This window comes from Drosophila grimshawi, unplaced genomic scaffold (assembly GCF_018153295.1).
Source record: "Drosophila grimshawi isolate 15287-2541.00 unplaced genomic scaffold, ASM1815329v1 contig_1377, whole genome shotgun sequence".
In the NCBI taxonomy this organism is placed as follows: domain Eukaryota; kingdom Metazoa; phylum Arthropoda; class Insecta; order Diptera; family Drosophilidae; genus Drosophila; species Drosophila grimshawi.
In genome coordinates this window covers 18,430,134-18,502,222 of record NW_025062900.1, presented here as the reverse complement: position 1 = coordinate 18,502,222, position 72,089 = coordinate 18,430,134, and the positions used below count along the sequence as shown (strand labels likewise).

General features: G+C 40.2%; 4 protein-coding genes and 1 long non-coding RNA gene across 6 annotated transcripts; 3 read left to right on the top strand and 2 right to left on the bottom strand.

The window, feature by feature from the left end:
- The first annotated feature begins 11,558 nt into the window (after positions 1–11,558).
- Positions 11,559–24,495, top strand: LOC6566590 (brain tumor protein). Its single transcript, XM_032739216.1, has 3 exons — positions 11,559–11,584; positions 13,534–16,969; positions 24,291–24,495. Exons 2-3 carry the CDS (start codon positions 13,669–13,671, stop codon positions 24,371–24,373), a joined length of 3,384 nt encoding a protein of 1,127 aa, XP_032595107.1. The 5' UTR covers positions 11,559–11,584; positions 13,534–13,668; the 3' UTR covers positions 24,374–24,495.
- A 2,443-nt stretch (positions 24,496–26,938) lies between these two features.
- On the bottom strand, positions 26,939–27,514 carry LOC6566589. Its single transcript, XR_004365351.2, has 2 exons — positions 27,355–27,514; positions 26,939–27,301 (listed from the first exon to the last, which is right to left on the bottom strand). It is a non-coding gene; the product is annotated as an uncharacterized LOC6566589 (long non-coding RNA).
- A 1,234-nt stretch (positions 27,515–28,748) lies between these two features.
- LOC6566854 (tubulin gamma-2 chain) lies at positions 28,749–30,871 on the bottom strand. Of its 2 annotated transcripts, XR_006246615.1 has the most exons (5): positions 30,785–30,871; positions 30,521–30,723; positions 29,867–30,457; positions 29,192–29,805; positions 28,749–29,102 (listed from the first exon to the last, which is right to left on the bottom strand). XR_006246615.1 is itself a non-coding variant. In XM_001992770.2 (4 exons), the coding sequence occupies exons 1-4, from the start codon at positions 30,831–30,833 to the stop codon at positions 29,284–29,286; spliced, it is 1,365 nt and encodes a 454-aa protein (XP_001992806.1). In that variant the 5' UTR covers positions 30,834–30,871; the 3' UTR covers positions 29,161–29,283. The 2 variants fall into 2 exon arrangements, 1 of the variants encoding a protein (XP_001992806.1); XM_001992770.2 differs by lacking the exon at positions 28,749–29,102 and having other exon boundaries at positions 29,161–29,805.
- Positions 30,872–30,996: 125 nt separating this feature from the next.
- LOC6566853 (protein pigeon) lies at positions 30,997–35,069 on the top strand. Its single transcript, XM_001992769.2, has 8 exons — positions 30,997–31,131; positions 31,201–31,593; positions 31,655–31,956; positions 32,022–33,218; positions 33,369–33,601; positions 33,663–33,877; positions 33,936–34,157; positions 34,555–35,069. The coding sequence occupies exons 1-8, from the start codon at positions 31,068–31,070 to the stop codon at positions 34,692–34,694; spliced, it is 2,766 nt and encodes a 921-aa protein (XP_001992805.1). The 5' UTR covers positions 30,997–31,067; the 3' UTR covers positions 34,695–35,069.
- A 729-nt stretch (positions 35,070–35,798) lies between these two features.
- On the top strand, positions 35,799–55,765 carry LOC6566852 (tyrosine-protein kinase Drl). Its single transcript, XM_001992768.3, has 4 exons — positions 35,799–36,304; positions 53,139–54,489; positions 54,623–54,919; positions 55,016–55,765. Exons 1-4 carry the CDS (start codon positions 36,190–36,192, stop codon positions 55,125–55,127), a joined length of 1,875 nt encoding a protein of 624 aa, XP_001992804.1. The 5' UTR covers positions 35,799–36,189; the 3' UTR covers positions 55,128–55,765.
- The last annotated feature ends 16,324 nt before the right edge of the window (positions 55,766–72,089 follow it).

The window sequence follows — 72,089 nt, the reverse complement described above, 5'->3', positions numbered from 1 at the left end:
TCATATCTCACGTACACAAAGCAAGTAAAATTTTGTATGCGATGCGGGTGCCCAAGAAGAAGAAGTGTGAGTGAGAGGGAGCGAGCGCGACTTCCGATTTGTGCTGAGAATGTAAAGAGCGACAGTGCTGTGTATTTCACCACAGGACAACACACAGCAGTAACCAATGTTGACTAAGCTTATTTCATTTAAAGCTCGCATTTGTAATTTATTATTATTCTTTATGTTGTCGTTCTACTATTATTCTTGCTTGTTGTTGCATGATTGTGCGCGAGCAACAAGTTTATACAAGTTAACTGCTTTTTTTGGGCTTTTGGATAGTTAATGCGTATGTGTGTGTTGTTGTTGTTCCTGTTATTCTTACTGTCGTTTGGCTATTCATGGGCGACCCTCTCTAAGCGCTCCACACGCACTAAAAAAAAACAACAACAATACCACTAACAACCATCAACGAGGTGGGTAGAGGCGGTTAGTTGGTTTATTGACATCGCTGCCGCCGTCGACGTCAACGTCAGCGTCGTCGCTGTTGCCACTTTTTTTTCAAGTTCGTGAATTTTTAGCCGTTCGTTGACTTTTGTTTTGTTAACGCTGTTTGTTATGTATATTTGTGTGTGTGTTTGTACCAAAACTAATGCCATTTTAACACTGGTTTTCAGTTCTGTTTTGTGCTCTATTATTTCTGTTGTCTGTTCTTTTTTTTCTTTTTCTTTGTATAGCCTTAAACAATTTTCGCAACATTCGTTGGGCAGTTGTTTTTGGGAATACAACAACAACAACCACAACAACTAAGAAAGAAAAATCCAAAAACTAAGTTCAAGCTGAGAAGAGTTGAGACTGATTGAAATTTCCTGCACATGCCTCGAAACCTCATCGGACGAGGAACAGAGGGAACCGCTCATTAGTTTTATGCGAATTATATTATATTCCACATATACATATGAGGTCAGTGCGAGGCCAAAGACAAGACAAGACAATAAAAAAAAGAAAAGGGAGGCTTTGTTGTGCTTTGTGCGGGTTCAATAAAACTGCCCCAATTAGCCATAATGTAAGTGGATATCCATCATTATGCCATCCGTCGTGGGCGTTGAAAACTGAGAACATTTCTCTTTCTTCCTTTTTCTCTCTCTCTCTCTCTCTCTCTTTGCATTCTCAGTCGAGTGGCTAAAATTACATATTCAATTCGTAAAATTCGATCATATCAAATTCGGATTCTTGTTATTTTTCCGTGTCTTCTTCTATTGCAGATAAATAATATTTTGCATTACCGAACAATTTGAAATACTGCTGACCTACTGATAATATTTGGAGAGAGAGAATTAAGTAACAGAAGTAAGGGGTTTGCTCGAAACAGTTAACTGTAAATAAGTTTAATTTTATTACTTATTATATTGCGCAATCGAGCGCAAAAAACCAAAGCCCTCATACAACGAACTCTCTTTCATAATCGCATAAAATGTTATTGAAAACAAGAATTTCACAATCGATCACCGCTCCCTCAGGCTCTCTGTTCCCTCTGGGCTGCGCTCCCTTGAGCTTTTCTTCTTTTTGTTGTACTTCCGTCTGTTAAGTGGCCTCTCAGAGCGCGAATTTGCGCTCTCTCTCTCTCTCCTTCTCCTTGTACACACCTGAGAGAGCGCAAAAGGAGAGAGAGCGTGTGAGCGCACGACAGCTGCATTAATTTTGTTTTTTTTTTCGGGTACAAGCTGCCTAATTTCCGGTTTCAAGTGTCACAATTTTTTTTTCATCCAAAATTATTGAAAGAGCCATAACAGCCACATACAAACATACGCTATGCATGCTGCACGTATGTATGTGTGTGTGTGTATGGCCTGCATTTTTTTTGTTTTTATAGTTTTTGGGTTGGGTTACCCTGTGCGGAGAGCAAAACAACATCTGGCTGCCTGCCTGCCTTACGATGACAGCTGCTAAAAGTGCGAGCCAAGGGACTGCATTTATCTCCCTCTCTCTCTCTGGCTCGGTCTTTCGAAGCGGCGTTAAATTGGCTTGCGCTCGATTGAATTGTCACTATCAATATATCAATATGGCAATAAAAGTGTATTGAGGTTAGAGCTGACTAATTCATAGAATGCAGCCCTCGTCGAGGGAGGGGCGCTTAATATACACAGATGCCAGACATTTTTTTTATTTTATAATTATGTATTTGCAATAGCAAAAATGCTTGGCAATCTTTTTTTTGCGCCTTCTGATGCTGCCCCGCCTCGCCGCTTATTTGTTTCTTCTTTAGTTCTTTTTTTTTGCGACTTTGGCACGTTCGACGTCTCCGTCGTTCGTCATTCACCAGGGAGTTCATGAACCGCTTGCAAGGACAGTCGCGCAGGCAGCAGCAAGCAGGCAGATCGATCACAGAAGCAGCTTAAGCTCGAAAACGAAACAAGATGTCGAAAGATTCGAGATCCCGTGTGCCATTTTCCACTTGTTTCCAATGATGCACACTCACACACACTCTCACGCAACAACACAACACTTGAACCCATAATTCTCGGAAACCAGGCAACAGAGGACAGAGCAGAAAAGTGAAGCAGACGCGCCCAGCATGCAGCCCTCGTTCCTGGTCAGCGTTGCCACCTCCTGTGTGAGTCACACACTTGCGTCTACTCACACACACACACACATGCGCTTCGCAGACTCAATCAAAGTTGGCAACGTTGTTGGCCAAAGCGCACAAGAAATCACTGACCTTGACTTTTAACAAAGTTTAAGGCCCTTTTAGTTGCCAACACACATACTGAACATAATTACACATACATACATAGAGATATAGACGTGGGTATACGTTTTGTATATATATATTTGTGTATGTATGTGTATTGCGCGCTTGTTTCTAGACTGGTTTACTGTGTGCTGCTGTTGCGCGCTGTTCTTAATCGCTGCTCAACGCAACGCACATGACGCAAGCGTTCGTCCGCTGCTGCTGCTGCGCAGACTTACATTTTTCCTATTGCATCAGCGCGAAGCGACTAATAACTATATATATACAAATATATGTATGTTTGCATTTAGCTTATCGTTTATTGTTGTTGCTTGTGGGGCCATAAAAAAAGAGTACAACAAATAGCACATTTAACTGAAAACCAGCAGGCCGCAAATTATCTTTTACCTGTCTACTCTTTCTCTACTTCTTCATTGAGCATCAAAAAAAAAGTGTATTTATGTATGTTTGTGTGTGTATTTATTGTTCTTGCGATATGGCAACATTGATCGATTATTGGTAGTATAAGAGATAAAATAAGATAATAGAAATAAGAGCCAACAGCATTAACAGTTGACTGCACACCACACACACACACTTGCATTTATGTATGTGTGTGTGTGTTGTGAATTAATAAAGTTCAAGCATTCTTTCTCTGTTCCATCTCCTTGCAGCAGCAACTCGTTCACTCCCACTCTTGCTCTTACTCTTTCTTTTGCTCTCTCACTCCCATGCAGAATATATATAGTTATACACACACACTCACACAGGGACTTCCTGCACTGCTGAGTGCACTGCTCCCTCTCGCAATTTATGTTTGTTCTTGATGCTTCTCACTCTTGTACTTCTGTCACTCTGTTATGTATATGTGTGTGTATATGTGTAGGAGGTTGTCAGAGGTCAGTCTCATCGGTGGCAGCGCAGTCGTTGCGCTGGCGGCCTATGTACAATACATTCCACATGTACATACGTTCCATTTGCCATTTCATTGCGCATTGAGCATTTTGTACTGTATGTGGGTACCCCAAACTAGATTTTGCTACCATGCTGCTGCTGCCTGGCTGCAGCGCAGTTCAGCGCGGCGCTCTTCTGCCGTTCTTTGTCTCACTGTTTTGTGTGCGCGCACGAACTGGTTGTGTGAGTTTTTGGCTTGGCGTTGTTTCGTTTCATTTCATTTCGTTTCATTTGTACCGACTGTTCCATACGCCGCCGTCGCTTGTTTCTTGTAAAATTCTTCTATGTTTACTCATTCTCATTCAGTTCTTTGCGCTCGCCGCATGAACAACGTGTACACGCTAGCTTTTCGTTGTCGTCGTCCTCGTTGTGTTCGTCGTTGTCGTCTCTCGTTCATCATCATCATTAGCCGTCGCGCTGAGTCGTTAAACGTTTTTTACCAATAACGGTTGTTGTACATTTTCAATGTATGTGTGAGTTTGCAAATGCGAAAAACCAATAAAAAAAAAGTATTAATAATAGTGTAATAAAATAAAAGTGCAGCGCACGCTTCTATCTCTATGCACACACACATACACATAGATGTATAAAAACTGTTTTTCCTGTTCCTCTATGCATACACACACAAACACACATACGGCAAGCGACGCCAACACAAACAGCAATAGCAAAGCAGCAGCGTCGGCGTCGAAGAGTTCATCAACTTGTTTAGAATCGGCGCGCTGAGTGTACGTGGTACGTGAGTGCGTGGCTGTCTCGTTTGTTTATGTGTGTGCATGTGCATATACATTTGTGTGTATATATGTGTATGTGTGTGTGCTGTTTGCCTTTTTTTCCTGCTCGCCTTTTACATTTCATTTGTGCGCCGCTTCACTTGCTCTCCTCGCTATGCATTTGTTTGTTGTTGTTGCTGTTGCTGGAATACGGCGCAATGCAGTCGAGAAGAGGAAGAATAACAACAACAACTATAACAAATAACAATTTTTGTGGCATTTGCTTTGCTTTGCCTTCTTCGCGTTTGTTCTTTTTCCGCGCTTTTAGTGTTTTGTTACTGCTTGCTGTTTGCGTTTAACGTTTACACATTTTTTTGTTATTATTATCTCATTTCTTGGTGTGTTGTTGTCTCTTGGTATGTTTTTTATGCCCGCTGCCTGCCTACAGTCACATCTCGAATTGATGGCCCCCCTCAGTGTATAAATTATTCAGTGTTTGTGCCCAGAGGCAGGCCTAGTCTAGTCTATTAAACAAGTTTCGACAAATGAGCAGAGACGAAAAAATAAAATAAAATAAAATAAAAAATAAATAAAATGATTAAGTTTTAAAGTTGACTGACAGGAAATCAAATAAATATACGCTATAATTGTGGGCAACGCTTGCCAATTGGCTAATTGTAATTCGCAAATAATTTAAATTTGTACAAATAAAACCAAAAAAAAATATTACGAATTTCATATTCAAGGCATATTTTTTGGAATTTGTTTGAACTCCACTTCACTTCTTGTTGTGTTGTGTTAAAATGCCGCAAACATTTGATTAATGATTTTGTTTTATATTTTAATATTTATATATATATATATATATAGGCAGGCAGTATAATTTAATAATCATTAAAGCTTCAAGAATAACTCGAATGTGTTTTGTCCTTGTCTGTTCTCAATTTATCTCCCACTGTTGGCGTGTGTGTCTGTTATCAGAGTTCATGGATAATAATTTCTACCTCTACGTTTTCTTAACAAACAAATGCGCGTAATTGGATTAATAAGAAACACAAGCTCAAGTTTAAATAATTTTCACCTTGCAACACTCCAAATAAAAAAGAAAAAAAATTTAATTCAAATGAAGAGTGAAGCGAAAGGTGCGTCAACCTTTTCACAGGGAAGGGGGTGCGACCTTGCTAGCAACTGTTTAAACAGTGTTCAAGATTTTCGACTGACACTGTCGATGCGGAAGAATAAAATGGATTTTTATTGTTGTTTCTCTCACTCGTTTTTCTTGTTCTTAGTGTGTGTGCGTGTGTGTGTGTGTGTGTAAGTATTTTAAAATCAAATTATATATTACGGCAATGTTCTTTAAATTTACTCATTGACGCTGTGTGTGAGCCACGCTGGTTTCCAGCTCATTAAAATACAACGGCTTATCTGTGTATGTGCATGTGTGTGTGTATGTGCGTGTGCGTGTGTGTTCTTTATTTACATTTAGCAAAAATCGAAAAACGTGTTTAAAATGATAATACACTTGTGTATTTGGCTTGTTTCGCACTGCAAATATGTTTTAAACACAACTGCAACATGACAATTGCAATTTGTGTAAATACACACTAGTGGCAATAAGAAGTATACTACATATAGATAGCATAGAGTTAATCAGATAAGCGATGATCACATTAAAAATGAATTTATAAATATTTAACATAATTGCAATAATTAAATGTTATTTAATATTTCAACTAATATCATTAATTATTAATATTTGAACAAAATTCATTAATTTATTCATTCAATATTATTTAAGTTATTTAAATTGCAATTCTGCATTGGATTGGAAAAAAAGGGTTTTGGCAGCTAGAAACAAGAGGCGATTAATCTATTCTACACAGAAGGTATTCTTTCGTCACATGTTTATTATATATATGTATATTCTTTGCAACACACTTTCCGTTCTCGTTTGCCAGTTGCTTGCCAGTCCCCCCTCGATATATATATATATACATATGTATATGTATTTGTATGTATATTTTATTATCAAAAAGTTGCGCTTGGCGCGCTTGTTTTTAGTTACTTGAGAGGCAGCAGCTCTGTGGGCTTGGGTCGACTTCCACGTAATAGATAAAGAAAAACACATAGTAAAATTATGTACATATACACTGTATATATATACATATATACTGTATGCATTGTGCACACATCGAAAATTGGTACAACTCTAATTGAAAATGTTTAAGTAGATAGCAAATATTTATCAAAAGTTTACACGTAAACGAACCAAGAGACACGTACCATTTGATTGGATGGATGGATAGATTGGCTCCAACAAGAGACAAAAAAGAAATAGTTATAGACACGAAACTTTGGTTTGGTTTTGTGGTTGCATCAATTTGCTGTTCTCGGACTGTATCTGGTTGTTTGTGTGCAAACTTTGCAGGCACTTCAGTGTAGAATGGGAGGACAACAGAACAGAATAGGCGCATTTAACTAACTTCCATTAGTGCATTAACCAGGAGAGTCGCAGCACACACACACACATAAACAGAAGCTCTCGCGAGCCACAGACACTGCAAAGCGCAGTAAGAAAGAAAACGAAATGTAAAACAGCCAACAATAAAAGAATTGTAATAGTCGAAAGACTGCACGACTTTCAGTTGCCCTGCAGACGAACAAAAAAATAAAATACAACACGAAATAAATTCATAGTATAAGCTAGTAGAGTACATAACTGTATAAGAGCAGTCTTCTACTTCTAATTATCATTTGATATACAGGCTTTATGCAAAATATCCAGGGTATGAGAAATGCAGTCACTAATGGCGCACCGTTGACCTGTCGCATCTGCTGCGCGTGAGTGCAAGCGAGATCGAATGACAGCCGCAAGAGATTGAAGGAGTACAAGAGTAAGAGGGGCTGATGCGGGGGAAGACAGAGCATTGCATGCAGTGTTGTCTGAAGCTCCTCGGCGATTTGTTTTGTTGTTGTTGTTGGTTCCTTGCTAAATTGGATGCTGACTGTTTGTTGTTGTTGTTATTGTTCTTTGTTCTTGTTGTATGAATGCATGTTGTCTGCGCCATTCTTTGTCGTTTTTGTCACCGTCTGTCGCCTCGTCTCGCATACAGCAATAATAAAACACACACACATACAACTCCCTCCCTTGTGTGTGGGGTTCTCGTTCGCCTTGCCCATTGTTTTTTTTTTACTTGTTCAATAAATGCGCCATCGTCGAGTGAATTTCATTCAGCAGCAACTGCTTTGGGGGTCGCTTGACGCATAGCCAGCGACATCTGTTGTGGGGAGGGGGAACTGCAGGAGCAGAAACAGCAGCAGCAGAAGCTCTCCGACTCAGACGATGTCTTTGAATTTAACGATTGCCTTTGTTGTTGTTGTTACTTCTACAGAAAAAAAAAAACTGAAAATAAAAATTTGCATTGAACGCGGGTCGACCAAACCATTTATATATCCAGGCAGAGTGAATCGCTACCTTTGTCGACGAAGGCCTCGTCCATGGCTCTAGCAACACAAACATACACACAAGTTAATTTGTGTGTGTGTGTGTATCTAGTGTACATATGTATGTGCAGCTGCAGGCGGCCCGTTTAGAAACGAAACGATGATGATGGCGCAGGTAAACGAAACGGTTTCGTCTCAAAAATTTCGCATGCTTTGTTCTGTTTTACGGGCTGCGCTTTGTGCTGGGCTTCTATTTTTTTTTTGCGCGCGTCTGTGCCATGCTCTTTGGCTTTGTTATGTGGTTGTTGCCGCTGGGTACCATTGAACTCTGCTGCAACCCCAAAATGGACAGAACGATGAAACGATGGGAATCGAAACGTTTGTTTGTTATATATGTGTATTATGTTGTTGTTGTGTGTGTGTGTGGAACGAAACAAAACGAGAACTCTAAATGCATTTTGCATTTTGGTATTTTCCACAGAAGAGAAGAATTGCTTCTTTTGCTTCGGCTTCGTTTTGACTGTTGTGTTATGTATGCAATTTGTTGTGTTGTGTTTTCCTCACATTCCATTGCCGTTTTGCACCCCGTTTTCTTATATTCATTTCTCTTGTCTGTCGGTCTGCCCTGAACTTGATATTATTTTTATTGTTGATGTGGTTTTGGCTTGGCTGCTATTCTTCTTCTATTCTTCTTCGCGTCTCTGCATCTGTCTCTCCGTTTGCTTCACTTTGCTTCCGTTTGTTTTGGTTTTCTTTTTGTTTTTTCCACAGAGCACTTTTCAGCCATGAAATTAATAATCTTGTACAAATTGTTTTGCATTAGTAATGGGGCTGCGCAGTTTGTACTCATTTTCCATATCGTACACTGCGCAGAACACTTCACCCACCCATTCCCCAAAACTCCGCTTACTCCCTTCGTCTCCTAACCCGCTCTGTTCTGCATATTTGAACTTAATGACCCAGGCGCACGCCCTCAGTGCACTGCACTGCTGCTGCCGGCCTGATTATTATTAGGTACTATTTTTAAACACTTACAGACCCTCTGGAATTCGTTGGCTGTTTAATGTATTATTTACACATACATATATATACACAACACATACACACATATGTGTTCCATCAGCCATCAATTGGAAGACAGCATAGACATATGGCATAGAGTCGTAAATCCCATTTCGATACTTATCTAGTCATATGATAATATACACAATCCATATGCACTGTCATACTTGGACTCACTGCTCACTGCTCACACTCATACAGGGAGCCTATTTGCTAATCTAATCACTCACACTATCAATTAGTAATTTACTATGTGCGCCTTTTGCTGTTGGCTTCCCTTTTGGATATGTTGCTGTCATAGGTGTCTAAATAGAAACTAGTTGTTGTTGCTATTATTAATATTATAATTATAATTTTTGTAGTTTTTATTGTTGTTGCCGTTGCCGTTGCTGCTGCTTTTCTTGCTTGACTAGTGGTAAAACATTGTCACGCAACTCATTTATTATTAACCACCAACCTGTTGAAAATGTTGACAAATGATAGTCTATATTGAGTCAGAAGTATTTATATTTCTATACAAATGTCGAATTTCTTAGTCTTTCGAGTTGACGAAATAAGCAAGGCAATAGAAAGTGTAGAATTATTTTTCAATTAAATTCTATTTATTTTTATTGTTTATTATTTTGCATTTGTTAATCGAAAATCGTTTTTAATAATTAAGATAAGTCCTCTTGAATTGAGACTAAATCAAATGTTTATAAATTGATGAAAGGTTTTATCCCATTTAAGCTTGGCATGATTTGCAACAGTTGGCAACGCTGGCAAAAAGTTGCTCGCTGCTTGCTGCACACATGCTTAAACTGATTCACATACGACGCATGCAAATGTAATTATTGCTCTCCATATGTAAATATGTAAGCGTCGTCTGACTATTTTGTCTACATACATATGTAGAGAAATTTTGCCATGCACATACACAAGTGTAGACATGCTAACATGTATAGCATATGTATGTATGCCTGTGTGTGCGTGCAATGCAATGCAATGCTGATGTTTGCTTGTTTGTCTCATTGCTAGCAATTTCCATGCAGTGACAAAAAGCAGAAAGCCAAAAGGGAAGAAGAACTTCTCCTGTTGTGCTGGCAGTGCTGCAACCGGTGTGATGCTCTCTGTTCGCTGCTGCTGCTGCTGTTGCGGCTGCTGCTCGAAATCGACGAGAAAGTTCTGGGGTCGGCGGCAGAGTGACATGGGCGGAAAATTTATGCTGCTGCTGCTCTTTCTCTATCTATCTCGCACTCTCTCTGTCGCCCACACATCACCGTTAGAAGTGGAGAGCGCATTCTGTTGTTATTGCTTTTGTTTGTGTGTTGCGGTCATTGTCGTTGCCCAACATTCGAAAAAACATGCGCACAGAGAGCTCCAGAAAGAATGAGAGAGAGAGAGCGAGAGAGCATGCTTATGTTATCGGTTTATCGTTTGCACTGTTTTGCTTCCTGTTATATTTCGTTCACCTCTCGCGCTCTCGCTCTCTCGCTTCCTCTGAGCGCGCAACCTGTAGCGCATGGAAAATTGTTGCTTTTAGTTTTTGAGGTTTGAGTGGGTGACTGGCCGAGGACGCCATATTGTTTTAGGGGTTGCTTGCTGTTGCTGTTGTTGTTGTTGGTGGGGGCTGAAAATTAATTATTGGGCCGGTTTGGGCCGGCATTCAACAGTTCGGCATTTGCTGCTGCTGCTCCATCTCGCTCACTCGCTCTCTCTCACACACACTCACATACACAACTAGCTCTCTTTTGTGTGTGCGTGTGTGTGTGCGAGTTTGTTCCGTGTGTATAGAGAAGTACGGTAAATATGAATATTGATTTTTCGCATTGTTGGATTAAATTCCCTTCATTTTTGCGCCCAGACGTTGCATGCACCGTGCAGCGTTGCATTTTTACTGTGCTGTTCTGTCGTCGGTCGCTCTGCCTGTGCCCGGCCAAAGGACACACACAGAGACAGACAGACAAGACTACGCTCTCTGCAGCAGTAGCAGTGGCAGTAGCAGCAGCAGTAGTATGAACAGGAGCAACAGCAGCAGCAGCAGCGCTGTCGACGCAGCAAGAAGCAGCTTTACCCGGGTCGCTGAATAATGCGCAAAGTTTAGTTTTGCACGGAGCTGCGTCGCAAACGCGTCGCGTTTTCTTCATTGTCCTTCTTGTCTCTGTTGTCGCGTCGGCGGCTCCTCCCGAGAAAAACACATTGTGAAAAGTGCATGGGCAATTATTAATCCACTAGAAATACTATATATATATATATTACATGATATTAGTTGATACAAAGAAAAAAGAAAAAGAATTCATAATTTAAACGTGTTTGTTTTGCGTTTGTTTTTCATTGCAGCATTTTGTGCGCGCAACATTTATTGAAATTGGCAACTGATATTGGCAGCACCCAAAAAGTATGATACAAAAATATTCAACTTGTTATCGCTGCACAGACGACAACAACAACAAGAAAAATAACAATAATAATAACATTAACAACTACAACAACAACAACGAGAGGAAGTGCTGCAAAGAACCACAAGAAGAAGAAGGAGATCAACAGCAACAACAACAACAAAAAGGACCATAAAACGCCAAATTGGCAGCATTTTCCCCCCGACAGCATTAAAAGTGAATGCATTAAACAAATGATAAGAAAAACGAAAAACAAATAAAAAAGAAAAAAAAAAACAAAATAAAAACTTATAAAAATAGACGGAAAAATACAAATAACTAAGGTAAGTCAATGCCTCTTATATATATATATATATATGTATATGTATAATGGTATATACCGTGTGTGTGTGTGTTTGTGACAAATGTACACATTCAGTCTAGACAGTTGCACCACCACCCCCCCTATAACCCCACCCTTTATTTAGGTGGGTGGTAGGGGGAGTCGCTTTGTTGCCTTGCCGCTTCACTGGTCGCTTTTTGTCGAGGGTTGATTTTCGTTTCATTTCGTTACGGGGTTTTTGGCTTTGGTGTTTTTGCTTTCACTTCCAACTTCTTGCGACTGACGATTTTGTTGACGGATGTTCTTTCTATGTGTGTGTGTGTGGTGGAAATGGAAATCTAGAAAAGTTCCTCGTCGCTTGTTTACTTTTTTGCCTGCCTGCCTGACTGCCTGCCTGCCTGTCGGACTGTCTGTCTGTCTGTCTATCCGAGGGGTTGTGTGGCACCCTCTTCAAGTAGTTCAAGCTGTCGCGCTGAGAAGAGAAGACAGATGGAGGGGTGGTTCCCGTTGTGCGTGCGATTATTGCATTTCCTGTTGATGGCCGAAGTTGTGAGTTGAAGGAGAGACTAGTAGTGACTTCTAGTAGGCAGCAAAGGGGGTTGCTAGGATGACGTCTACAAATGACAACGAGGGGGAGACTCACTTAGAGGGTAGGCTGAAGGGGGGATACAGCCTCGAATTGCGTTAAAAAGCACTTTGTTTCCATTTGGCAAAAGTGGCAGGGAATGGGGAGCGAGTGATTGAGCGAGGGAGAGAGAGAGAGAGAGAGGGGGTGAAAAGGTTAGCGAGCATGTGGGTTAAATGGGGATTACAGAGAGGGACAATTAGACAACAAATTATGTTAAACAGAACAAAGGTGAATCATAATTTTTGAGTGAGGGGCACAAAATACAAATTTTTGCTGAGTCACACACAACACGAAGGGGGGCGGGGTGGTAGAACTTGGAGTTTGGTTAAGTCCCATAAGGCATGCACCTAACAACTAAATAACAAACATTTCTGTCTACTCTTATTTACCCAACGAATGTGAGATGATGAAATTCAATCAGTTTAATTGATTGGAAATAAATAATGTTGCCATTGAAATACTTTTCTTGCTCATTCATTTGTTACACATTATTAAGATATCAGTTTAATTTATTTAAACCAAATTCTGTTGGCAACTTCTTTCAAATGAGTCACACTTTTGTAGGCAAATTTGTAGTGGTAAGGATCTGAATATAGAATCAACAAACACTTACCAAATAAATCAGTTTAGGTTCTTTCGGCCACTTTATTTATTTATTTTTTGACTACTAAGTTGTTGCACTTGCGCCGATGAGTTGGGCAGGCAAGAAGAGACAAAACAAGGTGTGAAAATGGTTGTGGCCACGTGCAAGCCTTCGAGTTCCAAGCTAACAGTGGAAGTGGAAATCAATCATTACCTGGAATACCTCGTGTTTATCCAAACTACCAATGGACATTGGTTGATTGGTATTCGTGCAACCCGCTTACGGTGACTTCTGCAGAAGCCGCTTTGATGAAGGAGATGAGGAATCGATTCATCACTTGCTCTGTCACTCTTCAAGCAATTTCGGGGGTCTCCAAGCCACGGAATGGAGCACAGTGCCTGTATTTCAAAGGGACTGCTGCGGGAGTAGGGAAAAATATCCAACGCGGTGAAGGGAAGCTGGCACTTGCCAGTAAAGGCTTAAACATTCTGGGAAGCTCCTTACTCCAAACACCAAACTCCTAAGGTACAGATCCTTCTGATCTCGGATTAGTATGCGGAATACGTTAGCACTCGTGGCCAAAGTGAGTTGGCTTTATTGGCCAATCAGCGTCTAACTAAGAGTTCAATGTGTTTAATTTAAGTTGTTGTAAAGCCTGAATATTAAATAATCTCATATATAGGCTTTAATATATATTTATTATCTTATTTTCTATCTCTTTGTCTCTTTCTATGTGCAGGTGTTTGAGTGGCGGCAATTTTAGTCTAAATTATCAGTCACACACAGAAGCAGGGGAAGAGGCAGAGGCAGAGGAGATCAACAACAATAACAACAACAACCAACAACAAACGGACAACAGAGAGAGAGAGTAGGAATGATGGCGTCGTCGCCGACACCATCACTGGACTCCATGCGTGGTGCCAACTCGATTGAATCTTACGAGCATGCTGGCTATCTATCCGACTCGCCGCTGACGTTGAGCGGCTCGTCGCCGCCGACGAGTGATTCGGCCATATGCAGTGATGAGTATAATATTGCTGGGAGTCAAGTGAGTGTTAAGGTGCGCCAGGATGTGACTGTCATCAATGGGCATCATCCGATCTCGGCATCAGTGTCGTCCAGTTCATCGGCCAGCTCATCATCCTGCTCCTCGTCATCATCATCGTCGTCGTCATCATCGTCGTCGTCCAGCTCATCGACCAGCGGCCTCAGCGGCTGCGGCAGCACCAGCAGCAGCGTCATCAGCGGCTCCAATAATGTGGTGACCAGCAATGGTCCCGGCGTCATTGGCAGCAATTTACCCAGCAACAACAGCAGCAACAATAGCATCAGCAGTCTCGTTGTTGGCGCTGGCAAAGGCAACAGCAACAACAGCAACAACAGCAGCAACAACAGCAGCAGCAACAACAACAGCAACAATGGCAACAATAACAACAGCAGTGGCACCAACAGTTTGTCTGCCGCACGTTGCACCGCATGCAAAAGCAAATGCAGCGATGCGGTGGCCAAATGCTTCGATTGCCAGAGCTATTTGTGCGCCAATTGTGTGACGGCTCACGAGTTTATGCACTGTTTCAACGGCCACAATGTTTGCCTGATTAAGGGCTTTGAGGCGACGAGCAGCGGCGGCATCGGCATCAGCAACACGACCAACAGCAGCAACAATCCAGCATCGAGCGATTTTAAATATGCCAGTTCACTAACAATGATGCTGGCGCAACAGCAGCAGCAACAGCAGCAACAACATCAACAGCAGCAGCAGCAATCACAATTGACAGAGACACAGCCGCAACAGCCAATGTCGCAGCTGTCAAAGATTGTGCTGGCAGCAGCAGCGGCAGCCAACAACTCACAGGAGCAGCAGCAACACGACACACTCTATGCAACACACTTGCAACAGCAACAGCAGCAGCAGCAACAACAGCAGCAGCAGCAACAGCAACAGCGACAACTTTTCTGTGCACGCCACAAACATGAGCTATTAAAGTTTAGCTGCCGCACCTGCTGCACTCTGGTGTGCAAGGAGTGCATTGTCCTCGAGCACTCGAGCGGACTGCACGAGCTGGAGAATGTCCAATCGCCAGCAGTAGCAGCAGTAGCAGCAACAGCAGCAGCATCAGCCACATCAGCTGGCAACGAGGCAGCATTGCAAACGCTGCTCGCCGATATGCGTGGCAAGATTGGTGAGATTGTTGCCATTGCCGGCAGTGCCGAGCAGAATGTGTCCAAGGTCAAGCTGCAGTACTCGAAGGCCCACAACGAGCTGAACGAGACGCATCAGTTCTTTGCCTCCATGCTGGATGAGCGCAAAACGGAGCTGCTCAAGGAACTGGAATCTCTGTTCACGGCCAAGGTCAACAGCAATGCCATCTGGCTGCAACGGGCCAAGGATAGCATTGACAAGGGTCTCGCCGCCTGCGAGGCTCTCGAGCGTTCCCCCACCAACGGCGGTGGCATCCAATCGCCCCTGCTCGCCGAGGCGCTCCTTCTGCGCAAAACGCTCGAACAGCAGCTGCAGACCGGCGTCCAGGATATGCAATTGCCCTTCGAGCTGGAGTTCATGTCCAACTATCAATCGATACAGGCTGGTGTTCGCAACACTTTTGGCTACATACGCGCCAGTAATGGTGCTGCTGCGGCTGCGGCTGCTGCAGCTGCCGGCTCCAACAGTGGCAACTGCTCGGAATCGAGCCTGAGTTTGGGTCACAGCAGCGGTCACCATCTCAACGGTCACAGTCACAACGGTCATGTGCTTCACGGACATGGTCATGGACACAGCAAACAGCCGCCAATTGCCCGGCCCACACAGAGTGCGAGCAACAGTAGCGCCAGCAGCGCAGGCAGCCATCATCATCATCAGCAGCAGCAGCAACAGCAGCAGCAGCAGCAACAACACTTGCAGTTGCAGCAGCAGCAACAGTTGCTGCCTGGCTTGGGCCTGAGCAGCCTTTTGGACAGCAGCAGCAATGGCAGCAACAACTATACAAATGGCGGCAATTGCCTGTTGCTGGGCGGTCGTGAACGTAATCTCAACAATGATTTGCAACAGCATTTTGGTGAACTGTTGCCGAAGCGTGCCACAAGCATGTCCCACTATAATCCGTACGAGAAGTGGAGCAACGGTGGCAGCGATAACTTGTTCAACACATCGTCGGCGGCCACAATTGGCAATGTTGGGAATAATGGCAACAGCAGCAGCAGCTCGGCTGTTGTTGATGCCTTTGCCAGTCTGTCGTCGGTCAATTTGAATGGGAGCAGCAACAATAGCGCTGTCAGCAGTGAATCTCTTTTGGACTTGACCAACAAACTGCTGTCGGCCTCCATCTATCCACCCAAGTCGCAGATCAAGCGTCAGAAGATGATCTATCACTGCAAATTTGGTGAATTTGGCGTCATGGAGGGACAATTTACGGAGCCGAGTGGCGTTGCTGTCAATGCCCAGAACGATATCATTGTGGCCGATACGAATAATCATCGCATCCAGATCTTTGACAAGGAGGGACGCTTCAAGTTCCAGTTTGGCGAGTGCGGCAAACGTGACTCGCAGCTCCTCTATCCGAATCGGGTGGCTGTTGTTCGCAATTCGGGTGATATTATTGTCACCGAACGTTCGCCGACGCATCAGATACAGATCTACAATCAATATGGACAATTTGTGCGTAAATTTGGTGCGACCATCTTGCAACATCCGCGTGGCGTGACCGTTGATAATAAGGGACGGATCATTGTCGTTGAGTGCAAGGTGATGCGTGTGATTATCTTTGATCAGAATGGCAACGTGTTGCACAAGTTTGGCTGCTCGAAGCATTTGGAGTTCCCCAACGGGGTGGTGGTCAACGATAAGCAGGAGATCTTCATCAGTGACAATCGGGCGCATTGCGTCAAAGTCTTCAACTATGAGGGGCAATATCTGCGACAGATTGGTGGCGAGGGCATTACCAATTATCCGATTGGTGTTGGCATCAATGCCAATGGCGAAATACTAATTGCGGACAATCACAACAACTTCAATTTGACCATATTCACGCAGGACGGTCAGCTGATCTCGGCGCTGGAGTCAAAAGTGAAGCATGCACAGTGCTTCGATGTGGCGCTCATGGATGATGGCAGTGTTGTGCTAGCCAGCAAGGACTATCGCCTCTATATCTATCGCTATGTGCAACTGGCGCCTGTGGGTATGTAAGCAGAGAGCCTCCCTCCCAAACAAACACCCCCCAAAATTCCCAGACAGACCCCATTCACAAAAAAAAAACAGACAACAACAAAAACAAAACAAAAACGAAATCAAACTACAAATAATAGAAGAAAAACAAAATAATATTTAGAATTTAGATAACAAGTTGGCAACTCTGACTTGCGCGCGCGATTCTCTCTCTCAATTTAGTCTGTCGCTGTCTATCTCGTCTTCTATACCACCCCCCACCTCTCTCTCTCTCTCTCTCTCTCTTATCTCTGCCTTTCTCATAGCAAATAGAAAGAACTCTCTTTATCTCTCTCTCTCAATCTGTCTCTCTCTTTTATATTAATATATTATATTGTATACCTAACTATATTTTTATTATTACCTTTTTAAATTATTGTTGAATTTTGTTTTTTACACCATGTTAAGACTTGATGTGTTTTTTTTTATATTTTATATATGTATTTGTGTATTAGTATTTTTGTTTAATTCGTTAAAAGAAGAAAAAACTCAAATGTCGCCATTTTGGCCGTTGCAAAAGTCTCTTTTTTTTTTAATTAATAACTTTTCGTTTTATAAAATAATACACAAAAAACACCAGCAAGAAAATCCCTCCACTTTTTTATGTTCGCTCGTCTCGTTGCATAGGCAAACAAAAAAAAAAAAAAAAATCTTAAAATATAAAGAACTACAAAAAAAAAGAATCGAAGAAAACAAAAGATAATTTTTAATAACTGCTTCAACAATTTTACACAAGTAGATCGAGCATAAATAAATATTTTATTGATTGTAATTTTAGGCATAAGACGCAAATTGTTTGTTATTCTTTTTGATTGCATATAAAAACAACAACAAAAACTAAAAAAAAAAAAACGAAAAGAAAATGATGAGAAAATTTGATATATATATATTGAACTGTTTTTTATGTTTATAAATTATTTTTTGATTGTAAACTTATTGATTACTGATAACTGATTATTTATATGCATATATGTATTTTGATTATTATTACAACTTATTATTATTATTATTATTAATTATTGAAACTATTATAAAATGTTTGCTACTTTTTTACCAACAACAACAACAACAACAAAACCAGACCAACAAAACACAACTTTTTTATACTCGCTTAGTTTTTATGTTTCATTGTTTTATTATTATTATTATTCATAAATACATAAACGACTACAACATATACAAATAATAACTAATACTTAAACAACAACAAAACAAAACAAAAAACAGACATTGCCGCTTCTTAATTTTTAAAAACACGAACTAAACGCACTGAAAAATAGCTAAAATTATTGTTCTTAACTGTTGACCGACACACATACGTACATATACATATATATATATATATATATATATATATGTAGTTGTTTGTATGTGTGTGTGTGTGTGCAACAAAGTGTTTATTTATTTTATTTTGTGTTTGTTTAGCGTTTGTTTTTTTTTTTTAGCATTTAAGCTTTTGGCTTATCCGAGAATTTTCTAATTGTTGTTAAAATTACAAATTGGAATTGCTATTTAATTATTTTTGTTGGTAGTGTGCATCAAATTAAACACAAAACAAAAACATTTTTTATTCATTAGCATGAGTATGAAAATTTCAAATAATATTAGATAATGTTTTTGCTGCTGTGAAAACATTAAAACACACACTTTAAATATATATTAAATGAATTCAAGCAAAAACGATGATGACGAAGAAATATGAATAACAGTAAAAATGGTTGGCAATCAGCGCAGAAGACTTAAACAATTTATTATTATAAATGATTACTATATATATATATGTTTATAAATATATATATGTATTAAATTGAAGCAACTTAAGTATAAAATAAAATCTCAATTAATCGAAATTCTTATTAATGTGGGAGAGTAACAGAAAATAACAACTTATTCTTTTCTAAAACACAAGCTCGAAATCAATGCCGAAAAAAGATCTTAAAAACTTACTTGAATTTTTAGCCGTTGCTGAGTTTGTTTTCCAATTAAATTTAAATAATACACAGTTCGCACGGTTAGAATCGATTTGTGAAAATAGATTCAACAAAATAATAATAATAATAACAAATTAAAAATAAAATAAATAATAAATCATAGAGCAACTGTATGAACTTTTGAGACTACAAACGCAACAGTAACAGGAACAGCATTTAAAAAATGTTTATTTTATAATTTACAAAATCCTGAGTAAAATCAGTCTATATATATGGAAATTATATATATATATATATATTTGTTGGATTATGCTTGGGCCCCTCCCCAAAATTTTACGCATATGTACTAGAATTTATTATATTTTAATTTTATAATTTTGCTTATTGTTTCTTTTTATTATTTCGTATGATTTGTTTTTGAAAAACGCTTGAATATTGTTTAGTAATTTGCATTTTAGAATTTGACGTTCGTTCGTTTTTCACTTAAGTGAGATTATTAAAAGGTAGTTTAAAAACAAAAAACAAAACAACAATACATAATATACAACACATAATATACCCTACCCAGATAGTAGTGTATATGTATGTGTGTATTTGTATGTATTTGTAATGTGCTCTGCATCGCAAAGGGGCAGTTCTTAGTTTTAATGCTTGTTGTAAACTATAAACTAATTAATTCATGTACTGTAATTTAATATGTAATCTGTAATATGTAATATGTAATTGTAATTGTAATTATAATTGTGTGTGTTTAGCTCTAATGGAACGGTAAAACAAAGTATTGTAAATTTCTTGTGAGAACTTTTTACTTGACACCAAAACTGAAACTGTTGAAAATTTTTTATATACATAAAATTGTTAATCATACACGAAAGCGAAACTGCTAATTTATGGTATTTATTATGGCCTAAAAAACATATATATACACATATATATATACATATATACATGTGTACATTTATATATGTGTGTGCATACAACTATTTAATTTATTATTATTATTCATTATATTAGAGTATTGACACTTGCACAACAACAAAAACAACCAGCAGCAACAATAATGCAAAGAAAAGCAACAAAAAAATGAAGAAAAAAAAAACAAAACAAAAAATGAAAGAAACCAGCCGACTATTTGACTTGTGCTTATTTGTTTTTTATGTTTACTATTACATTTTATTATTACATTTTTAAATGTTACACACAACAAAAAAAAGGGACACAAATAACATTAATATTATTATTACTATTATTAACATCAAATGCAAGCGACACTTTTTAAATGCATAATACAAATTGTTGTAAATTTAAAATACTAATACACAACCAACCACACGTAAACCGCCACAAAAGTACATAATTAAATGATTTTTTATATATATATTCCGACAAAAGAAAAAAAAACAACTTGCTTTGTGTTTTCATTTATCGTTTGATTTTTTTTCTTTGGCATTTTGTTTGTGCCCTTAACATGATGTTAACGCGTGCCGCTGTTAACTAACAGATGATAACAGTGCAGTTACAGTTGGCCCCATGCAGGCGTATTGTACATTACATTCCTCTCTCTCCTTCTCGCTCGCTCGCTTGCGCGCCTTTTCGCTTGCGCTTCCCCCGCCCCCTCCCCCACATACAGAACATTCAAGAGATGCATTTTGATTGCATTGTGTAAATGGAAAAGAAAAACAAAACAACAAATTGATAATTAAAAAATTTAACTCTAAAAACAAAAAAAAATATATATATATATGATATAAATGTATGTTGATAACAATTTTGATGAATTGAGAATCTAATAGACTGTGCAAAATGGATATGTAACAATTTTTTAAATATATATATTTGTATAGGTATATATATTTAAAGAACTAAAGCCCAAAACATATTTATGTAAGCTAAATCGTGTAACTATAACACATTGTGCGCTATCTATCAAAAGTAAACTATATATATATATACATATATATATATGCATATATACATACATAAATCTATATACATACAGACACATATTGAACATTTTAAAAATATGTATTTTTTTCAAACAAACCAAAAATTAAAAAAAAAAAGAAAAACAAAAAAAAATTACACCATTAATGTGTAAACTTTTTATACCGCCAATTAACTGTGCTCTCTTAAATATACACATAATTACACATACAAATGGAAAAGCCATGGCTCGAGTGGATTATCGATAACCGATAAGCGATAACCACGCAGCTCGGGTTTGGCATTCGTGAATTTTAAGGCATATACCCCATCTATTTATATTTATATATATATACTATGTACATATTTACATATATGTATGTTAAAATCATTAACTAAATGTAGTTGGTATGCGTGTGCCGCCATTTGTGATTAGTTTTGGGCGCCGCCTCGTTTGAAAATCATTAATCGTTTCACTCACCACTACCACCAAGATTGAATATGAAATTGAATTATCGAAATCATCAGCGATAACTGATTTCGATCGATAATCGAAGGCATAGAAATAAGCATAAAGTCTGCTGATGATGAGTAGGCAACACTTTTTCATTGTTAGGCTATGAATGTTACACTAATATTAAATCTGAAAAAAAAAACAAACAAACTATCTTAATTTAACAGCAGTCCAAAGTCGGTTACATATAACATATACATGCATACATACATACATACATACATGCATATATACATATACCATACATATTAAATAGGGCAATGGTTTAGTTTGGTGTTGGTTGGAGTTGAGTTTGAGTTTTGAGGTTGAGACTGTCGGCACAAGTTAAATAGATGTAGGATGATGACGATGATGAGCCCGTGTACATGAAACGGATATGCAGAAATAATTTTTAATGTAGTTTATATTTTTGATAAATGTTATTAAGCAAACGAAACAAAATGAACCGCAAATCAAAGCGATATGATAAGCAAAAGCATACGCAAAACATAAAGCAAAAGCCATAACGAAAACGAAAATAAAAATAAAAATAATAAATTTGCGTATTCGGCGCATTGTTGAGCATTTTGTACGGAATTTAGATTGTGTACATGAATAAGCAAAAATATAAAAATGAGAAAGAATAAGAATCAGAATCGATGACGATAACGCAATCGATATTGACAAGCAGCAGCAGCGAACTAATAAACAAAATTCAAACTGGCTTCGTAGAAGTGTTTTTAAGTATTATTAGACTATATACAAAAACATAGTGAAAACTAAAATGGCATCCAATGAAATTCAGCAAGAGAATTGCATACACACGACGAAATGTATGACAATTTGAGTGTTTTCTTTACTTTATTTTGTTAGTAGGCAGCTAAAGCTAAAGTTCTATTATCCGTCAGCATAGAGAATGAATTCAACTCGCAAACTACTTACAATAATATTATAATATATACAAACATGCTATGCGTATTTATTGTAGATAAGTCTCCCCAGGCAGGAAACGAGAATGTTAAATGTTAGAGAACCCAATTATAACAATTACTTATGCATACAAACATACATGCGTACATACATACATACATACATGCATACATATATACATACATGCCAATAAATGTATGAGTATATTTTTAAAACATTACCTACAACAATTATTAAAAGCTTGCTTTTGCGTAGTGTCTGTCTGTTTGTCGACATACATACATAGACATAGACATACATACATAACATGCATACATACATACATACATATGTACAATTTTTCATTGTTGTTGTCGCCCATAGTTTTCTCAATCTAAGATTACGATTTACATGCATAAGAATTAAATTAAAATACAAGTTCAATTCGAGAAAAACAAAAGCATAATATTAACTCGCAAATGCATAAAACTCTTAAAATGGACAACAAACAACAACATACATAATTACATACATAGTAATGCATTAATGCATGCATCTCTCTCTCTGTGTGTGTGTTTGTGTGTGTGCGAGTGGGTGTAGCTATGCACACACACACACACACACACACACATACACACATGCAGTAGATGTATGCGAACATAATTGATAAACAATTAACTATGACTGATTTTTACACGAGAACATTTACACATAAATATACATATACTACTATATATATACATACATCTATATATACATATATATATATATATATATATATATATATATATTTAAAATGTTGCTAATATATGATTATATATATATATATATATATCTATACATATGCATACATACATACTTACAACTACAACAACAACAACAACAACATACACATGTACTTACCTAAATACATGTGTGGCTTGTGTCTTTAAGGAATTAGTAGTGAACTTAATATTTACCACATTTTTTATGACACTCAAACAAAGAATAAGAAACAACAAAATCTTAGACTGCTTCGAAAACGTAAACGTGAAACAAAAAAAAAAAAAGAAAAGAAAACCAAAAAAAACAATTAAAAATAAAAACATAAATTTTATGAAAATTGGAATGCGACTCGTTTAGGGAATTTTCAACAAAAAAAAAGAAGAAAAACACACACTTTCTGTTAGTTTATTTCTTATGCCAAATGCTTCATTTTTCTCACTTCAACTATTAAATCTGAAATCTGAAAAACTATCGCTTCAAGGCATCTTTTACTTTGCGCGCAAGACGAAGAAACAAATGATGAGAACAGAACAGAAACAGAAACAGAACACACAATTTTCAGCATATTTTCTATTTGTAAGAACCAATGGAAAAGTAATAAAAAAAATATTTATAGTATATAGTTATATATATATATATATATATATATATATGTATACATGTAATACATTACATTTAATATATATAGAGTGCATATACATAACTGTTTGTTGTTAGCTGCTTATACTTCCTATTGAAGACTACCAACACATTCATATCCAAGCATTTGTAGTTTGTATTTGTATTTTAAAAAATATTTATACGCATCTTCAAGCATTTAATAGTAAGCATTACTTACCTAAACTATGTACTATGCTCACACACATGCATAGATCAAGTCAGCATGACAAATCAAATAAAAAATAAATAAAAGAGAAAAAAAAAACAAAACAAAAAAAACATTAGAAATTGTTAATAAATTTGCAATAAGTTGATTTTTCTCCTTGTAACTACATACATAAATATATATTTTATAGTTTGTATACATTTTGTTTTCAATTTCCATTGAATATTAGTATTTATTTTTACAAATGGTATTAACTACGTATTTTTGTATTTCTTTGCTATTACAATATTTGTTCGTTGTTTGTATATCAATTAAAGATTAAAGTTATTTGAGTTGTTTTCAAAAAAAAAAAAAGAAACGAAAAGAAAAAAAGAAACGAAACCGATTTGCGTTGTTTTATTTATTTACACACACAAATATCATTTGTTTTGCACTTTTTTATTTGCAGTGTCGCGTAAAATGCACAACAGCTTCGCAGACCGAATCCTCCAGCCAGAATACACAAATTGTATTGATTTACAATTGAATTGAGCGAAATTATACTAAAGAACAAACGATTATGATATATTATAAAATCAAGTTTTAGGTTATGTTTGATGCAGTTATGAAATATCTATTTTATTCATTCCATTATTCAGCACTGCTTTTTTCGTCTATTGAACTTTACGTTGAAGTTGTTTTCATCTTGATTACCTATTGCCAATTGGATGTTTACGTTTTTGTAATTAAATAATTACATACATAAATAATTTAAATCAATTTTGGGACTCAAAAAAAGATAAATAATATGAAAGTATTGCAAATTACTAGATCTAGTGTAATGAGTCTCTACGGTCGAACCGCACACACCAATACATACACACACACACACACACACATTTACAATGAAATTTGCTAAGAATTCTAATTGACATATGCAAATTTGTTAGCTTATACAGTCATATTCATGCATTTACATCTAGTATATATACGAATACATACATACTTACATCCTAGATATAGTGCAGATCATGGAATCATCATCTAGTCATTTTACAAATTATTATATGTCAATATACATATGTATTTTTATAATTATTAAACAAAACAAAAGAAAAAAAACTAAAAAAAAAAACAAAACAGAACAAAAAAAAAATTGAAACACCAATTTAATGTTAAATGTCGTTACAATTAAGTTGATATGTTTTAGCAAACGTTTTAAGCATTTTTACTCTATAAACTTAACATTTTACCATTGATTTGACCATTGAACTCTCTGCTAAGAACAAAACGAACATCAAGTTGAATTTTAAAAAATAAACATAGTATACAGGGTGTTGCTAAATGGCTTTATATACATACAAAAACACACACACACACACAGATGCATATACACACATACACACATATATATGGATGCCTATTTTTTACTATAAAAACATGTTTTCTATATGGTTATTTCTTCTAAACACAACAAAACAAAAAAACAAAAACAAAAAACAAAAGAAACACACATCTCTTAGTTAAAGCATATTTCGCTCAAATTTAGTTTTTTAATGTGAATGAAAGTTTGTTAAAGCAAAAACAAAAAACCAAAAAATTAACAAAAAAAAAAAACAAAAACAAATAAAGAAAATACAAAGAAAAAATGGACTAATGGACTGAAAGGTAAATAATATATCAATGGGAGTGATGATGGGTCGACATACCAAAAAAACCAAATACATTTTGGATGTCGCCCGCTCTCTTGGCTGTTTCGGGAAATTGTTAAATTTATGTTAATGAGTTGAGAAAACGGAATGAGGAAATGAAAAACGATATAAAAAATGAAAATAAAAGAAAAACACACACACCCACCAATGCATACTATATGCACACTGTTTTCTTATATAATGCATATAGTAGAGTACTCTACAAACAATCTTTTAACATCTCAGATACACACAAACACACAAACACACTCAGATACAGATACAGATACAGATACAAATCACTAAACTCATTCAGTATTGCTTATGATTTGAATTTCAACTGAATAACTAACTAACTATTTAACTGCCAATAAACAAACACAAACACACATTCACACACACACACACACACTCTCCTTCTCTATTCGCTCTGAGTAGCACAGTGGACACCCTGCATATGTAATTTTTACCCATACAACTTAAGTACTTAAAGCCCACAATAAAAGCACAGCAATTCTCAAGAACTAAACGCATATGAAAAGCATTTACTCGGAGTATATTTTTATGTATTCATATTTTTATTATTATGTACTTGAAAGCAACAGCATGAACAAGCTAATTAATTAAATACATAACTTACATATACATACAATTATATATATATATATATATACATATATATATGCATAATGGAACCGTAATAATTATGTATATCGAATACGGATTACCGATGTAATAAATGTGAACGTTATTAACTCATTAAACTATTATTATTACGATTATAATTGTATGCATAAATGATACTAAAAAAAAACGAGAAAAAAATCAAGATAAACGACAACACTCATTATTCTAATGTGTAAGAGGAAAAGAATGGTAAAAAGAGTATAACGGTAACACGCTAAAATGGTAAAATATATACAAATATTTTTATACACCAATAAAAAACTGAAACTTTAGCAATTTGCGCGAATGGAAACGAAATGAAAAAAAAATAAGTTCGATATGAACTAATTTGTATGAATTTGATTGATATTGTACTCGACTCGATTACAACAAAGAAAAAAAGAAAAAAAAAACAATTAAAAGAATATTAAAAAAAAACTAAAAAAAAAAACCAACAACAACCAACCAGAACTTGAAGCAAATATAAAAGTCTTTTAAATGCTTAGGGGCCACAATTTTCGAAGTACATAATTAAAAATGTAATTATTATTATTATTATATATTGTATTAATTAACATTTAAAAAATGTTGTGTAACAGTAATAATAAAAGACAAACAGCAACAACAACAACAACAGCAATTGTATTGTACAATTTTCTATTTCCATCACTAAAAAACAAAACAAAAACAAAATAAATAATTTCGTTTTTAATAAATTAACACGTGGCTTCATTGAAAAAGAAAGTAAGTACAGGTATTATTGCGCTTCAATAAATAAATATTTATAAAATATTATTCAAATAATTCGATTCACATATAATTTTGGACAACCAATAATTTGTGGCTAAATGAGGCCGTTCATCACCAGCTTCTCCATGGGCCACTGCAGATTTTCCACAGTTATAGCAAGTGCAGACCAAAGAAGGAATATTTATAGTTCAAATCGCCGGTGGCTCCGCCACAGCAGGGGCCACAAGGACTCCCGGTGCCACATGGACCACAGGGTCCGGCGCAGCTGGTGCGATAGCAGCAGTAGCTGCAGTCGATGAGGCAACACTGGACACAGGGCGTTTCCCGGTAGAAGCGACTTTGGCAGCACATGCTGGTGATCAAGGATGATCTTCTGAAATTTGGTGCATGTGATTCTATTTTATTGGAAAATTTAAAAATACTCACCAAAGCAATTCGGCTACAATCTGTTTACTGGCGACCGAGAATTTGATCTTAACTTTCAGCTAGAGTTTTGCCTAGAAACTGAAGCAATCCCTTTTTTCAAAGCTTGGCACTGGATACTAAAGCAAGGCCTATTGGAGTTTTTCAGAAATCTAGTAATGAAGCATCGTGTATTTTCGACTGGACAGTAGTCATATCAATCGAGATACTTTCACTCACATTCAGTTTAAGATTGATAAAGTCACAGTATGCATATAATCCAGCGCAAGACATATTAATAATATTAAAATGAATTATCAAATCTTTGATTTTTTTTATCCTGGAACCATTTATGTTATAGGCAGAAGAAAGTATCTTCGACTTCATACGGTATATAGTCTTGATCATCGCCAACTGTCGAGGCGATTTGGCTATGTTCGTCTGTATAAGCAAGCCGATTTCAGAAACTATAACTATTGAAGAAAAGCCCATTTTAACTATAACTGCATCCGTTTCGCGGATATAGGTTTTGTCAATCATAACGTACTTTAATATTTATTAAACTAATGTTATCCTCGGTTTAGGTTATTTCCTAGTCGGGCTGTTTTGATTTGAGTATTCGAACTTATCGCTAACTGTTATGCTTTACAGATCATTCATATATGGATCTTAAACCCACTATTACATCCTTGCAAAGGTTACTATTATTTTGGATATATATTTACTATTACTTATTACTATTTGGACATATATATTTTCTATTCGCATCACTGACTCGATATAGTTGTGTCTTTTGCTACTTTTCAATGCAATCTTGCCCCTCATTCTAGAAGATATTTTGCGATATGTACTTCATTTTGGTGAAAGAAGTTGTTTTGTACTTCGTAGCTAGTTTCTAAAATGTACAGCAACTATTTACGCAATTTTTATTTACTTTTTTTTTGTTTTACATTATTATTATGTTACAAATACTCAATACTCAATTAAAGCAGCATCCACATTGCAAGTAGGCCGGGGTGCAGGGCGAGTAACACATCTCAATACAACAGACTTGCTTGCAGGGTCCGCCACACGGAGGACCACAGAAAGAACACCAACCAGCTGGACCGCAGCACATATCCTGAAAAGTAGACTTTTATTGTACAGATTCTCCCTATTTTACTCTTAAATACTTACGATTTTTTAAGCTTAAGTTTGGTATATGGCCAAGGTGAAGTAATTTTAATTGAATTTAAAAGTTAAGATTGTAATGTGGATTGCGCTTTGGAGAACACCTAACAAAATAATAATGTAAATTTTGTACAAATTTTTTACGTGTTTACAACACGAATTTGGAACTAATAATGAAAATCTTAGCAAAAATTAAAGCTTGATATATTTTCGGTTTTCAGGGCCTACTAAAGAAAACTTGAAGATAAAAATCGTATTTTCTAGCTGAAGGTTTCTTTGCTTAGTGTTTTTAATCAATGATTTCTGGTTTACATTTTAATATCTATAGCATTGCATGTTATTTATAGCTCAAGTATGTAATCTATGATTTACTCGCAAACTGCATGATATGTTATATCTGGTGATATAAAAAACCACAATAAAGGCTCAACTGTCAGTCGTGTGTTATAAAGATGTTTATCCAGATTCATTTCAAGGCCGGAAACATCCTATTCCAGTTAGTTGCACGTAAATTTTGAAAGCTCTTTGGAATCCACTGCCGAGATAATACTTCATGGTGTCCAAGAAATTCTTGAATGACCTATTAAGCAGTCTCATGACTGCTGTACTGGAAATAAAAATAAGATTGAGATTTTAGCAATCATACAAACACTGTGCTTGTATTTTAAAATTTTCTAACAATGCGACAGACATTTTTATATTTGGCTGATATTGTGAGGCACAGACTACTTCTTAAATGAATTTTACGAGCTCACTACGATTATCGTATAACATATTTTGGACTTAGGGTTTTGGCCCCATTGCAACCGCACTCCACTGTTGGTAGTCCGACTGCGTGGCTGCCTCGTACTCCTGCACCAGGCAGTCAACAGTGTCACGTGCCGAATCCAGCTCGTTGAGATCATCCTGAAACATGGGCTCACGCCTGAACTGATCTAGGAAGGCATTGCGCTTCTTCAGCTTGTCGTACTGGATCAGAGCCCGATTGAACAGGGCGCTGATGCCTGTGTGATTAGCCATCATCAGACCGGACACCTTGTGCGACGTTTGCACGTAGGGTGAGCTGCGCGACAAGGCAACCTGAATGCTTGCGGGACCCCAGGGTATAAATTGGGCCAGTTTGCGTTCGCGAATGCGCTGCAGTGACTTGTGCACTTGTGTGGGATCCACCTCGCCCTGTATGATGTTCAATATGGAGATGTAGCAGTGACGCTTGTCAGCCGTCGATGACACCATCATATTCTTGGGCTGCAGCAGCCGCCGCATCACATCCAAAACTGTCGTCTTGCGCACATTGGTCGTTGTCTGTCAATAAAGTTGTTGATTAGTTAAATATGTAAAATAAAAAGGGTTTTCTAAGCGGCACCTCCAAGTCGGTGATTAGTGGCGTGTAGCCAGTCATGAGGAAGTGCAGCTGTGGCGTGGGAATCAGAGGCGCCATTAGTCCTATCAGATTGTTGTTCATGTACGATGGGTAGCGCAGTGTGCTGGTGCTCACGCTCATGATCGTCGACACCAGATTGTTGATCTGGGTGAATGTGGGCGTCTGCAGGTGGAGCCGTTCGGTGGCAATGCGATTCAGTGCCGTGTTGTCCAGCACCACAACGCTATCCGCACAATTCGTGAGCCGTTTGAGTGTCAGTATCGAATTGTAGGGCTGGACGACGACATCGCTGATCTCTTCCTGGTTGGGGAACACACTGTACGTTTGTATTAGCTTCTTGGGAAAGTGATCCGAGAGCCGTTCGAGCACATACGAACCCATCCCAGAGCCAGTGCCACCAGCTATCGAATGGCAGAGCACAAAACCCTCCAGGGACTCGCTGCCATCGGCCTCACGATCCAATATATCGAAGACCTCCTCGTGCACCTTTTCGCCCTGGCTAAAGCCGGAGGCCCAATTGTTGCCAGCTCCGCCTCCATGCTTTGACAAGTACACATTCTCCGGATTGTAGAGCTAAAATAGGATTTATACTGAACTAAGCCCAGATATATATTTATTGTGGAATCTCCAGCTTACCTTGGAATAGGGCGAGCTCATAATGTTGTGTATGACGCGTGGCTCCAGATCGATGAGCACCGATCGTGGTACATAATGATTATCATCTGCCTGATAGAAGAACACATCCTTCCGATCGTGTCCATCAGCCGTAAAATCCTCCAGGACTCCGTCCGGTGAAATGCCGTGCTCCAAACATAGTCGCTTCCAGAACTCGAAGCCAACTGCGCGAATTGTATTTTCAATTGCATTGCATTACATTTTATTTTTAATAGATAAACTTACTCTGATTGCCGCATTGGCCCAATTGTAGCGTAATTATTTCACTTGGCATTTTTTATGTATTAACTTTCTCATTAAATTGAATACAACGGTGCTTTGCGCCATTACCAAAAAGTCTGCAGCAGCAGCGTTGCCACACTGTAAAGTTACTCAAAAACTATGGTCACCCTGCGCACAGCTGATTTGCCGCGTTGCCAACTCGGTCGTGGCGTTTTATTGATTTCTCGAGTGATTTGAAATGCGGCAACTGAAATATTATTTATTAAATAATTAAATTAAACTTGAAATGTTGCGACAGGAGAACTTGGCAGCCAACTTCTGCGGACTACTAGCCGCCCAGGGCTACAAAGGCAAGTGCTGTAGCTATATCAGAAAATCGCAATTGTGCTAATTGAAATTCGATTTATTTTTGCGTGCAGAAAAGGCGAATGAATGGCGAATGTTGGGCCAGGAACAGGATGGCTCGCTGCTAACAACTTGGATATTTGAGCAGGACGATAAGCGCGAGACTTGCATTGGTCATTTTCATGCAACGAAGAAACAGCTGCGTGTGCTGTGGACACTGCCCGGCTGTGTGGAGATCATCCAGGCGAGCATCAATAGCAGCATCACCTTGTTGTCCTATGTGCTGAAGGCGGAGCAGCGCTACGAGGCATTCGTTGTGGAGGTGCGCAGCAGCGAGGGGGGCACACCAACGCCCCTCAATGCAGAACCCTCGCCACGGCAGATAATGACGCAGTTCCTCTGGCGCGTGGAGTGTGCAACGCGCACCTGCTGGCAGGATAAACTACTGGTGCTCACCCATGAGGATTGTAAGTGGCTGTCTGCATATGAAGTTAAATCTTATTAAAGACTCTCTCGTCTCCCTTGTAGCCATCAAGCAGTACAGCTGCACGGTCAAACAGAGCTCGATCTCATCACAGACGGGCAGTGTGGAGTGCAGCGCCTGGCATCTGGACACCAGCATATTGACTCATGAGACGCTGGCCAAGAACTTTAGCTGGGCCCAGTGGGATGCCGAATGTCAGGCATTGTACTACATACATCTCAAGCCCAAGGCGGTGAGTCTCAGTCTGTTGGACGAACGAGAGCAGATCGGCGAACAGATGGCTCCAGTTCTGAGTCCAACACTCTCCGCATTCCAGTTCAATGAGAAGCAGCCAACGGAAACAGTTGTAAGATGGGAGACGAGAGATCTTCTTTAACAGACTCCACATTGATTTATATTTCTTGTTAATAGCTCAATATTCCGTTGAATCTGCCAAAGCTGCCCACGCATGCCTCGGAGGAGGCGCCTAGCTATGATGACGATGTGGTCCCGTTGCGCGTCCATGACAGCTCACTGAATCTGATCATTCTGGCGGACAGTTCGGGCATGTTCTTCGTGTGCCACTATTATCTCTACCAGCCCATGCAGCCGCAGTTTGCGCAGGCGGCAACAGCGCGTCAGCAGCAGCAGGATGTCCATTTTGCCTACTCCGTTTCGCTGTTGCATCACGGCTGTGTGGTGCACTGCGTCATGCCCGGTGTGCCCTGGCATAAGGCACGCCTCTTGCGTCCCACATTTGCGCTGCAGGGCGCCCATCATCTGCTCGTCTCGTCGGCATTCTTTGTGCATCTGCTCGATGTGGGACTGCAGCACGAACCCACCTGCCACATTGTTTGCCCGGCTGTTAACAATCGCAGTCCCGATGTCATCCAACTGGTGCCGTTGCGCAAATGGGGCGCCTTGGCTTATGATGCGGCCACCTTGGATCTGGTGTCGCTGAGCGTACCCAAGGCGCACCTGATTGAGGCATTCCGCAACGATAACTCGCTGGATAATCGCATCAGCATCATACACTATTTCCTCATCCATTCCGGCGACATGGACGTTCTTGCCGAGCTCTTGAGCAGCATTCTCGAGCGTCCGCTCTCGCTGGACACGGTGGCGCTGCTGAGGGAGGCTCTCGTTGCCGGCAGCTATGCGGCCGCTGTGCGTGGCTTGCCCGAAGAGGCGAAACCATTGATGCGCCTGCTGCCACTGACAACGGCAATTGCCACGCGACCTATTCAGGCCCGGGTCGCCGACATCAGCGTGGGCATCTCCCACGAGGCGCTGCATAATACGAGCATGATGCTGCTGTCGCCGCAGCAACGACTCTCGCCATATCGCACCGATATTTGGACACGGCTGTGGGAGCTGCTCAACGAGACCGGCAAGCAGGAGCAGCCACGCTTCGCCGCCGAACAAGTTACGGAGAAGCTCATCTTCAGTCTGGCCTGCTATCAGCCGGAGGCGTTGTCACGCAGCACCACGCCCATGACACCCGATGCGGGCAGCAGTGGCTTCGGCGACTACAGCAGCGTCAGCGCCTTTCCCTTCAGCAACGAGGTGCTGCCCTTCATCGAGCTCGAGGGATGCACGGCCAGCAAGCAGGAGCATGTGCTATCTGTGGTAAGTGGAACAGATGAAGAGAAGATTACGGCTTGTATTTATAGTCCATCTGGCCAGCTGTAAATAAATCCGCACAGATCACAGCTTACACCCTTCAGTTTTATTAGTTGTCCATCTCAAATAAGGATTTGTTTCTCTTTTTTTTCCCAGTATCTGCGCGAGCTGAGCGTGCATCTTGTGAAGCACTCGTCCAAGCCGCATTCCGGTTTCCGCTGGCTGAAGGAGACCTTCTTTGAGCGTTCCCAGGCGCCGGCTCATGTTCATGCCGTGGCCTCCCAGTTCGTCTCCGCCCAGTTGGAATTGTCGCGTGCTCTCTGCTCGCTGGTCTGTCGCGCCGCTGGCTTGGATGCGCGCCTGGAAACGTTGCGTGGCTTCCAACTGATGTGGGTCACATATGCAACTATATATAATATATATCTATAAATAATGATTTGTTCATTTTAGTGATCAGATGTCCAGCAATCAGCAGCATTCGCTGTTTCTCATATTGGAGCGTTATTGCCTGGCCGTGGAATCGATTGCTTTTCCCCTGCCCGAGGGATTCTCGTCGTTCTTCACGTATCTGGGCTATCGTGCCCTGGACTATGACATGTTTCTGCAGTATGTGGAGAATCATGTCTTCGAGCTGCAAGTTGATGTTATGAAGAGCATTGTTTATGGTGCGACTTAAAGTGATTTACCTGCTCAGTTTCGATCTAATTGATATTTATCCTTTAGATATTGAGGACTCGTCGCCGGGCATCGAACGCAAATTGTCGCTGCTGTCGGCTCTGCCCAAGCAGCGGGCTCAGCGCCTCCTCAAGTGCTGGCAGCATCCCGAGAGCCTCATGATCCGTGGACGCGAGCATGCGGCCAACATTCTCTCGGGTCAGCACCAGGAGCCGCCACAGCGACGCGGCTCTGGCGGCGTCTCGCAATCACGCATGCACACCAGAAGCGGTAAGAATCAGGATGGGCATTTTTGCTTTTCCTTTTTGCTTCTCATGTAATTTTCATGTTCATTTTCATTGCATCATTTTATTTTTATGGCGTAGCACTGAACAAGCCGACAACATTTGTTTGTCACTCGTTGCTTTTGGTTTTTTTGCTTATAATTTTAACCACAACCATTTTGAGCATTGTAAGCTTTGTAATTATGCAGCGAGCAGCGATTTGGTAATCATATATCATATATATATATATAGATATATAGTTAGCCACGGTGCCCGATCATCTTCTGGCTGGTAAGCAGCGAATAACTCTGTGTATTAGCCAGTGTCTGTCTGTCTGTCTGTAGTTTAATGTATCCACATATATTTATACCCATTTACTCATATGTCTCTTATATCTTTGTTAGATCTGACGGCGGAAACCTTGTCGCCGCTGGACTCATTTCTGGACTTGTTAACCGCCAAGGCGAGCCTAAACGAATTGGACTACAACTTGTTAATAGAGACAACGCTGAGTTCCATGGACCAGCTAACAGTCAAGGAATAATTCATTAAGCGTCTAACTGCTTAATTTATATTTAATGTTTATGTGTTTAAGCCAAAGTTTTGTGTCAAATGTGTAAACTTAATCGAAACTGCAACCTGTCCAGTTAGTATTCATTAATTAAATACTAGTATTTATAATGTCATAAGTTCAGCCATTACTGCATTTGAGGTACTATTATTTAATAGCTATCACTTAAGTTACAGTAATTTCATTGATATTTTCATTACAAAAGCAATGCTAATTTTATCTACTTCTTACTCATGCAAATTTATGCTTTATTATTCTCTGTTATTAAATTAAGGCCAAAGTGCAGCTAATTGTATTATATTTATATTTAAATAAACACACATACCTGCTTACGCATTCAGAACAACATTTCCGATTTTAAAGTTATTTTATTTTATTTATTTTAAAAGCCTATTTATTTTCAAATGCATTTCAAATTCAATTGGATTGGACGAAAACACTACCTTAAAGTAAAGAAGTTTTTAAAAATAATATCTAAAGTTTTGAATATTTATCCATTGTTTAATGTTCCGTTATTTTGTTTATTTTAATTTTTTTAATTTTACTGGAAATTATAGTCAAAGCTTACCCCTCAAAAGTGCCCCTTACACAGACAATTGTTATACTGCGGTGCTTAGTGCATACAAGTAACGACAGGTGGCGCAATTGCATTTACAAAAATATTAACATGATTTGAACGTTAGCATTTGATTTCAGTAACATGCCAATAAAAAAATTTCAAAACTTTTTGAATCATTTTTAATAAATATAGAGTTTTGAAATATTCCAGTATAGTATTAAGGCAATGACTTTATTCCATATTAAACTAAAAAAGTATTTAAAAATAACAGGCCGTAACAGGACTCTAAAAGAAGTATAACAGAGCGCACTCTGCTCAGTTCGAGTTCGAAAATTCGAGAACAGCTGTAAGAGATGCACAGAATAACAGCCATTGTGGCTGTATTCGAAAGAAAGAATACAACTGCCATCTAACAGAACAGATAACAGTGTGTGCACATATTAACAGGAACTGTTAAAAGTATCTGAAAGATAATTGAGCATTAGCATTGTTTTGTTTATCCAGTTGACAGTTTGTGGAAAATCGTCACGGTGCGCGCATCAACGAAAATTCGTTGCGGATAAACAAGACCAAGAACCAACGAACCAAACACGGGCAACATTTTGTCTTAGTGCTGTCGCCTAACTACCGAGTGCAACGCAACGTGATAATTCCGATTGGAATATGCGCGTCGTCTGAATCTGAGTCTGAGTCGGCATCGGAATCGGAGGCGAGGCAAAAGTGCCAAATGCACTGTGAAATATTTAAACGCAAAATGCGCGCCATCAAATCAACAAATTGATATTAAATTAATTATTAAAAAGTGTGCAGCAGCCGAGTCAAACAATTAACAAAGCAATTATTAATTAAACAATAAGAGCGTCAAGTGTAGTTAATTCAAGTGATCTTTTTTTCAATTCAACGGCCATAATGGAGAATAACTTTAAAGGCATCTTCACAATCGGATTATGTTTGGCGCTGCTCAGCAGCGGACAAACCCATTTGAATATATTTCTCAATTTGCACGAGGTGCTGCGTTTAATCGGTGAGTTGCCTTCGGATATACATATACATATACATATATATATATATATATATATATATATATATATATTTTGAAATTGATAATTCGAATTTAATTTGATATCTAATATCAATTAGCTGTCATCATTTGGCATATTTATTGCTTGACAAATTAATGCAAAACGAATTTGGATTTTAGGCTGATGGCATTTTCGATTTTGTAAAACAAAATCATGCAGAAAATGCATTAAAAATGGATAGAGATTGTATTAATTATTGTCTGTATACTATAAATAATAAATTAAACATAAATCTGAAATAAAATGTCAAATTTTTATCGATGCAGAGTTTGTTTTTAATATTATTTCTCCGTCGAGCGGATTGAATTATATATTGGATGGTGTGTTGTAAGCTCATAAATCAACCAGATTAAATATTTATATAAATATATATATATATTCTTTTACGCTAGCCATTTATCGTTCAAGACATTTCTTATATACTACTTACCGAGCATAAAATCCAAAAGTGTTTTACGAGTTGCTGCCAAAAAATGCAGTAAAAAGAACCCTTTTGCCGCTCTTCGGTTTGTTTGTTTATCGCCACTGCTGTTCTTGGGGTAATATATATATATATCTGTGTGTGTATAAAAAATAAATCTATGTCGAATATCATAAAACACATGCAAAGTGCTTGCCACTGTTGAAGTGCCTGCCTGCCGCACTCCAAGAAGCGAGATATGGTTAAATTATCAGAAATTATGTTGTAAAATTTACAACTCTCAAACGGAGCGACGGCTGCCTGTGCAAACAGACCAATTGATTGATGGGCACATCGAGAGGAGGTGGCAAATATAAATACACATATATATATATGAATATCGCATTTATATGATATGCGATCGTGTCACTTGTGAATAACTGGGTAAATATTTGGACTAAAGCGAGTGCGACCACTAATCAGGCGTTTATCTGTCAGCTATCGACTTTGTCAATAGTTAGTATTCGGCGTCGTCGTCGTCGTCGTCGTAATTCATGTTTTGTTTTTGTTGCACCTCGGCTTATCGGAGCGCCGGACAATCAATCAGCACTGCAGGAGGCTGTTGACTGCCCTTCCTCATGCACTGGGTTGGGAAATTTATTAGTTGTGTCAGCCGCGTGTCAAACAAAATCAAATTTTGAAGCCATTAATCGGAAAACGCTCGCATCGTCGTTGTACTTATATGTATAATATATATGTATATAATATATATACGTATATAATATGTATATATATATGTTGTAGTCGCACTGCCATTTTGCTGCTGCAACCTGCCCCATTGCTGATGAGTGTTGGGCACCCTCTCCAATTATCCAGCGTTGACAGCAGGTTGCATGCCTGACCTACTTTCGGTTTACCTTTTCGGGCGCCTGCCCCTTTCTCTCTCTCTCTCGTTCCGTCTCTCTTCCTCTGTTGTTGTAGGTGTCATTTTTTAGCGGTTTGTTCAAACGGTTGACTTCAACCAGTGTGCACATGTGTTTGACCCGTCTATGTGTGCATACAGGTACATCAATTAAATTGTCAGACCACAAAAAAAATAAAAACTTTGCTGCAACACTTGCTGCTCGTTAGGTTACACTTGTAGCATGGTGGGGTGGGGGTTGGGGGGTAGAAGGAGCTCGGGTATTGGGGCAACTACTATCTGGGAAATGGGATAAAGGATACGTGGTCGCACTAAATTGGTGGCTCTGGCCAAGGCTTGCATATAAACCGTGTCAGGGACTGACGCACTGCTGCCTTCGGCTCGTTAACGCAGTGAGCGACAAGTAGAATCATTAATGGGTTTGCAGCTTAAACGAGGAACCATCAAGCAGAGCATGAAATCATGCCATGGAAAGCAGCCAGAGGAGAAAGTGGGCTTACAGTACATTTCCAAGCGAAGCCATTTTATTGGATTAAAATCAATATAAAATTTACAATACATCGTTAAAAATTCGCTATTAATTATATGGAGGAAAATGTCCATTAAATTTTGTTATTTAGCTCAGGGCAATAAGGAAGATGAAAAGAAAATGTGTTGTACATTTTTGTATGATATCCAAAATAAAGTCCATAATATTTTGCGGATTTATTAATTTAATATTTGACTCAGGGTACCAAAAAAAAAGAGGAAAACAATATGTGTTGGAAATTTGCATATTAAAGCCGAAAAAATCTCTATAATAATCGTGGATTTATTAATTCATTTAATTATTTAATCAGGATAAAAAACAATAAAAAAAAGGAAGAATTAATGTGTTGAAAAAAGGTAGTTGGATGAAGATTAAAAGGGGAGCATTTTGATCCGGAATAAACTGAGCATGGAATGATTATTAAAGCATTCAGCGGATAAAATAACATATTTACATATCTAATTTTTGAATTTTAATTCTGTATACATATGTAATGAAATTTCAAAAATAATTTACTTAATGATACTGCCCACCTAATTGGCGTCAATTTATTTTCAATTGTTGAGCCCACTTCATTATTAAAACTCTGAAATAATCAGAAATGTATTTTTGAATTTGGAATGAGGCAAATACTAAAGATCATAAAAATAAATTAATACTTTATTGTAATAATAATACAGCTATGAACATAAAAATGCACAAATGAAATCCATAAATAAAAGATTCAATTTTATATGTAGTAAAAACATAAAGATTTGGCGATTTTATCAAGTTTAGTAAGTTATAGCTAGTAAGTAATATTCTATATATGAAAATGATTCTGGAGCCTATTGAAACTGGTGTGAAGAATTCGAAATGAATTACTAAAGTAATCATTACTAACTAGTGGGGAAATTAATGGATTATCTAAGTAAAAGCTAGTCGTTGCCCCCCTCAACCCCCTCGCAAGAGTGCTAAGTGCTTAGACCCGAGCAGTAAGCAACCCTTCCACTGCCATTGCGGCAAAGCTGCAAAGTCACGCTCGTAGTGTATCAACGTTGGCTAATCTGAAGCCATCCAAGCCCATCGGACGCACTCATTTGATCGATTGACATTTTCAACTGCCACTTGGGCAGACGAGAGATTTAGACGGCATAGTTGCCAACTCACGTTTAGCTAATAAAACGGCAACATTTGGCTAAAAATACAGACACACAGCGCATTTATTTTGCCAAGTAATGTGAACTCAATTAGTGCAGCAATAAGAATAGAAAAGCCCTCCAAGGCTGGCAAATCTTGGCGAGAAATGCGCAACGTGTGTGCCGAATTTTCGCCCGAGAACGAAACTTTGCAACACACAGAATAATTAATAAATTTATGTACGGGAATGGAGGGGTGCGTGGGGAATTGCAATTGAAATCGGTGGCATTAGCTGGCGCCGCATGGCATGCAAAGTGCGAAGCTGTTATTGCTGCTGCTGTTGTTGTTGCTGTTGTTGTTGCTGTTGTTGCTGCTGCTGGGAATGACGACATTATAAACAAGTCGACAGCATGTCGTTGCCATGTCTGCATTGTCGCTTTGCTGCATTCGAGTAGAACTCGTAATTGGCAAATGAGTGAGAGACGCAGCGAAGCAAGCGAAGCAGAGAAAGATACAGAGAGAAACAGAGAAAGAGAGAGAAACGGTGGGAGAGAAAGAGCACGAGAAAGATAGTGATGATGATGATGACGCAGCATCAAGCTAGCGAAAATCTCAGTTGCATTTCAATGCGCTTAATTACGAGGGTGGTTCGAGGGTTGACCGCGTCAACTGACACTGACTGTGACTGTGACTGGCTGTTTGACATACACGTGGCAACGTCAGCATTGCTTGCAACATGCCACCTACAATAAACTCGCTGTCCTGCTGCTGCTGTTGCTGCAGCTGCAGCTGTTTTTTATCTACTGCAAGTCATTGGCCCTTCAGTGCGTAAACAGTTTACACTCCAGCAACAGTCATGGATAGCTGACCACGCCCAGCTACACATACATCACAAAACTATATATATTTATGCATATATAGCAAAGCTATGCATCACTTACAATAACAACAACAGCAACAACAATTGACTCCCACTTTCGCTTAATTAAAACGCTAAATGCTTTGCGGATGTTGTTGTTTGACTTGCTGGTGTTGTCCAACAGATTGTTGCAGCGTGTGACAAAACACAACAACAACAAGAACAGAGACTGCCACACGGTTGCATAAACATCAACTATAGTTTTAAATGCTCACAAATTTCATGAATATACAGTTTTCATATTGTTCATCTTCCGAGCCATTGAATTCATAATTACTCAAATTTATTAATACCAACTAAAAATAGTTTGCGCAGCTAAACTTTAAAAATAAGCATGTTTATTTTTTATTTATGCCAAGAGCCTTATTAACATTTATAGGATATCTGCCTGTTTATTTATACTTTTATTGAATTCGGTAGACAACACATTTCAAGCCAGTTATTTTTGTTCTTTTTTATTTTAATTCAAACTCGGAATTTGAGTTGAGTATTTAGTTTTTGTGTGTAATCCTCTTTCTAGTAAGCCACTTGAAAGCACCCGAAATTCTATGCAAACTCAAAGCTTATTTCACATTTCCATTTAGCAAGAAATGAGCTTCAACACGCATATATAGAATGCCGTGCATTTAGATACTGGCTACTTGATAGGGTGGATACCACAGTTGCATATTTGCCACCCCCCCTGAAAGAAAAAACAGTGAGTGCCATATCTCAAGTGGCAATCCCCAGACTTGGGCACCGCCTCGTTATCAAATGAATTTAATCAGTTTCAATTGTTTATGTTTTAGTTCTGCCTTTTGGCATGATTGGTAGCCACTAGACACGAAACGGAAGTCGGGCAAACGGGCAAAAAATAAAAAATAAAAGACCCAACCCGAAATCCACTTGGGAGAAAAGCGAACACATTTCACAACTTTCAATTGACTTGTTTTGAAATTTCCGTTTTTTTTTTTATAGTGGATTTTTTTTATTTTTATTTTTCGGTACTAATTGCTGCGTCAGCTTCGAGCAGTTAATGTAACTGACAAATTGTTGGAGCCCCATTATGAGGCGATTTAATGGTTTGATAGAAAATTGGTGGCTTTGATGTCCCCCACATGTGGATCGTCAAAATGCTCACTGACACCTACTTGACAACGATGTGGCAAACGGGCTGCAAATCGAATTGAAAATACATATTTCACCGTGCCCAATGGGAGCTCAAAACTTGCCCAACTAACTGTGCAATGAATACATTTTCCACCATAATAACGCATTAATTTATGACCAACACCGTGCAGATCGAGAGAGAGAGAGTGAGAGAGATAAATATAGGGAGAGTGCCGCCTAATCCCGGGACTCTGGCCACTGGCAATGGGAAATGCTTAAATTATGTTAATGACCAACGCACAAAATGGCAGGGATAATAAAGTACATGATATTTGCATTAGATGGCCAAGCTTAAAGCAATATCCGCATTAAGGGATATCCCGGTAAATCCTATAGGATTTCACATTGCTTGCCATTTAGCGTAATTAACTTGTGCTTGCGCACCAAGCAAAATGCTTTCCCACAAAGCTGAATGATTATAGGGCCGGGAGGGAGGGGAGGGGCGGTGTAGCGTTGCAGTTGCATTTAAGGCTTAGCTGCAACAAACTTCTAAATAAACAAGGCAAGTGACGCGTGCGGCCCGAGCTGCAATTGTATCTTGTGTGTGGATACAACGATGTACACCTTCGCTTCTCTAGCTGCCTGGCTGCCTCTGCCTCTGCCAGCCTGCATCAAAGTGAGAAAAGTCGCACACAACAATGACAAACGGCTGTCAGGCAGGAAAGGAGGGTAGTTACTAGCTACCTTTACAGCAGCAACAGCAACAGCAACAACAACATAAACATCGCTGCTTAATGGACCAGAAATGCGCTGTGCAAACACAGTGCTTGTCCCTGTGCTGTGCCCGTCTCAACTCCTGTTACTGCCTGCTGCCTCCCCACTCGCTGCTCTGATCCTGCTGCGTATGCAAACAAATGAAGCCCGGAAGCGAAATGCGAAGCGTTGCCTGCCGCCAGCACTTGAGCACGCCGCGATTGGCACCCCGAACCGAAACCCAAACCGAACCGAACTGAACCGAAACCAAAACCAAACTCAAGCGCCCAGCCCCGCCCAGGACTCGCTTGCTATCAGCAGCAGCAGCTAGCCACGTTGTTGAGGGCTTCATTTGAAACGCCACCCGAGGGTGGACCGCTGCTGCCGCCCCTTGAAGCTACTGCGTTCGCTGTCGCTGTCGCAGTCGCAGTCGCTGTCGATTACGACGTCGTCGCATATATTTTATTGCCAAGCAAATTCCAAGCGGGTGCCGCAAACTCTCCCCTTCTCTCCTCGCTTGACTCTTAATGAGCCCGTAAATTATTTTTTATTATTTTGTATTTAATATTTTCATTGCTGTTTGCACAAAAAAAAAAAACGAAATGAAAAGAAACCCAAAAAAACACACGACGCGTGTGTGGCATTCATTTGATTTCGAATTGATTGTGGGAAACGGATATGCGGAAAAAGTACCACGCAGCGAAAGGGGTTGCTGCATCCTTTTAGCGAATGGACTGACTTCAGTTGGGGGCATCCTTTGACTTGAACCGACTCCGTAGAGTGTAGAGTATATCGATAAGTTTGTTTTAATAAATCTTAAGACTATGCACGACATCATGCCCCATTTCCAGCTACAAATTTATGTAAAATGTTAATTACTTTCCGCACAATTATGTGGCACACATCCAATTTCCACCCTCAAGTCACAAACTCAATCCAAAAACTAGTATCATAAGCATATCTCCCTCTTGCTACTGACATCTTATAATAAGTATATACTTATAGATATATTACAAATTCAACGTATTGGAAAATTTCACACGCCCGCAGCACATCTCAGCGCATCTCGCAGTGCATTTCTCCAACCCTCGCGCAGCTTCCCACGCAGCCAAATAACTTTCCCAACAGAGAGACTGAGAGAGAGAGAGAGAGAGAGAGAGAGAGAGGGAGAAAGACTGATAAAATATTTAGTAATTAAGATTTGAGGGCGCTTAAGTGCTGCAATGTAACGCTCCCAAAAGCATTTCGCGCCATAATGACTTATGATGAGTGGTGGGCGCAGCAGAGGGGTAATAGTTGGTGGCGTCTCCTTGCTTGCTCCTAAACTCCTAAAACAGATGGAACACGTAGTAGTTTGCCAATTTGTTGAACAACTCTGGGGGAATTTGGTGTTTTCTATGTAAATAAAGGAGTTTGTCATCAGTGACTAACTGACTAACTGACTGACTGACTGACTCACTGACTGAGTGCTGCCTGAGTGCTGACCTATATATAGCTACAACCATATCTGAAATGTAGACAGAAGTTTGCTTTTAGGCAGTAAGTAAGTGCTGAGAGGGGGTTTGAGAGAAGTCCACCCGCAAGTGCGGTTAAATGGGAATGACTTATTCTATGCAACTTTATTGTTTTTCATCATCATTCTCATATATATTTATGAAAATTCGTTGAATATTTGCAAGCAAATTCCTAGATATAAATCTGAATTTTGGCTGACATTTTCATTTCAAGCTTAAGTGCATTCCCAATTCAAAGTTGAATATATTATTTATTTGTGAAATATTTAAAAAATGATGAGTTTGGAATAAGTACTAACCATAATAACTTCTCAGCGAATACTTCGATGTTTGATGTATGTTGAGTATAAATAATTGTAAGTCTTCCACAACAATTTCAATTTTTTTTATTTATATCTCATTTGATCTATTTTGTTCTCAATGACAGGCTGTTTTATTTTGATAGGAGACAACTGTTGGGTGACATATGCGCAGCGTTTGGTACAATTACGCTACGCTAATCAAAATATCAAATGGGAATCAATCTTCGAGTGCAGACTCAAAGCACTTCCCGTTGGGCAGCGCTGACAGAAAGATTGTGCACACGACTCTACCATATAATTTATGCCTTCAATCAAGCCAAGTGACTGACTGACTGACTGACTGGGAAACTGACTGATGACAGCGGCAGAGAGAGAGAGAGACAGAGAGAAGGATAAAGAGGAGAAAGAGGCGGAGTAGGAGGCGGTGCCTAGGGGCCGCTCTGTCTGCGGTAATTTCCCTGTCACGCGTGATAAAACGCGCACATGGCACGTGAAGAAGGAGGCGGGCTCTGTGTGGATGATTCGGATTCAGATACAGATACTGATTTAGCTTTAGATGCGGACTCGAATTATGTGGCAACAAGTAATGCCAGCTGAATGCGAGACGAGTCCTGAGTGTATGTGCGGCTTGTTTCAACTTTAATTAAGCGCTCATTTTACATATAAACATTTACATATACTCCTGCCAACGTATTTAACAAAAAACAAAAAAAAAAAAGGAAGGAAAACATATTCACTTTGCCTGGGCTTAGGCAATTCGTCCCGTTGCGAATGCGATTCGTTCTGGCTGGCTCCAGCACAACGAATACACTCACTCCGCAGTCCGCAGTCCGCATTCATTTGCCGCCGTGCATTAGTCGCGGCTATTATCGTGTCTGCCTCTCTTTATTATCAATTCTCATCTCTCTACGAGTTTGTTACAGACCACCAAATGGCGTGAAATGTGTTTGCGAGTGTTGTTTTTGCTTTTTTTTGTTATTTATTTTTTATTTTCATACGCATATTTCTATTTGGACAGACTAATGGCGTTGAGTGCCGTGCCGTGCCGTGCCGGCCTTGAGTTGGGTGTGAGAATATTAGCAGCATTATCATTAACATATTTAAATGTGGATAAGCACAAAGCGAATAAATGAATTTCTGCAGCATCAAATTAGGGTGTGATACTTCTTTTTTTGGTTAGCTCGGTGAGGCTTATCCAGCTAAAGCGTGAATCAAGTAATCAAAGGAAGCCCTGGAATGAGTGTTCAAAGTGTTTGGAAATACATTAGGGTTGTTTTTAGGTGCTGCTATAATCGATACCAAATTAAGATAAAATGTTGTTGCAGATAACCCATCATTTCAGCATACCTCTTGTTTTATAAAAAGCATTGGCATAAAAATATTTTATTTTTGTTAAACATTTATTTCGTGTTTCTCCTGCGTATGTCCTTGCATCAGGGTTGATTCTGGGTGATTTTATAGTGCCAAATGAAGATAAAATGGGATTAGAGATAATCAATAAATTGTAGCTTAGCTTATTTTGTTCGCATTAGCTTTCAATTTATTTGCTATCTGTGATCCTATCATAGTCCGATTCGAAACATTTACAGTCAATCATGAACATTGACAAATAATACCTCTGATTGACACACACACACGTAAGACAAATATTCTTCACAAGTAATTTATTTACTTCAAGATACAATCATACTCGTCAATTATTCATTTTACTTAATTAATGATTTAATTATTGGTATAATCGTACAAGATAAGTATACCTAAGTATATGCATTAACAAGAGCAATCTAAGTGTCATTATGACGCTTTCATCAAGCAGACCGCAATTATTATCACCGATAAGCTGCTCATTATGCATGGATCTCAACTGCCTGGGTCTCTGATAATTGTTCACACCAATTGACGCTCCAGTCGAGAAGTGGCATCAAACACAGCACATTGACACCATTCTTAGACACACCCCCACCTTACCTCCCCGGGCTCTGGCTTTGAATTTGTGTGTGGGCTCTCTTAGAAAAGTTTTTGCATTGTCACGTTTACAAGATGATAAACCCTTAACTACTTTTCAACGCAAGCACCCAAAAAAACAAGTAAATATTCATAGATAGATACTTATGTGTGTGTGTTTTGTTTGCTTTTAGAAAATATTTTTTGACCCAAAAGCAAAAAACGTAACCATAAACAAAGTCCGAAAACTTTTCAACAAACAGCAGCGTTGACAGTGAGGGAGCGAAAGGGAGAGAGAGAGAGATTGTAGGAGGAGATGCGTCCACTTCAGTGGCACCGCCTACACACAAAGCATACACACAACACACACACATCACACACACACAACACACACACAACACACACACAACACACACACACACACTAATGTAGGCATGCTAATCTCTTTTACACTCGGCTGTGCCCTGGTACTGAGACCTGGAACTGCCACTGGGACCTGCACTGTGTGTATGCCTGTGTGTGTGTGTATGTGTGTGTGTGTGTATCTGTGTAGTGGATAATGGGCAGCGTAGTAGCACTTATTGTTAGCCGAGCAGCTGGCTTTGGATGGCTGGCCGAAAAAGTCAATACGAGGCGCTGCTCAGTCGGTCAGAGTCATAAATTACGCCATCCCTGGGGTGCTATTGAAAAATGTTTGCATGTGTATGTGTGTATGCGTGTGTGTGTGTGTGCGCGTGTGTGTGTTTGTATGCTTTGCTTATTTGTTTGTTTGTATTGGGCACTGGGCCCCGAGGTGTTTGGGCACAAACGAATTTGCGCTGCTCCCTTTGGCCAGTGTCGCTTGCAGTCATGTCAAAATGTGTTCATAAATTTCACCTCATGGTCCAAAAAGAGAAAAAAAGACGAAAAAGAAGAAAAATTCGGCACAGGATGTTGTTGTTTACTTAAGCACAAACATGTTCTGCGGGTTTTTGCCGCAGAATGTCTTTTCTGCAGCGCCTCTCTGCTGTGATCCCTGTGCACTGGGATTGGCATGCGGCTGGGCCACCCAGGTTGCCAATGGTGGGGATGGGGAGGGGGGAGGGGCCTCTGACCGCAAAGACGCATGCAAATCAAGCCACAGGGCACATTACAAGCTGACCCAACCGAGCAACCGAAACCGCAACAAAATTCAACTAACTGGGCCAATCACCTCCGGAACAACCCACCCGAAAGCCAGCAACCACCTGCACCTGCTGTTGCAGCCCCGACCACAGTTTATGGCTATCCATAAATTTTATGGCAGCGCCTAGACACATTTCGGTCTATCTCAGCAGGTCTCTCTCACTCTCTGTCTGGGATTGCGTCCAGCCAGAGGTGATAAAAATTTCATTACATCACGCAAAAGCGTTGCCCGAAATTGAAAGAAAACTTTACACCAGTGGCAAATTAATGGTCAGCTACGACTTTGACTCTTAGAATCACAGTCAGACGCTACCTGATGAATGGCTATGGGTCGTGGGTGGCTCGAGGGACTAACTGAATCCCATTTGGCTCCCATTTGGGTGGCAGGTGTTGCTGTTCTTGCTTCAGGGTTTTTCGGGTTCTCTGCTCTGGCTCACGCAAGCAAGCGTGGACCTGTGTTAATAATCACATTAACTTTTTCAGATAATCACATTAAATTTCCGACTTGGTATTTTTCTTCTTCCTTCCACGTTGCTTTGATTTTTATGAGTCAATAATTTGCACTTATCGCAGGGAGGAGGTTTGTTGATTGAGGAAAACATATGGGCTTGGCTCTGGCCCTGATGAAAGGCAGACACTTATGGAATCAGCTGGATTAATTCCGCATTTATCGTGCTTGTTCGAGTGCCTTGACCCAAATAGTCCTCACACGGCGCTAATTAGCAATCGAGTTGTTCCACAAATCGCTTCAGACATCGTGCAGGGGACCGGACAGGAGGGGCAGTTGTATTTACATTTTAAATTAAATACAACTGCAACTAGAACTCGTTGATGGCCACATCGCCATAAACGTAATGTGTTTTTTATGGTTTGTCATAGAAATCTACAAGATCATAATTTATGCAACAACCGATGGCCGGACGCCTCTTGGTGCCCAGCACTCCCATGAACTTGAATTTATGGCCTGACGATGCAGCAGCAGCAGCAGCAGCATCATCATCGATGGAGTTGAAGTCGTTGAGGTGATAATATAAAAGCAGAAAATACATAAGCGGCAAGACAGCCAAAAAGGGTTGCTTGGCTAAAGGTAAAGGGAAAGAGGCTGATTGCGTCTGGCCTGCAGGCAAAAACAAAGAGGCAAGAGCAGCGCCAAGAGCTGGGCGCAGCGCACAGAGCGAGGCAAATAAATTGCAGCTGCTCTCGACCAGGGCGATGAAATACAAATAGAAATACTTGGCAGCTACCGTTGGCGTTGAATGTTGAACATTGCCAGTTGCCAGTTGCCAGTGTCCAGTTGGAGCACGTTGCACGTTGCACGTTGCGCCTTGCCGGCAATGAAGTTGCCACATTGCCAGAACGATACACAGTGAGAGCATCATCATGCACTTCACATGTCCTTTAGCTTGTTTGTCTTTCACTCTGTCGCTCTGCGCTCCACAGCGCGTTCTCAACTGAAGTTGTTTGGCCAGACGACGCAGCCAACTTCTTTTTGTACTCATCTCCGCTCCCCACCCTTCCCCTTCTCGATCCGTGCTCGTTCCGACCAGTTGTCGAGCATACAAATCCAAACGAGCTGGCGAATCATGACCATTTGGGCATAAAAATTACCTTGCCTTGCCTTGTCTCGAGTCAGTTTCATATTATTCTGCGTCTGCTTTTGCTTCTGAGTCTGCTTCGGTTTGATGTTGACCTTCTATGGCCTGTGTGTGTTACCTGACTGCAAGCTCTGTGATTTAATCAGTTGCATGCTGCAAAGCTGCTAGCTCATTCCATCATGTTGCAATGGCTCTTGACTTTTGGGTTTGGCTGCTCTCGTGTCTGGGCACGACTTACAGCCCGAATCAAATGTGTTTAAATTGAATACGCTTGAGTTATGATGCCCAGGACATTAGCATGCGCCACAGTCTCGTCGCTGGCCGGATTCAAATTTGCAGCAAATAAAAACTTTTCCTTTTTAGGGGTAAGCATGCCATAGTCAAAGGCACAACCCTTGCTAACCCCCGGCCTCTCACAAAAGTGTCCTAAATCAGCATCAGCTTCAGCTCAGTGGCCACCAATGTCATCATCAGTCGCGGGCAGAGACAGCTCCGCCCCCAGACATTGATAATAATAAAACTGTCTGTCGTCGTTCCCCAAAATTGGCAGTCAACAGTCTCTCCCTGGTCTTATCCCTGGCTGTGTCTGTGGCCTACTAGTAGTCTTCCGTCTGCGTTTAATGCACAACATATTCATGTGTCAAAAGACAATTTCGGATTTATGGCCTGCAAAATCCCCAGGCTGACGACGACCAAATGACGCATTGTGGGCGGGCGCCGAATGGAATCCGTTGCAAAGGAAAGGAAAAAAAAAAACAGAAAATAAAATATGTTAAGAAAGCATAAAGTGATATCCACTAGCTGTGAGCTGGGCGAGACATACATTCAAATCTCGCTCAGCCATTTGGTTTGCATAAATTAGGACCAATGTGGGGGGAACGAACGGATTGCTTCGGTTGGCCAGGGTTCCACTGGCGGGTTAACATGATCCCTGCGTATTTGGGGCGCTAAAATTGCCATTTTTATTCCATTTTTCTCAGTTTTTTTTGTTGTTTTATTTTATTTTTTTTTGCACATAGAAAGTTTTGGTTTATGCGTCTGCTCTGGTATTTTAGGGTTGTAATTGAAATTAAATAGATGTCGTGCCATGAATTCAAATCGCTTTGCTCCTGACACCATCTTGGATGGAAATGGAAATGGGACTTAAAGAGTTAAAGAAACAATAACAAGAAAGTGTAGAATTCGCTTAAAATGAAACATCAAGCTTAAGCAGTGCCTTAAATATCGCCTCAGCAACACAAAGTAAATAGTTGAAAAACATTTGGTTAGCGAGTTTTGTTTTGGGTTGGCTTGAATGTTCTGAAACAATAGAAATTTTGAAGAATAACTAAATGCTATTTTCAACTTACAAGTTGAATTACCTTGGAATTTAACTCCTTTAATTTATCCTAACTTATCTTATTTTAGTATACCCATATAAGCTTTGTGCACAACACACATTTAACTTGTCCTATCTTATTTTACCCAAAGTGTTACATGCACAAATTAAATTATTCCACAGTACAGTGTCATAAACAATAGCTTCAGGAATTTCAGGCAACCCAGTTCTGCACACAAATATGTTCGTATAATCTTAACTATACACGGTACATTGATCCTTTGAGCTAAACACACTTGCTTGCTTTTCTCAGAGTGTGTATTTATAGTATATACACCGAGTTGCTTTCACTTAAAGCCACCCCCTGTTTGGTTGCCACTTTTGCATTTCACTTTATCAGCATCTTGCCAAACATTATTCCTATCTACTATCTGCTATCTGCTAAACTCCATTCTCTGTTCTTTTCTGTTTGGTCCATTCTCTTGTCAGCTTCCACATTTTCACGCTTTTGAAATTTGTAGCACTTTAAGCATATTTTCGCAGCTTCTCCTACACTTTTGGCGCAACTTTTACTTTTCTTGCTCACACAAATTTATGTCAGTATCACTCGACGAAGTTGCGAGCAGCAGCTAAGGGTGAAGGTGTCTCGTTCTGGTTAATGAAAATCGATTTTGCCTTCGTCTGGGCAGGTGACAGGCGGAAGTGGAAGGTATTCCAAAAGTGATAAAGAGTGTGGGGTGGCATCGACTTCATTTGTTGAGCAATCAGCTCTAATTAGTCCAGGCACTTGAGATGCAAAGCGGGTTTGCCCCGAATGGTGTGGGTCAACTGAATAATTTGCTATTATTTGTCTATAATTGCGTGTGCGTGGGGCAGGGGACTGCAAAAATGTTGATGCCTGTGGAATTTTAATTGTAAATGTTTAACACAATGTACAAGCCGGCAGACTGGTAACTGCTTGACTTCTTTGCCCTTTAAGCGATTAGCTTTTATATTTTAGCTTTTCCTGCTTTATATTTTTGGTGATTAAATGCGCTGCTTTTGCAGCTCACATGTCTGCTGCCCATTAACCCTTTGCAGCGTTATCACAACTTTGCTATCTATCTACCTTAGTTCATTATGCGACAGTATTCATAACTGCAAAACGTCATAATATTTCACCAACCCCATCCTTCCCTCCCCCAACACTTTTCCGCCCCTTCTTTTAAATAAAAAAGTGTGGTCCACCAGCAGCCGCTTTCACTAATTACATTTTCAGAGTGCAAACGAAGCGTGCGAGCAACGAGAAAAGGGAACTAGAACGTAGCCGGGACTGAGTATGCTCCACTAATTAGTACGATATATATATGTGCATATATATATATATATATATATATGTCTGTGTGTGTGTGTATGTGCATAGTATGTGGATGAATAAGTGGCATAAATTAAAATAAAATGTACAAGTATAAAATGTTACTGCGACGTCGACTGCGATAAAAATCTAAAATAAACACCGCTCGCTGCGGCAAGCCGCGGCCCCGTGAGCGAACTGAGCCATGCAACATATGTATGTGCTGCAACAGCAGTGAGGCAACGAAGTAACAGCAACAGCAACAGCAACAACAACAACCATCCACATTAATTAAGCATAAACATTTAACCTGCCCCGAGACACGCCTCCGACAGAGCGTCGCGTGTCCGCGACTCATGGAAGGGTCCGCTTTGTGTTTTGTTCAAGTCGCCTTTTTGTTTTGTATTTTTTTTTTTCGTTATGTATACATAATTTGATTGATTTATTGAGCCCACGCCAGAGCGGCAGAGGAATGCAGCAAGCGGCAAGTGCAGTCAGAGCAGGTATCCGTTTAGGGCGCCAGCTGTAGGCCGATCCCCAGGAGAGCGACTCATATTCTTTCAGTTAATTTAATTAAATGCATTGCGAGGGGCACCGTGGCAAGTGAGCATTGAGCATGCAACAGCGAGCAACAACTGGTTGCAACATAGCTGTCACAACTATCAGTTATATGTATCTGATAGATTACCAGCTGCTATTGCGGTAGACATTTATTGAAACATATTCTAAATATATGTCGAGGCCTTTGAATATGTGTGAGATTAGTGTGGAGCATGTGAAAGTGATATTAAATAACCGCCAACTAATTGACATAAAATGCAAATCTTATTGCAGCTCACAGCTAGCAAACATGAAATAGTTATCGTAAATAGGCCCGTTTATAGTCAGGTGAATTTTTGGGGGTAGATATCGGGCTTATAGGTTTAATTATTGCTCATGTTCATGTAAGAGTGCAATTAACTCACAGTTATTTGATATGCCAAGCCAATGTTATTGAAAACAACTGGCTAACATAAAAGTCTAGCTGTAGAAATGAAATCAAATGTGTATGAATATTTATTAGAGTTGTGTTATCAGATAAACGACGAGGTATTTTTTCATTGCGATGTATTTAATTGCTTTGTTGTCATGTGTTTGCTTCAAATAATATGGATTTTAGTAAAAGAAACTTAACTTAAAATACAGTTGCAAATATCAGATGGCTAAATTAGTGTTGGGTTAGTAAACTGTTAGTTAACTGACATCTTCACATAGATACCATTTCAGCTTTGCGTAACAGAATATAGGATAAACTAATCACTGTTAATTAGCATTAAATGTTAGAGATATGTTAGGAGAAATACTTTTGGGACAATTGGTTATAGTAAAAATAAGTATTAACATTATCAATTGCACAGTTTAGCTCTTTAAAGTGGAATTCTTAAAATTACCTCAGCTTTTTTTTTGCTGCCAACTTATTTGTCGCTTTTGATTGATTAAGGGGAAATGTAAGAAACGCTTGTTTGGCATTCGAAGCCGTTGCGGGGGTTCAGCTATTTAACTCCTTCAATATGTCACCAAAGTGTCTAAGTGGACAGATAATGCGGAGTCTAGCGGCAAGCATCCTGAAAAAACAGGCTGCAAGCATCGTGGGCACCGTTCAAAGAAAATCAATTTGAAAAAGTAAAGAAAACTGTTATCCCTGGTGATTGATTATGCAGTCGAGTCGAGTGACTGGCCAAAAGCTGCTCGATTTCGATTGGGTCACCAAGCGTATCATTAATTTCCACAACGGCGGGATACAACACAAATAAAATCGGGCGGGAAGGGTGTCATTGAATGCGATGTAAGCAGCCAGTTCGGACATGCATCTCAAATGTTTTCCTTTCATTGCAGGCGTCTCCGCGGAGCTTTACTATGTGCGGGAGGGGGCCATCAACGATTACGCCCTGAACTTTGCAGTACCCGTGCCGGCGAACATTAGCGATGTTACCTTTACCTGGCAGTCGCTGGTGGAGCATCCGCTGCCCTACAGCATCAGTGTGGCCACTTCGGATGTGGGTGTGTTGCCGCGCCCTATGTTGAATATCTCGCGTATCGGCGATGTGCCCCAGGAGCCGCAGACATGGGGCGTTAGTCTGAAGTGTTCGGGAACACGGGCGGCCGAAGTGACCGTCACTATTAGTGTGGAAGTCATCCTGGATCGAGCGACCAACAATAATACGAATTTGATCTTCAAACGCAAAAAGATTTGCCTGAAGGATGAGCACAACGATGCACGCGAGGAATACGACGATGAGGAGCCTTTGCATCCAGATCTGAGTGGTCACGATGACGTCCACTATACGGAACACAATGAGGATACGGCCGAGCATGTCATATCCGATGGCCATTTGCCATCGAATGTGGAGCATGGCAAGGGCACTGACAGACATCGAGTGCTGGTAACGGAACCCACTGTAATTGTGGGTCGCGGTTCGGGTGGTGTAAACACAAACAATGAGTATGATCCACTGTTGCGGGAGACTCTCGTGCCACCAACCAGTGGCTTAATTACTCTGATTGTGGGTGGTATTCTGGCCTTGGTCCTTGTGTCCACACTCATTTTGATTGCGTACTGTGCCAAGGGTCCCTCAAAGCGTCATCCCTCCAACGGGGTCCATCTGATTAAAACATCCAGCTTCCAGCGTCTGCCAACCATCTCGTCTACGGCCCACAATTCGATCTATGTCTGCCCCTCGACCATAACACCCACATATGCGACATTGACGCGGCCCTTTCGCGAATATGAGCATGAGCCTGAGGAGTTCAACCGCCGTCTCCAAGAGCTGACAGTCCAAAAGTGCCGCGTTCGCCTCTCCTGTCTCGTTCAGGAGGGCAACTTTGGGCGCATCTATCGCGGCACTTACAACGACTGTCAGGAGGTTCTGGTCAAGACTGTGGCACAGCATGCAAGCCAGCTACAAGTGAATCTCCTGCTCCAGGAATCCATGATGCTCTACGAGGCCACACATCCCAATCTGATGACCGTACTCGGCATTTCCATCGAAGACTTTGCCACACCCTTTGTGCTCTATGCTGCCACTGGCAGTGTTCGCAACTTGAAGACTTTCCTGCAGGACCCCTCATATGCCAGAAGCGTGACCACGATTCAAACAGTGCTAATGGCCTCCCAACTAGCCATGGCCATGGAGCATCTGCACAACCATGGTGTTATTCACAAGGACATTGCGGCCAGGAACTGTGTGTAAGTAGAGATTATCTCATTGTCTGAAGAGAGAGAGAGAGAGAGAGAGGGAGTGCAGCCCAATCTGTAATTTGTAATCTGTCTAATCGACCACTTGCAACCCTCTTCTGTTTTGTTCTTCGGTTTCCTTTAGCATTGATGATCAACTGCGCGTGAAGTTAACCGATAGCGCCCTGAGTCGTGACCTTTTCTCCGGTGACTACAACTGCTTGGGCGATGGAGAATACCGACCCATCAAGTGGTTGTCGTTGGAGGCCCTTCAGAAGTCTCACTATAACGAGGGTAGCGACGTTTGGTCATTTGGTGTGCTCATGTGGGAGATGTGCACGCTGGGCAAGCTACCCTATGCCGAGATAGATCCCTATGAAATGGAGCATTATCTAAAGGATGGTTACAGATTGGCCCAGCCCTTCAACTGTCCCGATGAACTGTGAGTATCAAACGACGACTAACTACCAATTTCCCCTCCAAGACTCGCAGCAAACTCAACAAATACCTTCTGTGTTCTTTGCTCTTTTACTTACAGTTTTACTATTATGGCCTATTGTTGGGCTTCCATGCCTGCCGAGCGACCCTCATTTAGCCAGCTACAGATCTGCCTATCTGAGTTCCATACACAGATCACCAGATATGTTTAACCTGCGGTAATGAAGCACACCAAGACTTGTAAATACAACAAGAGGCGACGTCGGAAGATTTCGCAACAGACGACGTCTGCAACTCTGTTTCCAAAGACATATTTAAATTATAGCGCCTAAAGAGGGCGCCTAAGAAGCGATAGTGTGGTGGAGATGTGGTTACAAGTGTGGGCCCATTGTTTGTCCCCCACAATAAATAGTTACTTACCTATGTATAACGCGGGCGTTTGGAGACAATTTCGAATGGATGATAACAGTCTGGAAGCGGTTGACTACCCTCTCCCCTCTATAATTAGCAGTTAGGTTTAGGTTAGTATGTTAACATAAAAAAAAAAAGAAACAAGCGACATTTCGATGCAAGAAACGTAGTAGTTAAACTTAAACACCCACATAAATGTTGAAGGCACACATTAACAGATAAACCCAGTTAGGTTAGATTCCTCGTGGATCCCCAAATGACCTAAAGCATTTTGCATAACTTAACATTATATAGATACATACCTAAAGACAAGATCCATAATATAGTACACTCCCCTAGGCTAGGCAACAACGGGACGCTCTGTTGTAGTTTTGAGGAGCTCGATTATACATTCGACGTATATATAATAACAGCAAAAATATATATATTATCGAGTAAATGGTATATATTTAAATATATATATCTATGTAAATGTATTTATATGTGTATGTATATCTATGTCTAAGACCGTAGTGCTAGTAAGTTCGAATCTATTGTATTTAACTAATGTTAGTAAACAAAAAAAAGAAAAAAACCAACGGTGCACTGCAAAACTTCCCAATTTAGTTGAACCGCCTCCAACCACCAGCTAGAAAAAAGGAGGCACTTTCGAGTCGAACCCATTATTTGTGTTACTTATACAGCCGTGTCAAGAAAGTTTTGTAATATACTTAAGCATTTCGCATTAGTTTTAAGTTTCTCTTATGATTTTTATTTCTGGAAAAAATGAAAAAAATAAAAACGATTTCAATAAACGTCCGTGCATAACATTCAAAAGCCAAACAAATGCAGTTGTGAATGGAAATTGGAACGGGAACGAGAACGGCAACGAGAACGAGAACGGGAAATGGTGCGACATTTATGTAAAATATTCGAGTGTAAGTATATCGCTAACAATTGAGCCAGCTCCGCCTAACACTTACCCTAAAACAACTCGCCTAAGAGCAATGTGTTGTTTGGGTTTTGCACCATGGCGAACACGGCTGCCACAACGACGCGATGGGTGGTGGGGTTGGGTTAACCATCTCTAACCCAAACACACACACGCAGAGCCTCGAGGCAATCTCTTTGCCAGGCCAAGCGTGCTGGCAACACAAAAGGCATGTAATGCCCACAGCCTATTTGAGGAGCTGTAGCGAAGTCAGATTAGAAGTAGGAGCAGGAGCAGGAGTAGGCACAGAAGTAGAAGCAGGGGTAGGAGGTGTCTGCCCACACCTGTACGTGAAGCAGCCCGTGGAGCGCGTGCAGAGCTTATGAGGTAGATACGCTTTTCGGAAGGCATGCTCTTTGATGGTTGCACTGACACTACTTAGTTTTTGGCACGTCATGGCACCCGGCACGATGTTGGCTGTGTCCTTTTTAATATGCCTGTCACAGCGTCAGGACAGCGACTAGTTTCGTGTCCCTCCTGTTTTCGTTTATCTATTTTTTTTGTTTCCCATTTTTTTTTGACTTGGTCGTCTTTAAAAAGCGCTCAAAGAGCTCAGAGCTCGTTGGGCACGTGCCACAGCTGAAATGCGTAGCATTTAACTAAAGCCACTATCCCAAATCAAAAGCTAATGGGAAAAGCAGTTTCGGCAAATCCACTGAATACTTGCCACACACATAACTGTAAGGTTAAAGTGCCAAGGAGATTATAAGTAAATGCTCAAACTATCTTTATTTGAGTTAGGTTCAATTGTGTTAAAGACTTTTTATGCGCATGAGCATAGTGCAATAAAATTAATGTTAAAAGCTGCTCAGCTCTGTTAGATGATTTATAGTGATTAACGACATGAACAAATATATATTGCGGGAATTGCTGTAAGAAATAATCATACAAATGCTTTTAACTTCGAACTTTTTGGTTAGCTGATTCCAATTTGGCTGGCATATTTTATACTCCATAATTTGACCCCTTTTTTCTCAAAGCGGCATCAAAGCACTATAAAGATAGCTGCTCCATTCAAAGAGTTTTCGTTGCTTTTTTGAGTGCTCTCACAGCGAGTAGCTGAATCGAACAGCCGAAAGTCAAACTTTGAACAGTTTCGTTTCAATCAAATTAAAGCGCTCCAGCAAATTGACAAATGATATTAAGTTATTAAAAACGACGCGAGCAAAACGGGAATTTTTTTTTTATTTTTATTTTTTAGCAGAATGGGCTGAACTCATTGAAACTTGAACTAACACACACAAACGGAGGGAAAATGAACGGAAAATGGCATGAGAAAAGTGAAAAATTGAAAAACAAAAGGCAAACTGGGCAACTTTGTTGTTGGTCAACACTCTAAGCCAAAAATCAACAAATATAAAAAATTTCGTAGCACGTGAGGTAGCATTTCAATTTTTCAGTTGCTGTGTGGTGAGCGTCAAAAAAAGTTTGACAGCGTCCTATACCAAAAAAAAAAGAAAAAAAGCCACGCCCACGACACACTCCAAAAAGCCAACAGTAGCAACAACAATAAGAACAACAAACAAAATGACGACAGGTAGTCGTCAGTGGGCATTGTAAGGGACGCAGTTGCTCCCCGCGGAGCCATTGGCAGCCCTGCGGCTTTGCTGGGGTGATTTTTGAACTTTCAACAGATGAGCTCGACCAGTGGCCGGGTGGAATGAGTTCGCAACGCAAGTGCTGCAACTTTTTGTCAGAGTGGGTCGGTCGTTTGGACTCATGGCCTCAAAATTGATTACTTTGCAGAGCGACGCGCGACGCGCAATGCACGAAGCCAGTTTGAGTTTTTTGGCTGGCATTTTGAAGCTGTTGATTATGGCCACAAGGTATTAGCTGTAACATAAATATTTACTATTGAAATTATTAAGCAAAGTTTTCTGATATCAGTGGTTAACTGAGTGGCACAGGTAGAATGTCAAACTGGTTGGTTAGTTACCCTGTTTGAGTTTGGGGCAATGATTGTTCTAAGTTGCAGGAAAGTTTGATGTTTTTCTGATTGCAAAACTAATTAAAAAGTTGATGAAACTCATTTGGAATTGCCTTAAAGATTTAATTCGCTGTGGCAAGGGTGCAATTGAGAGTTTTTATTTAATGGTTGCCAAGGTGCAACCTGCTATTCCAGCGATAGCTAATCACAACTTTTCAACGACGTGCTCAACTTTAAGAATGCACATAATCAATGTCTAAGAATTTGACTTGAGTTGCTCATTGAACTCTCTTAAGGCGCTCGTCTTGCAAAGTTTTCAACGCTCCACCCCTGCCCCAGCTGCAAAATGCCAAATACGAAAATTGTTTTTCAATTTCTTTTCTAGTTGGCAATACACAAAACAAGCAGTAGCAGAAGGAAAAGCAGAAGCTGAAGCCAAAGCCGAAGCGCAAGCAACATTAGCATACAACTTTTCTTATTATTTTTATGTGAAAAATTTTCAAAAACCCACCAAGGGTTGAACAGAGAAAGAACAAGACAGCAAAGTAACAAACTGCAAGGCTAAGGAAGCGGAAACGGAAAGCATACAACGCAGACAAACGCCAACAAATTCAATGCTGGCTAAGAGGAATCGCCGAATTGCCATTGCCTTTTTATCTCTCGACGGGACTGTCGATGAGCTAAGCACTTGCAATTGGAATTGCCAACGATGTAGGGTTGAGGGTTGAGGGAACGACGCCGGAGTCGAAGTTGAGACCAGACAAAAGTGAAAACAGTCGCGTCGAGGCAAAATACATAATAATGACATGGAAGGAAATCATTTTCATTTTGCAAGCCTTCGCTTCATTGCGTCCTATGCCCAAACCCAAACCCAAACCCAAAATTCTTACCATTCCCTTTTACACTGGCGGAGCTTAGCTTCATTTTCGTCATTGGCTGTCGGTTGAAGTTAGCTGCAACTCCGCGGCGGGTGCCTCATTTGTCGCAAAGTTTTATTGAATTACTCGGGCGTGCCTCGGATCTGCCGTGAGCAGCGTTTGATGTGGAGACCTAGACCGAGAGTGAGAGAGAGAGAGCGAGACAGAGAGAGAGAGAGAGAGAGGTGTTGCGGATGATGACGACGACATCGCTGCCGATAATGGGAGTTGGCTTCTCTCTTGATTATCGCGCCTCTCCAAATTCATTAAAACTTTTTTTTCTTTATTCTTGTTTGCCACTGTCAATCGATTGTGGAGAGAAGAAGGCACATGGAACTGTGGCACCTGCAATCATTTTTCATTTTGAACAGCCGTTTGTCGTGTTGCCGTTTTGCGCCTTTGACTCGCCTTTGACTTTTTGCCAGCTGTCATTATTCATCCAAAATGTTTTCGCTTAGCTAGGCAAGCGTGTTGCCAGCCCAAAGTTTCCAAATTTCCCACATATGTCGCCAACTGCCAACTGCGGACTGGACCAAGGTCCACGTGTGATTAATTGTTGCAAGTGCTGCTGCTGTTTCTGCTCTTACTAAGGCTGCCCCAGTGGGGGTTTGGTTCGACTGTTTCGCCAGTTGAGTTATTGACATCGACACAAAATTCCTGGCCAGTGGCTCGTAAACCACTCCACACCACATAGGATCCAAGGGATAGGAGTAGGCTTTGGATGTTTTATGGCACAACACACTGAAAGTGTGCATTTAGTTAGGTAGCGATTGGAAGATGTAATCTGTTAAACATTGTCTGCATTAAGCATAATACTAATCAAATATTATTTATAGTCTTGCATGCGCATAAAATTATCTAAATCGAATAAAAATTAATAAAACTCATAAATAATATTTATTGATTGTAACAGTTGCGGGTTTTAAATCAAAGAAAACTTAACCTACTAAATTTGAATATGCATTTGTTTAAAATTTTCAAAGTGTATAGTAGCATTATGCTCGGATGGCTTTGTGCCCCAAACACCAGCAAATGCAACATCAATTTGTCGAATAAGCAACTTAATCATTTGGCATTGTCAATGGAGCTGTTGCTATTGTTGTTCTTGTTACTGTTGCTGTTATTGTTATTGTTGTAGGAATGCAGAGGCCTTTTTGGACGGCTGTATAATGTGGCCGTACAATGCAACAGAAGCGTTGCCAAGGCATTCATAGAATAAAAATTTTACAGACAACAGGCGATGGCATTGGGCGGACCATTGGAGCGACAAATGTGGCTATGCCACTTGCTGCCAAAATCAGTACAAACACACAGACATATAGAGACACCCAAATATACATATAGATCGAGTGTGTGTTGCAGACAAGTTGACTTGGCTTTGCTCCGGCCTCGACTGCAGTTGCACAATTTGTCGGCTTTCATTTTTGGCTATCCGCTTGCAAGCATATCGCCAAGCTGCTATATTGCCACATTGCCACATTGCCACTTGCTTTTATGCAACAAATCATTGGCATAATTTAAAGCTTCGCTCGATACTAATACTAGATGCTCAGTGCTTAGTGCTCAGTTCTTTCGTTGCTCTGTGCCTCTTGTCTCTTGTGTTACTTTTGGGGGCATTGTGGGGTTATGTGTGCGCAGCATGCATGCCACGCAGTCAGGCATTGCAGTGGATAGTGTGGCAAGCTGCCAGGCTGCCAGGCTAAAATTTAGCTTGTCTGGCAGCTCGGCTATCTACTCCCTCAATATATGATTATTGAATGTGGTCGAAGATTAATGATGCCCTTGCTCTTGGTATCTCTGTCTGTGACTAACTCTGCTCCAGGGCTCTGGCTCTTGTATCGCTACAAGTTGCGCCATTTACTATTTTCTAATATTCTCTGTCTGGCATTGGGAATGGTAATCCTTGCCCAGCTGGGCGAGTTTATTTCTGCTTCTTCTGCTTTTCATATTGCACTCACCCTGGTAACAGTTTAGTTAGCAGATCTCAAAAAGAAAATCATCTTTTATGCATTAGCCTTGACAACAACGTAATAATTGCATTTGATTTGAATAAGGGAATAATTAGTCTACTTTCGAAAAATTGTGAATTTTGAATCTTTTGCTATTCAGTAACATGGAAACTTTTGCACAAATGTAGTAATTTAGTCTTGCTCCGAGCTGCATTAAATTCCAACTAATCAAAATCGTCTAGTTACGCTTTAATTAAACAAACGAATTAATTAAATTATGGCGAGTGTTGACATTATTCAATTACAGTTTTGCAAGTGTCTACAAACAAGTTTCCATTTGAGTTTTATTTATTTTTGTTATGAAACTAAACTGTACATTTATTTTTGGAATTGCTAGCCACAAAAATAAGCACAGACACTGTAACACTACCTGCTGAAAGTTGGACTCACTTCTGTTGTCACACGTCCGAGCAGATGGACTCCACTGGAAAATCCGTGGGTTGCCAACTTGTTTATTGTGTATTTTGGCACATGATCCTACTATCAAAACCAGAACTAGCAGCAGAAACAGAACCCAACTGGGCAAGTGTCAAGACTCGAATATGAACTTGTATAATAATACTAATAAAAATAATAATAATAATAATAATGGGAGCACTCGTGCATCGTGCAATTTAATTAAATTTTTGGCCAAGACTGGTCGGGCAGCCTACGTGCGAGCCCCAAGCAAGGAGTGCTCCTACCTGTGCCTTAGCAGTTAGTGCGCGTCGATCTACCCGACTCATGCCCCGCGCTTCCTTTAGTATTCTCGGGTGACATATGTGGCGCATAAATTAAACACTCCATTGAGAGGCAGTCGAGACCACATGTCCTCACGTACGCCCAGGAGAACCAACATTTGCAGGTGTCTGGAGGCTGCCTTCTGGCCATAAGCGTTGAACGTGTAGGCAAATAAATGCTCATTAGTTTTTACCGCAACGCTGTGCAAGTGTGTAAGAGCTGCGACTGCTGCTTGAGACAAGCAACTGTTTATTTTTTTATACATTTTTTTATTGAATTTAATTCATTTTCTTGAGCGGCACTAAAAGCTACCCAACTGCGACAGCATAACTCAACTTCTCCAGCCGGTCTACATATGCATACTGGTTAATCAAAGACAGAGCATGGGGAGCACATAACTGTTTCGCGATGTCTCGACCTGCCAAAGGTGTTGTCTGCCCCTATGTCTCAGCATCGTGCCGCCTTCTTCTTCCTTGCCTTCGTCCTTCTGCGTCTAGGCAGAGCAAGTGCCATAAAGTTTGAGTTCTCTCTGGGTGCTTATTGAAAAAAATAAAAGTATATCTTGAGGCTTCTTTAGTCTGCGACAACTGGGTTTCTGATTGCGCCCGGGTCTTGAGGGAGAAGCAGCGTTTGGTTCAATTGAAGCTGCTATTGCAGAAGTCATGTTCGGAGCTCAGTTGGCTTTTTGTGTGTGCCCATTGCTCATTGCTCATTGCTCATTGCTCACTGTTCATTGGACTGTCGACTGTGGACTGTGGACTGTGGTGGTCCTTCGGCTTGCCGTGGTCGGTGACTGTGGGCCAAGTTTATCAATAAAATGCTGTGGCATACAAAAGAACACGAGTTATTTCTTTTGCATGAATGCTTCGAGGCCGGGACATCTGGATATGCTTGACTTATAGTCACGCAAACTTTTTGTGCCATATGAAATATTTATGTGAGACTTCGTTCGGTTCAAACGGCATTTGTGGACTAAGCAAAGGTTTAAAGTTTACAAGACGTATATAGTTTATGAGATTTAGAAGCGAGCTCATAAAATGCAACAAATTAATTCAAGTAATAAATCAACTGGGTAATAGAAACTATCGATTTACCAGCTGTCACCGCTCGAAAAGAACATGTCGTGAAATACAATCCTTAGTAAAAGAAAAGATCCTATCATATTGGGCCTGCCGGAAAACAGCACTCGAGAACCTTTGTAGCCTTAATGAGACAACAATTCAAAGATCTCCTTCCAGACAATACCTGGTAATCAGTTTCAAACGAGATCTTGTAGGTGTAGTGCATCCATTGATAACTCAATTAACATGTTATTTCCACGAATTATTAAAGATTTTGCGCTCGAACGGGGCGTATCTTGTATCTGGAAGTAACCGAAAATGCGACACAACACTGCCGACATGTTGAAGAATTACTCATGCTCGAATTTCAGACATCGTGTAATTCAAAACCACTCAGCACTCGATACGGAGTCTGGAGTCTGGGCTCTGGCTGTGTGAACAATTGATTGGAAAAAAGGATTCGTTCGAGGCTGGGACAGAGAGTTCGTTGTGTTGTTTGTGTGCCGCTTCAATTGAGTTTTTAAATGAATTCTCATTGAAGCGTTAATCCATTTAGGTCCATTCTTCTTCTGCCAGTTTAGCCCGAAGGTCACAATTGGTTGCACGCACATCTAATCGGATTTAGGGGCCAGTTTCATGCAGTGCTCGCACCTTTTTTTTTATCAACCAAAGCCAATTGCTTGTGTCGCCTTAATATTTAGTGACAATGACCTACTTGTGGGTACCTCTGCACTGTCGGCTCACCAGCCGCTCGCCCAGCCCAAAATGAGTTTGTGGAGCTAAGCGAAATTGTGCATAAATTAAAAAAATGTTTCATAATATAAACTATAAGCCCATGAAACGGGTGACCAACCACCTTTCACTTGTTACCGTCGTCCACCCTGTTGTGTTGTATGTATATTTTCTCAAAAGCAAAATTGATGACAATGCGGCTTGTCAACGCCTCGCCGGCTTCGGTGGCTGTTGCTCCTGATGCTCCAGCTTCATATCCAGCTGCTGACGGGCTTCCTGCAACAAAAGATAAAAATTTCATTAAAACCATTATAACTGCCTTCAAAGATGCAACAAAAAAAGGATGATACCTAAGCGAGGTCGCAATAAAAAATATCTTGGCAGTAACCGCCTATCGAGGGCGGTACTTTTGAGTGAGAACTTGGGTATAAATGATATTATCAAAGTTCTAAAAGGAAATCTCTTTATAAATAGCTGATGATAGATGGTCCAAATATTGTACTCTTAAGGGAGAGTCCCATGAATTCAGCTGATAAAGTAGGGTAAATATTGTTGGAGTACAAAGTGTTGGTTAACAAATATATATATATATAATATGTTCAAATTAATGAAGTAGGTTAGACATTGTCATTACCTAGATTATTAATTCAACGTGGTCGTTTTAGTAAACGAAGAAATAATTAATTATTTGTTATACTTATTGTCTATTATAAGATCAGAAAGATGCAACATATTCACTTTCACTTTTCTCTTCAAATTCCATACAATGTAATTAATATGCCCTCATTCCTTAGTAATTTATAATCGTCAATCGATCGATAAACTAACAAAGTATCCAATTACATTCGATAATAATTTATGATTTATTTCTACACCGCAATTGGATCAACTTTACCAATGTAGCGCACCGACAATCTGATATATTTTCCACACATGCCCAATACAATGTATTCACCACATATATAACATCTTTTGCTCTGCTCAAATTACCGCTATACACACACACACACACACACACACACACACACACAGGCAGACACACAAATACATGTGAAAAGACGTCTAAGCAAATATCCCCGTTGTGTAAATATCCTGTCCCAGTGCCTGTCGCTGTCGCTGTCGCTGTTCCTGTCCATGTCATGGCTTCGCTTCCATTTTGCATTTTCCATTTTCGACCCCTCCCCTCTCCATCTCCCCTACTCCACTCTGTCCTGCTATCGACTACCCCTACGCTGTGCTCAAATACGGGTGCTCTTTAGGCTTTTGTGTGCCACGCGAGCTCAGCAAATGTCGTGCTGTGCACATACTATATACACTATGTGTATGTGTGTCTGTGTGTTTGTGATAACAACCCAAGGATTATTTCGCATTACTTTATTTTCACAAGCGCTTGCAGCAAGTTTGCGGTACTTTAGCGTGGCCTCGCCCACAGCACCGCCCATCGAGGTAAGGCCCGCTTATAATTTACACGCTGATTGCGCTTCGGGATTATGTATAATTTCTCTTCGGTTTTTTACCCCTCTCCGCTCGCCCGTCTCCCGTCTTCCTCTCTTTCACTCGCTCACATGCAATCGCCGTCAACACTCTATGCCATCCCCATCCCCTTTCCAGGTGCCTATTTATGTGGCTTTATCTGATTATTGTAACTCTCTGTGCGGTTTTTTCCTTCCTTCACACGTTTTTATGAGCTTATGAAATTAATTGTATATTAATGTGTGTGTGTGTGTGTGTGTGCGTACCTTTTGATGTGATGGATATGGCGCATTTGATTATGTTTTGGCTAAATAATGAAATTATCTGGCAATAAAGCGTTATATATTCGTGGGAGCTGCAATTTTGAAGGTATTAACGTAATTTTTGTTGGCTCGCCTGAATTTTTTTTGATGATGGATGAGGCAAAGAGGCAATGAGGGGATTGGGAAATGTTAAGGGTAGAGTCCAATAGGGCGTGAGTGAAAGTCAGAGACTTAATTGAAGCGTACGAAATAGATGGGAATTGACTTTGTAATGTAACAATCATCGAACCTTGTGTTGACCTAACACAGTAACCACATTAGCCCCTCCCCAACCCCACTAAAGTAATGTTACCGATTTTGAAACGGCAACTGAAACTGAAACTGTAACCCAGACCACCATGTCGGTTAAGTGGCCAACTGCGTAACCATAACCTCAACCATTGACAAATATTGAAAAAGCGTCCGATGTTTTCCCCTGACATTATCTGAAACATAATTAACGGCAGAGACTGCGCTGCGGAGTAACCCAAAAACAAACGACAAGCGACAAACAAAACCCGCGACATAAGCAACTGAAACATAATACAAATAATTAAAAATAGCCGGAGACAATGTCATTGACAATGTGAGCGAAGTGTGTGGGGATTGTGGAAGAAAAAAGGTCTAGTTGGCCGGCCGGCTGGCAAAAACAATTGTGTCAATAGTTCACCCGCATTTCAGTCGAGGAGCAACGGCGACCAGGAGATAAACACAGACGATAATGCCCAGCAAATGGGTAGGGGACAGGGAAACAGCTGCCGGCGACTGTCAATGAGTGGATGAGTCAAAACTAATGCCAGACTACGCATATGGGGCAGACGGGGTCTGAATCCAACAAGCAGTTGATCTATGCGACACATACTTGAGAGCCTGCCTCTACCGTTTGTTTATCCCCTGAGTGGGAAAGGGAGCAATTGTAAGGTGACACCTACTGGCATCATTTGTTTACACAATATTGGATATTGGATAGGATAGATGTAAAGGAAATGGGCATTAGCATGAAATTTGTAAGGCACAACACGCACTCAAAAACTCAACAAAAAAAAAATAGAAGGAAAGGAAAGGAAAAGAAAAAAGGATCAGTCGAGGAAAATTTATGCAGGCGACAAATTCAAAACACATGTCCTGGGCGCGCGAGGACAACATGCCCATGAATACGGGGAACCAATCAATTGTTTGTTTATTGTCTGTTACTTGTTTGCTTTTCTTTTCTTTTCATTTCTTTTGTCTGACAATCAGGCCCCGGTTTCTCTCTCTGTCTTCCACTGCGAGAGACCACACACAAAAGTTACCAAGAACCCAGTCACTAGTTCCAGTCTCAGTCACAGCTTAGTGAAGTTGTTCGTGCAGGTGCCAAAAGGTAGACCCAGATTACGCAGAGCACAACACAAATCATTAAACAAGCAGAAGGTCGACGGACGACTTCATTTTTAGGATTGGCTCATTTTACGCGTATTATCCATGCTCATTATCTGGGCAAATCTTGGTGCTGGCCAACGGATATGCATTGTTTTCAGACTTCAGTACCAATTATGGCATCAGTTTCCATTGTCCGCCGATGCTCGTGATTAGTATTGCCAATCTGGCAACTAAATACGTGCATAAGCCACACATGGTGAAATGTTTGACTACAATAGGTAATTTGAGTTATTTTCTTTTTTTGCTTTTGCCCAGAAAAACAATATATAAATTAAGAGCTATTGTATTTCGTTTTTCGCATTTATTGCGAGGGGTTAAGGTTAAGGTCTTCTATTATTTGTTATATATATTTATAATACAGAAATAATTTATGTGAGCGTTGGTATTTCTAATCTTAATCAATAAAAATTCGATTTTGTATAAATATATTTTATATTCATATATGCTTAGGGATATTTTGTTTTATTAATTTGATTTGATCTAGTTAGCTTATTTAATATATTCAATATGTCAGCTAAACTTTATTATGTATTTTATTTAAATTGCAAATTAATTTGTTTATTTATTATGTATTTTATTTAAATTGCAAATTAATTTGTTAGGTACATTCCATATATTGTATTCAATAAATTATTGATGTGAGCATTATTAGAGTATATCCCAATAAATAAATATAGTATTTTAAAGGGTTGCTTTTATTCATAGCATTAGTTGCGTTTAGTTTAGTTATTATATGCAATATGTCAGCTTATGACAGCATTAAGTATTTCATTTAAATTGTCCATTCGATTAATTTATCATTTCAATTCATTCATTATACAAAAACAACCCCAGGCGAACGCACGGTGAAGGACTCTGTGGTTGTGACTTGTCCAACTTAAGCCCCGGCTCAGAGACGCAGGATCAAGTCAAGCACATGCCGCTGCCAAGGACACGCGTGTGCCCAATGCCAAGTCGCATAAAGCAATATAATCTCTCATTACAATTGCAACAAAAGCGACCCAGCAGCTCAGCCCAGCCTTATGGCATATGCTGCTGCTCTTACCCATTCTCTTCTGGCGCTGTTACTGCCGCGTCTGGTGGCGTCTCTGCAGGCGTCACGAATTTATAGCCCCTGCAGTGCTATAGAGCGGCGAGTCGAGTGCAACAAGCACAAAAATTTATAACTGGGCCATAATGAACTCATATATTATAACGTTTATTAACCCATTGATAACCGGCCAAGTGCTTAACGGCAACTGAATTTATGCGTCTGGCCCTCTGCTCCTTCTTCGGGGTAGCTGGCAACGTCTTGAGGGTAGGTGCGGGGGCACGGACTGGGTTTGTCGTTGCCTGCGTCTGGCGGGTTTATCGAAACATCCTAAATGGCTGCCGCAGCAAATGCCTTGTGACAAATAAATGTCATATTAATGTCAGAGACCCACAAGCAGAATTGATTCGCTGTGGCGCCCCGCCCCGCTCCCACTCTCGCATTCAAATCTGCGACTGTCCAAACTCAGGCCCAAGACCATGCCCCTTGCTCAGTCACTGCTTGTGGTATATGGCTGCTGGGTTTTGCTTTTGTGAGATTGGATTTTCAAGTTAACTTCCGCACGAGGCGTTCCGTCGTCGCCTCTGCTGCCGCCTTTAGTTTCATGCATGTTCCAATGGCTTTGCGCGTTATTAGCAATGCCTGCGATAAGCTTGTGTTATGAGCACTGCCCTGCCAATGGTCATGTGCGCGAGCCTCCTTTAGCGCTAAGCATTTCCAACACAAATTGTGAGCTGAGCGTGGAAATTGGGTTGCACAAGCAGGCTTGGCATAATTGAGCGAGTCTAATCGGAGATCATTGTGTTTAGTTTGACTACTATTTACAAATGTTCTTGATATATGTACCCAATGCTAGTCTGGTGTGAAATCACAGTTATATGTGTGAGAACTGCCTAACCCCAAAGAATAAGCTTGTCTATTATTCGAAATTCAATATGAGCTTAGGGTTGAGAAAACTGCAACTTAAACCACATTTACGACACATCTCTCACATTTAACACATCCCGTTGTCCTGGCCTCCGAGGCACTCAACTCCTGCCGCTGCCATCCAACGTTAGCCGCTTCCGGTTCTGCTTGTGTGTATGTGTGTGTGTGTGTCCCTGTGTGTGTGTTTGTTTGCATTCCTCGCCTTTTGCCACGCACTGCCCAGCATCGCAGTTGCCCTTTGGGCCAGTTTGCCCTTTTGCGGAGCAGAGCGTCAACTAAATATTCCCCGTCTGATCCACGTTTGCAATCAAGCGTTACTGTTGTTTGCTTTTCGGAACTCTGGTCCATTAAGTGACGTCGTCGACGGCAGTCGCCGGCGGCCAAATGCCGCTGGTGACTTTTCGCACTCGATGCTATACTATGCGTCGAGACAGTCACGTGTCGCGGGTCGTGCCGTAATTGTATCTATGAGATACAATTACAATTTTTCAATATTTTTGCACAGCGGGCCGTGGCAGCAGCCGTTGAGCTCTGTGTACTGAGCACCGTGTTTGCTTCGTGTTGGGAGCGTTTTCGTGGGCGTTATTATTTATTTATAGTGACACTTTATTGCAACTGAAGCCGCCGGCACGCCGGCTGCAGGATATGCACGCAGGACACGGTCGAATGTAATTGCGCACTTGCGGCGTCTTGCTTACAATGCGAGGGGTAGACCTTAACCGAGACAGATAGGTTGGTGGGGGTTGGAGGGGGTCGGAGAGAGGGGGAGGGGTAGCCAACGAGAAAACGAGAATATGTTGCATCATCGCTCGCCCGTGGCCTTAATGTCCTTGCCAGTTGGCAGTTGGCAGTTTCGTGTCGCCTGTTTAATGTTGCGTTGCTTACTGCACGTCCTTCTGTGTCCTTGTGCTTAAATTTACTGTACCCACACAATACAGTTCGCTACCCGAGCATTATCATAATTTTTCAATTTATTAACAAAGTCAAAACAGTTTAGCTCTTCAACCGCCCTTCCCCCATGCGTTCCCTAAGAACGTCATTTATTATCAGAGTTGTGTTTGCCAAGGAATAGAGAGAGTGAGAGAGAGCTCCTTAGTCTGGGCATCCTGCGGTGCCTCGGCATGAAATGCGCGTTAAAATGCCTATAATTGTTTCTTATTTATGCTTCCGTTTCAGTTTGACTTCCACTTTGAGTTTGAGTTCAAGTTTGCAATTGTTTTTTGATATGATAATGGAACGTGAAATTGGAATTTATTATTATTGAGTTAGTGCCTGGGAATCGACTCCTCATCGCTCCCTCGCATTTACCGGTTGCTAGTTTCTTTTTACATAATTAATTCCCAGCACATTTTTAAATCGAAATTCGGACTGACGTGCCCCACCCAGCCGCACACAACTCAAATGCTGATTAAGACAAATTCTCGTATCGTTTAAGCAATTTTCTACCATATGCTTTGGCACTGGCCGAGCGACCAAATTATTCATTTCCTTCCTCTCGACTCTCGAAGCGTTTTAAAGAACATAAATAAATACGTACATATTTAAATATGTCGCGTTCAGTTCGAGGGCCACTTCAGACAATTGCAGCAGTTGTATTTAATTGATTAAGAGCAGGCTTCAGTTTAATTGACCCAAAATTTGAAAGATTTAAATTAAAGACACTGGCAAATGAGCGTAGATTGGGAGTGGTTGGGGTTGGGGTCGTGGTTGGGGTGGGGTGGGATTGGATGGGATGGGTTGGGTACATTATTTGTGAAGGCCTTACTTATAAGGCACCCACGTAGCTGAGAACGCCATCAGCAAACTTTAACACTTGAGCCGAGTGCGAGCTATGAGCGCGCAAAAGTTCTGGGACTTGTCTTGAGCTCGAGCAAAACTCAAAACTCAAAAACCAAAATCCAATTTGCAAGTTTTTCGAGAGCACACACACGCAAAATTCTTCGGCCTGATGTTTACCCAGCGCCCCCAACCAGTTCCAGTTACGGGTTCTCGTTGACAATCACGCACGATTTCAGGCAAATCTAATTTAAATACGACTACACATCAGCCGAGGGAAACACACAGCGACGATAGAGTATAGAGAGGATAGGCAGAGAGGCAGGCTGGCAACCTTTGATGGCTTCTATACTGGCTGAGAACTACTGTTCCGTACCGACTGTCAGTTACTTTAGTTAGTTAACTGTTTATGGAAGCATACCCCTGGCCAGCCTCTATCCGCCCCATACCAAATGGAAGGGGCGTGGCCGGGCACTTTACACTTTTGTGCACCAGCTCTTCTAAAGTAATTAAGTGTTTTTCCACATGATGGCTTCATAGACGCCACCGGGCACAGGCAGGGAACGGGAATGGACCGTGCGTTGGGGTATGGGTAGGGTGGCAGGGTCAGAGCAGTGGAAGTATTGCCAGGCAGCAGCTTCAGTTGGCAGGCAGCTTGTGTTCCTCCGGTGTTCTAGCACTGCATACTCTTATAATTGGTTTAAAAAACGTGAAGGAAACGTGAAAGCAAAGTGTTGGCCTGGTTTGATAGTTGCAGATACTTTTCCTGGTAGTCAAGGCACTCGAGCCGCATACACTTTAATAAACTTTCAGTATCAGCACGAGCAGCAACAAAATCATTAATAAACTATTACAGTATTTCTTTTAGGGGGTTCGAGGGGAGAGACGTGGCTCAGAAACTTTGATAGACAATGCAACTTAATATGGGTAAGCCACAAAGTCGCTTTAGTTGGAATGGAAATTATGGGAAGCTGCTTAAGCAAATGGGATAAAGAGGATATTGTACATTAAAGACGAAGCTTAAATTTGCTAAGAATATATAAATTTCGCTGCCTTAAAGCAAAAAGAAAGTTTAGAGGTTGATAGTCATAAATTATACAAATGCATGTATTTAAAATTAATGGAATACCTAAACAGAGGAAAAATAGTTTGGAAGAGTGTTCTGGATTTGCTTAGGATTTGCAAGAAGCTACTTTACAAATTTGGTGATAATACCTTAATACCTTTAATCTACAAAGCCCATGAGATACACAATCCAACAACATTTATTCCCATTTTTATTATTTACGCTTATCGACTTAAAATTTTATCCATTTTCTAAAAAAGTGAGTAAAAACTAACCGTCTGCTGATAAGTATACATTATTATAAATGATACTTTAACATGTTTCTTTATATAATATATTCATATTTATTTATAATATAAAAACCAGTCAGAAATTGTCTCGACAATTTTCACTCAAGCATTGAAATACCAATGACAATTTCTATTGAGTTTTTC

What these genes read in the sequence shown, in the direction of transcription:
- LOC6566590 (XM_032739216.1), top strand. Translation starts at nt 13,669, where the DNA reads ATGATGGCGTCGTCGCCGACACCATCACTGGACTCCATGCGTGGTGCC. An exon ending in TGTGCAACTGGCGCCTGTGG is followed by an intron (nt 16,970 to 24,290) that starts GTATGTAAGCAG and finishes TTTTATTTGCAG; the next exon opens with TGTCGCGTAAAATGCACAAC.
- LOC6566854 (XM_001992770.2), bottom strand. Translation starts at nt 30,833, where the DNA reads ATGCCAAGTGAAATAATTACGCTACAATTGGGCCAATGCGGCAATCAG. An exon ending in TGAGCTCGCCCTATTCCAAG is followed by an intron (nt 30,458 to 30,520) that starts GTAAGCTGGAGA and finishes ATCCTATTTTAG; the next exon opens with CTCTACAATCCGGAGAATGT. An exon ending in CACTAATCACCGACTTGGAG is followed by an intron (nt 29,806 to 29,866) that starts GTGCCGCTTAGA and finishes CTTTATTGACAG; the next exon opens with ACAACGACCAATGTGCGCAA.
- LOC6566853 (XM_001992769.2), top strand. Translation starts at nt 31,068, where the DNA reads ATGTTGCGACAGGAGAACTTGGCAGCCAACTTCTGCGGACTACTAGCC. An exon ending in AGCCGCCCAGGGCTACAAAG is followed by an intron (nt 31,132 to 31,200) that starts GCAAGTGCTGTA and finishes TTTTGCGTGCAG; the next exon opens with AAAAGGCGAATGAATGGCGA. An exon ending in TATGAAGAGCATTGTTTATG is followed by an intron (nt 33,878 to 33,935) that starts GTGCGACTTAAA and finishes TTTATCCTTTAG; the next exon opens with ATATTGAGGACTCGTCGCCG.
- LOC6566852 (XM_001992768.3), top strand. Translation starts at nt 36,190, where the DNA reads ATGGAGAATAACTTTAAAGGCATCTTCACAATCGGATTATGTTTGGCG. An exon ending in CGAGGTGCTGCGTTTAATCG is followed by an intron (nt 36,305 to 53,138) that starts GTGAGTTGCCTT and finishes CTTTCATTGCAG; the next exon opens with GCGTCTCCGCGGAGCTTTAC. An exon ending in ATTGCGGCCAGGAACTGTGT is followed by an intron (nt 54,490 to 54,622) that starts GTAAGTAGAGAT and finishes GGTTTCCTTTAG; the next exon opens with CATTGATGATCAACTGCGCG.